Below are 72,089 nucleotides of genomic sequence, written 5' to 3' on the forward strand. Positions count from 1 at the left end.
AGAAGCGCTTGGACATTAGTGACTCTCGACGTTCATGATAGCCTTGAGGATTTGACGAAGATCGTTTAAACGCATTAATCTACATTACCAGATGTGATGATCTATAGTCATTCCACCATCGTGTGACGTTTGCGTGTAATGGGGAAGGTTCAAAAATCGGATGTATGGGTCCTGTATACTCTAAGCCAAAACCATTAAATTCAGTGGGTGGCCATATGTGCATCTCTGCTTGCTCGTCAACAAATGGCTCGTGAACAACACAAACCATTCCTATCCTGTATCGTTACCACTGACGATGAATGGTGTCTTTATGGTAATGTAAGAAAAAAGAAAGGAATGGTTGATCCCAACCAAAGCAGCCCCTCCATGTACAAAGGCCCCCGTGCATCCACATATGATATTGTTAGTAGTAGGGAGATGGGGTTACAACGAATCTTTTGATATCAAATTGATATGCAAATTAACTAAATTGATCAATTAATTATCCCCCTCCCCGATCACGTCCACCCCACCCCCACATGATGTCATGTGTTTTTTCAGGCTGCACGTCGGCCCCAGGCGCCTCCCGACACTCCACCCGCCCCCTCCCCATTGCCCAACCTACCTTAATGGCGGTAACTTCAAATTCTGGTGGGAATTTCGAATTTTGGTGGAAATTTCTTTGTCTCAGGGCTGCGCTGACGTCGCATCCTACCGCCCCCCTCCCCCCCGGACTTGAACCCTGTGAACCCTGGTCCTCCTGGAACGAAAGCCCAAGTTCAACCAACCCCCCGCCCCCTTGCACAATAATACCACCAGAGGCGCTTGGAACTGGGGGTAAATTAAAAATGGCAGTGCCCTCGAACCTTGGTACTTCTGAACGGAAAGCCCAAGTGCACCACCCAACACATGGAAAATGTCGAGTTGCAGGAGAGGAAGGTTACGTTAGTGTGCATTACTTATTTTGGTTGGGAAACTGGCATAAAGATAGATCCTAATTACATAATTAATCATAAAGTTCAGGACTAATTACACAACTATAATCACAGCGCTACACATGGATTACCTAAAATCTCATTACAGCTCAAAAATTGACGGTATCATACAACTGGTGTTATCCTGCTGGGAAAAAATTTCACAATACCACTCGAAACTTATGACAGACACACCCAAACTCTACCCTTACCTACAAGCTGAGGGAAAAAGGCAGGGGTGTAAGGTACTACCTTCATTCTTTTTAGCGGGAAATATATTCAACTGATGATATGCTGCTGTTGGTTCAAATGGCTCTGAGCGCTATGGACTTAACATCTGACGTCATCAATCCCCTAGAACTTAGAACTACTTAAACCTAACTAACCTAAGATATCACACACATCCATGCCCGAGGCAGGATTCGAACATACGACCGTAGCAGTCGTGCGGTTCCAGACTGAAGCGCCTAGAACCGCTCGGCCACACCGGCCAGCCTGCTGGTGTTGGACAGAGAGGAGTTTGATAAGTGTATTACCTGTAAGCATACGGCTGAGGACAGTATCTATCATTATTTGACGGCAGAGTTCACTACAGGCACCTGTTCAAAAACCACCCTTCAGACCAGGTAATCGGAGCCAGTACGCACTACCACAACTGATGGAAAAAAAGCATCACAGTTCTAATTACACTTCGAAATTGTTGTGGAAAAATCAGCACTTGTAATAAACGCGTCATAATGCGACACATGTACTTGGGAAAATTGTCGACCCTAAAGACTGCAGAGGGGACAGTAGTTGAACGCGCGTTCTCGTCAAGAGGTGACCACAAACTGCCAAAATTTCCTTCCCTCCATCAATCCACCAACAGGGGCGACACAGGTATTTTCAAATGGCCAGCTGCTCCGCCGACATTTGAAGCTGACCGCAGAGGGATTCTACAGCTCACAACATACATTTCGCGTAAGCCCTGCACTATTAAAAATACAATCATAATAACTATGTTTCCTTCACCGTGCACGAAAAGCAATCTTGAGTTTACAGGCACACACGGGGTGTTGATAGCATTATGCTTTCTGGTAGAAGTGCTGTCTGTGATTTGAAATCAAGTCTATCTATTCAACCACATACTTGTATTGGATCCTGTAGAAACATCTTTTAATGATTACAGCCACTAGTGAATCATATTTGTGCCACTGTCATATCTCGAAACGAGTCACCTCTTTCGAACCTATCTGCTGAGAACCCCATACAGCAAAAACTCCAGTGCTGTTTTTTAGACAGTCCCTCTGCATCCTGTAACTGCTCCTCAGTCTCTGCCCTGCCCTTCCTCCAGCTTCATCCATGTAATCATCCCAATTTAAGTCGGACCATAACGGAAGTCGGAGAGCGCTGTATCCAAGACCTTCTGCATCCCCTGGAGAAACAGGACGAGCTGAGTTAATGCGACAAGACCGCATTTTGAGCACTCGGTGGAAATGGGAACATGTTGTTGTAGCTCCGCCAACTGTGTACAGTGTATAAGACCAGCGCCAAACGAAGCTTTCCCTTACAACACGAGGTAGTAGAAAAGATAATATGAGCCAATACGGTGGTCCTTCTTGTTGAGAAAATTTGAAAGACTCCACATCATACAGGGCATGGAAGAAGGATGAGGATTTTCTACAGCAGTGCACTACATCTCCGAACTATATAAAGGTACTGCAGTCTGAAGGAGATCTGCGTCTCTCAGAGTGCAGTTATGTCTGTCACCAAAACAGTCCCTCCCACCTCAGTATTTTGTACCATTTAACAGAGAAATCCCACTAACTATAAAAACTCCGTTAACGTCATCCATTAGCGAAATCGACACCAACAATAATAACACCCACAAAGGACTGTCCCCTCCATGTGATGGATATCTAGCACACAAAATATTGGAATGGGGATGATTATAAGCCAATGGTGTGAAAGATCATATTGTCTAATGTTATTTCACATGTCTGGAATGTTTGTGATACACACATGCATGACAGTATATTTACAGACACTGATTTGAACAGGAGAGATGCTCTGAGATCGTGTAATTTGTCCATCAGCCTTAAATAATTTTTTTAACATAGATGTTTTCTTCTTCAGAGTTTAAAATCTGGCTTTTTCTTTACGCCGCCGGCTGGTGTGGCCGGGTGGTTCTAGGCGCGTCAGTCTGGAACCGCACGACCGATTCGGTCGCAGTTTCTAATCCTGCCTCGGGCATGGATGTGTGTGATGTCTTTAGGTTTAAGTAGTTCTAAGTTTTTTTCACGATTTTATGCAGGGTTGAAATGTCTGCTGATCACCTGTAATCGCTGTCTATTTTCGCGGAAACAGGGCATTTATTATGGTCGTAATTGTGATTTCCTTTTCTAATAGATGCTTGATTACAAGCGATGCAGTGACGTTAAGTAGAACTGTTCTCCATCGCAGAACAGCGGGCTGCTGTGGGTGTGGGGGCCGTGGCAAGTGGTTACCAGACACAACCGCACTTCGACGAGGGATGGGGTGGTGCTCTAAATTTCCCTTTTGTGTTGGCGAAGGGCCGTCGCCTCAAGGCAGGCCGTGTATCGCAAAAGACGACAGAGGATGGCGGAATGCCTGGTTAGACCAGTGACCGCAGAGGGGTGGCAGTGGCCGTCAGAAAAATAGCGAAGCGCCTGGTGGAGCAGCTAGCTGTTTGAAAAAGTGACATGGAGCATACTCTGGAATTTCGATGTTGTTTCAGAGGGGTCCGGTCTTACCGAGAAACACGTTTAACACATTTCAAGAAAGAGTTGCATTGATGTTAAATATAATTGTTCTCCATTGCAGAACGGCGGGCTGCTGGGAGTGAGGGGTGTGTGTCTGCTGTTGGTGGTCGCTGGACACAACCGAGGTCTGGCCAGGAGGCAGCGTGTGGGGGTTATGTCACTATATTTTAGACAAACAAGTTGGACTTGAAGCGGTCATCCTTTTACGTCCTACTGTTTAGATGACTATAATCGTACATGCTTTTGTGTTGACAAAGGACCGTCGCCTCAAGACGACTGCAGCCAGTTCATGCCGCCAGGCGCTCGGCGGAGCAGATGGCCATTTGAAAAAACCTGTCCCCCCCCCCATCCACCACCCCCAGTAGGTGGATGGAGGGAGGGAGGGAGGGAAGGGAGGGATGAGGGGAAGTAAGAGGGCTTTGAATTTCGGCAGTTTGTGAGCGCCTCTCGACGAGAAGGCACATTCAACTACCGCTCCCCCCGCAGTCTTTTGGGAGGACAATTTTCCTCAGTACATATATTGCACTATGACCTGTTCATTATGAGTGCTGGTTTTTTCACGACAAGTTAGAAGTGTAATTAGAACAGTGACGCATTTTTTCCATAATTTGTGGTAGCATGTATTGGTTTCGATTCCCTGGGATGCAGGGTGATTTTTGAGCAGGCGTCTGTAGCAAATTCTGATGTCAAACTACGATAGATAATGACTGTCCTCAGATATATGCTTACAGGTAATACATTTATTAAACTCCTCTCTGTCCATCACCAGCATCTCGTCAGTTGAATGTATTTCCCACCAAAAAGAATAAAGGTAGTACCTTACGCCCCTGCCTTTTCCCCTCAGCTTGTAGGTAAGGGTAGAGTTTGGGTGTGTCTGTCATTAGTTTTGAGTGGTATTGTGAAATTTTTTCCCAGCAGTATAAAACCAGTTGTATGATATCGTCAATTTTAGAGCTGTATTGCGATTTTAGGCAATCCATGTGTAGCGCTGTGATTATAGTTGTGTAATTAGTCCTGAACTTTATGATTAATTATGTAATTAGGATCTACCTTTATGGAAGTTTCCCAACCAAAATATTCCGTTCAGAAGTACCAAGGTTCGAGGGCACCGCCATTTTTAATTTACCCCCAGTTCCAAGCGCCTCTGGCGGTATAATTGTGTAAGGGGGGTGCACTTGCACTCTCCTTCCAGTAGGACCAGGGTTCAAGTCCCAGAAAGGACACCGCCGTTTGTAATTCCCGCCATTTCACGGGTGGGGGGAAGGGGGATAGGTTGGGATGTCAGCACAGCCCTGGGACAAAGAAATTCCCACCAAAAATTAGAAATTCCCGCCAAAATTCGAAATTCCAGCCATAGGGTGTGTTGGGGGAGGGCGTGGAGGAGGGGGAGGGTGGAGACGGGGGCAGGGCTGGGGCCCACGTGCAGGCTGAGAAAAACACAGGGGGCGGGGTGGGCGTGGTTGGGGATAATAAATTCATCAGTTTAATTAATTTACATATCAATTTGATAACAAAAGTATCCACTTAACCCCACCTCCCTACTACTATTGTTATGTATTTGATGGAATATCGACAGTGTAGGTTACTAAAAATTTCTTCCCGTGGGTGTACCCATAACTGCTGAAAGTTATTGTCAACTGAAACGTCTTACAGATGCAATCCGAGAATAATGACCAGTAAGACTGTGTGAAATGATGCTACTCCAGGATAATGCCCGCCCGCATTTTGCTAGACTGACAAAAAAAAAACCTATACAGGAGTGGGACAGGGAAGGCACTCTGCTCCCACTTCATTCACTTGATCTTGCGCCCTCAGATTTTCATCTTCTTCCTTTCTATGAAACTACCTTCAATGAACTTCCTTACCCGATGAAAATGACTGCCAACGTTTCTCGACGAGTTCTTCGCCTCAAAGCCACGTAATTTCTAAAGTCGCTGAATCGAAAAGTTATCCCAGCGTTGGGAGACTGTTGTAAATAGTGAAAGAGAATATCTTATTGATGAATAAATTGTCTGTGTATCTGTTGTGTTTATCAGATTTACGGAAAACTCTGCGAGCTAATGCACCAGCGTAATAGCTGACAAGCGTGACGCTAGAGTCCTAGATTTGAAACGAATGAATGACATAGCCCCCTCCAAAATATTTTAAGAGAGGTACATCTACATCATATCCGCATGAATACTTATCAGCCAGAATATTATGACCACCGACTTACTATCTATATACAGGGTGGTCTATTGATCGTAACCGGGCGAAATAAGCGTCAAAGAAAAAAACTAAAAAGATCGAAACTTGTCTAACTTGAAGGGGGAAACCAGATGGCGCTATGGTTGGCCCGCTAGATAGCGCTGCCATAGGTCAAACGGATATAAACTGCATTTTTTAAAATAGGAACCCCCATTTTTATTACATATTCATGTAGTACGTAAATAAATATGAATGTTTTAGTTGGACCACTTTTTTAGCTTTGTGATAGATGGCGCTGTAATAGTCACAAACGTATAAGTACGTGGTATCAAGTAACATTCCGCCAGTGTGGACGATATTTGCTTCGTGATACATTACCCGTATTAAAATGGACCGTTTACCAATTGCGGAAAAGGTAGATATCGTGTTGACGTATGGCTGTTGTGATTAAAATGCCCAACGGGCGTGTGCTACGTATGCTGCTCGGTATCCTGGACGACATCATCCAGGTGTCCGGACCGTTCGCCGGATAGTTACGTTATTTAAGGAAACAGGTATAATATGTACTATTAGGCAACGGAAAAACCACGATGCGACAAGTGGAACATCAGCGACCTTGGCGGGTTAATGTATGGTGCGGCATTATGGGAGGAAGGATGACTGGCCCCCATTTTATCGATGGCAATCTAAATGGTGCAATGTATGCTGATTTCCTACGTAATGTTCTACCGATGTTACTACAAGATGTTTCACTGCATGACAGAATGGCGATGTACTTCCAACAAGATGAATTTCCGGCACATAGCTCGCGTGCGGTTGAGGCGGTTTTGAATAGCATATTTCATGACCGGATTTCTTTCTTTGGGGAAAGTTGAAGGATACTTGCTATCGTGATCCACCGACAACGTGTGACAACATGCGTCAGCGCATTGTTAATGCATGTGCGAACATAATGGAAGGCGAACTACTCGCTGTTGAGAGGAATGTCGTTACACGTATTGCCAAATGCACTGAGGTTGACGGACATCATTTTGAGCATTTATTGCATTAATGTGGTATTTACAGGTAATCACGCTTAACAGCATGCGTTCTCAGAAATGATGAGTTCACAAAGGTACGTGTATCACATTGGAACAACCGAAATAAAATGTTCAAACGTACCTACGTTCTATATTTTAATTTAAAAAACCTACCTGTTACCAACTGTTCGTGTAAAATTGTGAGCCATATGTTTGTGACTGTTACAGCGCCATCTATCACAAAGCAAAAAAAGTGGTCCAACTAAAACATTCATATTTCTTTACGTACTACACGAACATGTAATAAAAAATCGGGTTCCTATTTTAAAACACGCAGTTGATATCCGTTTGACCTAGGGCAGCGCCATCTAGCGGGCCAACCATAGCGCCATCTGGTTTCCCCCTTCAAGTTAGACAAGTTTCGTTCTTTGTAGTCTTTTCGTTTGACGCTTATTTCGTGAGATACTTGGCCCGGTCACGATCAATGGACCACCCTGTGTATCATCCGGACGATAGCAGCGCCGCCTGGCGTGAATGACTTCTAGTCAGACACATGCACGGTGCATGTAGTAGCAGTGAGTGTACTGTCCCTATGTAGAATAGGGAAGTCGCGCGCTCTGCCTGAGTTTGATCGAGTGCAGGTTGTGATAGTCAGGAGGCTGGGCACGAGAATTTCGGAAACTGCACGACTTGTCAGGTGTTGGAGGAGTGCTGAGGTGAGTTTTTTCAACATGTGGCGAAATCAAGGTGAAACCACAACCAGACGTCGTGAGGTTGGGCGGCCACCTCTCATTACAGATGAAGGACGTCATAGGCTGGACAGACTGCTAAAACAGGCCAGGCGGCGAACTGTGGTGGAACTAACATCAGACTGTAGTGGTGGGTAGAGTACAAGTGTGTCTGAACATACAGTGCACCAGACACTCCTAATGATGGGCCTGCAGAACCGACGACCCATGCATGTGACAATATTAACACTATGTCATTGGCAACTATGACTGAAACGGACATGTGACCATCGGCACTGGACCTTGGCACAGTGGCGGAGCATTTCATGGTCTGACGAATCGAGATAACTTCTTCATAATGTCGATGGGAGGGCGCGAACCCGTCGTCTTCCAGCATAAAGACTCTGTGACACCTGTACTGCACGAGGGAAACAAGCTGACGGCGGCTCCATTATGCTCTGGGGAACATTCACGTGGGCATCCATGGGCCAGTGGAAGTCAAGGAGTATCGTACCATGTTTGCAGACCATGTACACCCCTTGATGAGGATCATGTTTCCCGACGGCAATGGTAGTTTTCAACAAGATAATGTGCCATGTCACAAGGCCAGAAATGTGGTGGAGTGGTTCGAAGAACACCAATGGCTCTGAGCACGTGTGCCCTCTGTTATTAGTGCCAAAGGTTGTCAACTGGCTATTAGATGGGTGGTCATAATGTTCCGGCTGATCAGTGTATATTACCAAAGGCTTGCAACGCTTTGAAACTGCAGCGACATCACTGTTGACTGTAGTTAACGGTTGTAAACAGTATAATAGGAAGAAATCATCGAGATGAACTAAGTTTTCTTGACAGATATATGTACTTCACTCCATGCTGCTTCACCTCTATGTCTGAGATGCCAGTCTCTTGGCAACCCACTACCAGATGATTTCAATAGGTGATAGATCTGGAGAACATGCAAGCCTAGGCAACAGTTCAACACTATCTATATCGAGGTAGGTCACGACAGCATCGGCAAATTGCGGACTTGCTTTATCTTGTTGGAAGATAACGTCAGGGAAACATCGAAAACAGGGCAAAGCCACCGGCCTTAACACATCACAAATGTAGTGGCTGTTGTTCAAGTAACCGATTATGCGAACCAGAGATGCTCGTGTTGTGTATACAATGAAATCCCATACCACAGTGCCTCGCGCTGACCCTGTATGCCGATGACGAATGTAATCTGGCGCACTCTCGTTCATCCCGGAGCTTCTACACATGGATACGTCCTTCAAACTCATCTGAGAAGGTGACGTGATGCCACTCCTGTGGCTGTCTCATTACACACACACACACACACACACACACACACACACACACACACACACACACTGTGATATCGATAGCTACGATGCCACGGCGTAGGTGCAAGTTCGTAGGTTGGGACTACGACACCGACACCGACGACAGCGCCCTCTAGCCGGCGCTGTTCAGCTCTACGAGCGCCGCTGCAGATTCTACCCATTTTGATCAAGAGCAGACGACCGGGACACATCGCTTCATATAGAGACTTTGCACTACTTACGACAGGTCTACGTCTTCGCACCTGCGTGCTCATCTGTACAAAGTTATGTATGCCTCTGTATATATTCATGCACCAGTAAACCACTTTTAACTACTTGCACCGACGTGTTTTACCTCACCAGCTCCTACTCGCTTCCTTCATTCGGTCAACCTTTCAGTTTTCAGGCGCAGACCCACGCGCCGCCTTCCAGGCGGGATACAAAACACACACACACACACACACACACACACACACACACACATGAAATAAGAAATAGAGATCATAAAAACTTCTCACCAAACACCAAACTTAGCACCACTTTGGACAGAAACAAAATGACGAACAAGTGAATGGCGACAATAACGCGACATATCTCTATGAGTACGCCGACATACAGAGGATAGACAAAGTAATGTGAACACCTGTACTTACTTGGGAATGGTTTATTAATAAGGGGTTGGATCCCACTTTCTCGTAATACAGCTTGGATTCTTCTTGGAATACTGGCATATAATGATTGTATAGTTTCCAGTGGAATGTTATACGACTCTTCGATCAGAACCTCTTCTAGGAGTCTGCGCTCCAATACCGCCCACAAGGGTTCGATAATGTTCAAGTATGGGAACTGTGCTGGCCAGGGAATAAGCTGCACTTCAGTTGTGTGCTTCTCATGCCACGATTGTACTGTCCTGGATGTGTGAATGGGTGCATTATCGTCGTGAAATATGGCATCATTGCTAGGGAACAACATTTGAATCGTGGGGTACACTTGATCACCTAAAATGTTAACGTAATCGTTGGCTGTAACACGGCCGTTGAGAGCAATGATGGGACCAGCAGAATACCACGATATGGCTGCCCACACCATCACACTTTTATTTCCAAGCTTAACCGTTGGAATCAAGCAGTCAGGACTGTGGACTTCTTTTGGCGTTCTGCAGACGTAAACCTAGCCAGATGTTGGAAATAACGTAATCGTTGATTCGTTGGACCGTATGACGTGTTTCCACTGATCAGCAGACCAGAAGAAAAATGGTTCAAATGGCTCTAAGCACTATGATCTGAGGTCATCAGTCACCTAGACTTAGAACTACTTAAACCTAACTAACCTAAGGACATCACACACATCCATACCCGAGGCAGGATTCGAACCTGCGACCGTAGCAGCAGTGCGGTTCCGGACTGAAGCGCCTAGAACCGCTCGGTCACAACGGCCAGCCAGCCGGCCAGGATTTATGCTTTTGGCACCATGTTTTACGCTTCGCATCGTCATTTGCGACTGTAGTGTGTGTGGGATCATCGAGATCCGACAGTGGATCAGTGCAATCGTGTCGCCTGGTACCGAGAACCACGTTTCTTCTTAAACCAGATCGAAGGTCGAGTTCAGATACGCCGTCATCCAGGCCAACGTTTGCTCGAAACATGCGCCGCGCCACGAACGCAGGCCGGTGGGAGCTGTAGTATGTTGTGAGGGGCATTCGTCTGGGCTTCCGTAGGACCTGCAGTAGTAATCGAAGGCACCATGACAACCACGGATTACAATAGTTTTACTAGGGACCACCTGTTAACCCCTTATGCTTGATGTCTTCATCAACATCGATGTATCTTCCAGCAGGGTGACTTTCTGTGTCACAAGTTCAGAACCGTACTGCAGTGGCTTAAGGAGCATGATAGTAAACTCGCGTGATATCTTGGCCAGAAAATTCGACTTGTCTGAATCAGATGAAACACATTTGGGACCCCATCGGGGATTGTGTGACCTGTGCGTACGCATCTGGTGCCACAAACCTCTGGAAACCTACCAAGTGCATTTCGGATCTGTGGCACGCAGAATTACTGATGTAACGCGTTCCAGTGATGGATGAACACGTTACTAAGTAGGCGGTCATACACTATTGGCCATTAAAATTGCTACACCACGAAGATGACGTGCTACTACAGACGCGAAATTTAACCGACAGGAAGAAGATGCTGTGATATGCCAATTATTAGCTTTTCAGAGCATTCACAAAAGGTTGGCGCTGGTGGCGACACCTACAACGTGCTGACATGAGGAAAGTTTCCAACCGATTTCTCATACAAAAACAGCAGTTGACCGGCGTTGCCTGATGAAACGTTGTTGTGATGCCTCGTGTAAGGAGGAGAAATGCATACTATCACGTTTCCGACTTTCATAGAGGTCGGATTGTAGCCTTTCGCGATTGTGGTTTATCGTATCGCGACATTGCTGCTCGCGTTGGTCGAGATCCAATGACTGTTAGCAGAAGACAACAACCATCTGCACGAACAGTTCGATGACGTTTGCAGCAGCATGGACTATCAGCTCGAAGACTACGGCTGCGCTTACCCTTGACGCTGCATCACAGACAGGAGCGCCTGCGATGATGTACTCAACGACGAACCTGGGTGCACGAATGGCAAAACGTCATATTTTCCGATGAATCCAGGTTCTGTTTACAGCATCATGATGGTCGCATCCGTGTTTGGCGACATCGCGGTGAACGCACATTGGAAGCGTGTATTCGTCACCGCCATACTGGGGTATCACCCGGCGTGATGGTATGGGGTGCCATTGTTTACAAGTCTCGGTCACCTCTTGTTCGCATTGACGGCACTTTGAACAGTGGACGTTACATTCCAGATGTGTTGCGACCCGTGACTCTGCCCTTCATTCGATCCCTGCGAAACCCTACATTTCAGCAGAATAATGCACGACCGCATGTTGCGGGTCCTGTACGGGCCTTTCTGGGTACAGAAAATGTTCGACTGCTGCCCTGGCCAGCACATTCTCCAGATGTCGCACCAATTGAAAACGTCTGGTCAATGGTGGCCGAGCAACTGGCTCGTCACAATACGCCAGTCACTACTCTTGATGAACTGTGGTATCGTGTTGAAGCTGCTTAGGCAGCTGTACCTGTACACGCCATCCAAGCTCTGTTTTACTCAATGCCCAGGCGTATCAAGGCCGTTATTACGGCCAAAGGTGGTTGTTCTGGGTACTGATTTATCAGGATCTTTGCACCCAAATTGCGTGAAAATTTAATCACATGTCAGTTCAAGTATAATACATTTGTCCAATGAATACCCGTTTAGCATCTGCATTTGTTCTGGGTGTAGCACTTTTAATGGCCCGTAGTGTAAATAGGTGATCATAATATTTTAGATCATCAGTGCATAATTACAGCAGAAAACGGAAACACGCTAAATATGCAGAACTGGACTAAAGACATAAGTACGAGACCCACATAATCACCACTCTCACCAATAAATATTTTCCAAATTAACAAGTCCTTTAAGCAAATTCTTTCGACTACTTTGCAGATGACATGCTGTCGAGCAATAAAAGGCATAAAAACAAGCCGACTTGTATAAATTCATTTTCACAAGTAACGTAGTTTCAGACAGAAATCAAAACCTACGGATGATGACACTGGATGTCGAAAACATGTTTGGGTAAAAACTCGTAGGAAAAGAAATACAGAAGGCGGTTTTTAAAAATTTAGATTTAATTCGCAGACACTGCAGAAATATCAACAGGAGCTTCGTAAGCCAGCAAGAGTGTTATCGCTGGGTGCGGTGCTAACGACGCATAGCTCTGTTACTGCGTCAAGGGGAACCACCATAACGGTCGCCGTGCTGAGTCCCTGATGATCCAGCTGTCGTCGCACTGCCCGTACGCCTACTTCTCTTGCTGTAAATAACCCATTTCCTGACTAAAGTTACCAAGTACTACCCCTGCGCGTATTTTACACGTTAAACGAAATGGTTGGTAGTACCGGCGACTGTTAACGGTGAACGGCATTCAAAACGACGAAAAGAACGAAAGAAAAAGATGTAAAAAAAGGAACCGTTATCGAAGTGACCAGAAAAGGTTAGTAACAAAACTGTTAATATTTGTAGATTACGTGTGTCATTTTTACGGTTTGGGAAGTCAGCAAAACGGCCGAGAGAGCGGTGTGCAGACTACATGTCCCTTTTTGCCACATCCGCACGACGCAGTAAGGCAAAGAATAACACAGCGGCTGCTAGGCATCCCCAGGGCCTTTGCGGCCTGGGCCAGCAGCTCGTTTGTGTCGTCTGTACAGAGCATTCGTATAAAAAATAGATCCAGTGAGAAATGAAGGAACAGAATTTCTGAGACAAGATATACCAGTGAGAGCTGATGGTAAAGCATTGAAGCCGGGAGGAATTAGTGCTATGGTTGCGATATAATTCGTTTGGTGTAGTTCGGTTACAAGATAAATCACACAAATGTAAAGGCTGTGAATTCAACCAAGTACTTAGGGATTACATTTACGACTAACTTAAATTGGAACGGTCACGGAGATAATTTTGTGGGGGAAGCGAATCGAAAACTGCGATTTATTGACAGAACACTTGGACAAAAACTACTCAAGAACTCATAAAAGAAATTCTGACAGACACAAAAGCAAGAGTGAGTTTCAGAGGAGCACTTTCAGAAGAATTTGAGATCAAGACTGGCTTTAAACAGGGAGATGGATTGTCACCATTGTTGTTCTATATAGCACTGGACGAAGTGGTCAGGCAATGGAGAGCAATAAACGAGGACATGAGAATACCAAAGACCCAGGTTGGGGACAAAAAGGACAACAGGGCTCAAGTGGACTGCCTAGTCTTTGCAGATGACATAGCAATAGTAAGTGAGACTGACGAAGACACAAAGACAAAACTCAGCAACTTAAGAAAGGCGGCCAGAAAGGTGGGACTGAGGATCGCCTATAACAAAACAAAGACATTAAATACCACTGCAGACTGGGAAATACCGGAAGTCACTGTGCAAATGATGGACAAACTTAAATACCTGGGAGAATTTATAACAGGAAGGAACAGGGGCAAGGAGGGAATAACAGAGAGGATAAAGAAGATGAGGTCTGCCCTCTGCATGACGAGAGAGATATACAATAAAAAGAATACAGCCACAGAGGCAAAGACAAACCACTACAATGCAACGGTGAGGAATGCAGTATCATATGCTGCTGAGAATATGACACTAGGAAGAAATGCGGCAGAACAACTAGGGAAAGAAGAGAGAAAAATACTGAGAAAAATACTAGGTCCCAAAAGATGTGGAGAGAGGGGGGTGCGAAGACCTAGGGAAGAATTGTACCGGAACATGAGAACAATATCCTGGGAAATCAGACTCAAAAGGGCAAGGTTTGCTGGACATATAGTTAGGATGAATATGAACAGAATGACCAAGGGAGTGTGGGAAACAACAGGGAAGACAAGGGGAAAGACAAGAACCAAGTGGGTTATTGAACTTCGGAAGGACTAGTTGGAATTGGGGATCAAGGTCGAAGGAAAGGAAAACTGGAGGAAGAAATATACATCGACCAATATGCAGGAGATCAATACCAGAGAAGAATACAGCAAAAGATTAGTGTGTCACCAGTGGAGCCAACAAGAGAAACGGACACTGAAGATCTCGGAAGAAGAGCGGGAGGGAAGAAGAGAAAGAATGAAGAGGTTCTGGGAGAAGAAGAGGAAAATGCAGTCCAAGAAGGGGCTACCCGTGGTCCTACAGAGGTCGTAACGCAAGAAGAAGAAGATCACTTGGGCGATGCAACAGGTCTGCTAAAGAGACTGCTTACACTATATTTGTCCTTCCTCTTGTGGAATAATGTTGGGCGTTGTAGGATCCACACCAGATAGGATTGACGGAGGACATCGAAATCGTTTAAAGATGGATAGCTCGTTTTGTACTATAGCGAAAGCGGAGACTACCACAGATATGATACGCGATTTCGGGTGGAATTCATTAAAACAAAGCCGTTTTTCTTTGCAGCAGGCTCTCCTCGTGAAATTTCAATCACCAATTTTTTCCTCCGAAATGTTTAGTGTGTGTGTGTGAAATCTTATGGGACTTAACTGCTAAGGTCACCAGTCACTAAACTTACACACTACTTAACCTTAATTATCCTAAGAACAAACACACACACCCATACTCGAGGGAAGACTCGAACCTCTGCCGGGATCAGACTCACAGTCCAAGACTACAGCGCCTCAGACCGCTCGGCTAATCCCGCGCGGCAAATGTTTTGTTTGTGCCCATCTACGTAAGGAGAAGGCGCATCATAACAAAATAAGAGAACTCAGAGCTCGCACGGAAATATTTAAGAGTTCGTTCTTCCCGCACTCTGGGCGAGAGTGGAACGGAAGAGAAATAGCTTGAAGGTGGTTCGATGAAGCCTCTGCCAAGCATCGTGTTGTCAACTGCAGAGTAATAATGTAAATTTATGTGAAATTACCGTTATCTTCGTCCATCAAAGGTCGATACCTAATCCATTTCTTTAGGCAGAAAGATCTTTTTATACCGTAAACCTAACTGTTCATCTAATTAAAGTTGGTTCTGATGTAACACAACACATACGTCTAGCAACATCATTAAATGCTTAAAATGACCCTTCTCGTTTCATACTTATAAGTTTACTTTCGCTTTTGATTTCATTTTTGGAAATTATGCCTAACGTTACTGAGAATCAGGACTACCTTTTGCTCGCATTGAGATAATGTCTTTCGTGGGAGATTGCTTATATGAGCTACCCCACCTCGCCAGATTAATTCTGGCATGTTTTGCAAACAGCCTAGCTATGTACCAAGATATCATTTCGACGTCTGCTAGTCCATCACGAGCAGGGTGCGCGGTGGTGAATTAAGAAGTGAGGGGAAACTGCACCACTTGCCGCAGCTCAGCTTCCAGCGAGCTGTCCCTGCTTGCCCTAGCTGACATTCTGGAAGCAACATGGGTCCTAATTTGTGCTCGTCAGTGACGTCATCGCGTGACTACAGCACTTAGTAAGTCCGAACGACACTTTCAACAACAGAGCATTGTTTCAGCAAGTCAAACACACGTTTTGGTCTCGCCGTTTTTATGATCAGTGTGTCGTTCACATTGATTCCAAACTTTATATAGAATTTAAATCAGGAAACTGTAGCGTAGTGGTGTAACTAGGGTAACTGGCGTCTGGGGAGACTTTTCAGTCTAAAAGTCACTTATTTTAATGAAATTTCACTCTTTAAAAGTATTAGTCTTATTTCTAGAATTTGAAGATATCTTCATATCACTTTTTTTCCAACAAATACAATAAAACAATGTAATAAACATGACTGCCCCTTTCAAAAAATGGTTCAAATGGCTCTGAGCACTATGGGACTCCTCAACTGCTGTGGTCATTAGTCCCCTAGAACTTAGAACTACTTAAACCTAACTAACCTAAGGACATCACACACATCCATGCCCGAGGCAGGATTCGAACCTGCGACCGTAGCAGTGGCACGGTTCCGGACTGCGCGCCTAGAACCGCGAGACCACCGCGGCCGACTGCCCCTTTGCTGCAACGAACGGCCGAATTACATTTGATTTACAAGAACAAACTAAAAACTGACATTATAAACACTTAGTAACTGAGAACAGGAAACAATCGTTTTTGTACCCTGGAGAGGTAGATCTTCTGCAGCTAGTCGCGCGCATTTTGTTCAGAATAATTTGTCTTGAAGTAACTTTCCAAGCCGGAAAGGAAGGAAGGAAAATTAGTGTTTAACGTCCCATCAGCAATGACGTCGTTTGAGTTAAATTGCTATCTCGGAAAGGGAAAGGATAGACAGCTTGGGTAATTGGCATAACACTTTTTGTACGCGAGAATCTGACGGCTGTTAATCACATCACTGTGTTTGGTGCCCCGCGCATTCTCTTGTTAAAAGTTGTTCACGCATTCTGTTTCCCATAAAAACCAAAATTTGCAGGATTCGATTAGCATCCAGACTAATTTCAAGAATTAATATATTTATATGTTCGAATAATTAAAATTACTATGTTATTATGATATACACGAAGAGTTACTCAGGGAAATCACAAAGCTCTTGTATTTGGTTAACTATCAAGTTTTTGATAAGCAAAAAGCGGACTTGTTTTACAGTGTGATGATGGTCCTGGCGAGTGTGACTTCTGCACATATATTTCACAGAAAAGTTTGTTTGGCTACCACAGAGCTTCATTTCTATCTTAAACACAATCTTACTGGAAGTGCTAGTCTATTGATATATCTAGCAAAACGAATCAGGACCGCGTTTATAAACCTTTTTTAGCAACATTGCGAAATGTTTAACTGGTATCACATCTCAAACAGTACGCCGCGTTTGAGGGTTGCACACACGTGAGTTCGAATCGTCGCGCCAAAATGAGTAAACAATAACAAACCACCCCAGCTGACGCGGAAGTCGCCTTGTCCAACACGTCCACGCAACGTCATTCATCAACAGCGCAACAAAACAAAACATAATTCGGTACTGTTAACAGGTGACTTTTTTGAGAAGTGGTGGTACAGTTTTACAGTACAGGCAACGGTATGAGTTACGGAAAAGCTGTAGCATTCTCCATGTGATTTGTGCGGCGCCTGGCGCGAGGCTAGCGAGTAGAATGGATCCCACGGAGTGGGGAGGGTAGTGGTGGCGACCGCTTCACGCAGTAACTGGAATCACTACGAGAAGAAAGCGTGTGGCGCTCGGTGTAGCGTCCAGTTGCAAGCGTGGAGTGTGGTGGCAGTGTGTGCGTTTTCGCTTGTGTGTCGAACAGCATTCACGGATGTAAATATCGCATACAAGGGGGAAAAGAGCTTGTTACAGTTCTGCAGACCAACGGAAATGCTAAAAATTTTGTGTATTATCAGGAACTGCTGAGAGGAAATTAATTCAGGGGTTGTTTTCTGACGCCATCTTGATCGTGTGCTGTCAACATGTATAAATTATTGGGAGGGCTGAAGGAATACCTGAAGTGGCAGGACATCGTTACTGATAATGCCATTTTCAGACTTCATAACTTGTTCACGACAGTTTTGCTACTGACATGTTCTCTCATTATTACGGCCACGCAGTATGTTGGCAACCCCATACATTGCATTGTAAATGGATTACCAGTCAGGCCAATAAACACGTATTGTTGGATTACATCAACGTTTACGATGCCGGATGCTTTCCTAAGACAAGTGGGCAGTGAAGTGGCACATCCTGGAGTGGCAAACGACTTCGACGAAGAAGATGCCAAGAAGTATTACACTTACTATCAGTGGGTGTGTTTCGTGCTTTTCTTTCAAGCTATGTTATGCTATACTCCGAAGTGGATATGGGACAGCATCGAAGGAGGATTGTTAAGAACTCTGATCATGGGTTTAAATCGTGGTCTGTGCCAAGACGACGAGAAATGTATGAAGAAGAAGGCCTTAATTGAATATCTGTTACGTCATATCAAGGTTGGTGGTGTTTAATATAAATGTCTAAATTTATTGACTCATTGTTGCTGAAGCACTGTTGCAACGTTCATTTGTTTCGATAGTAAACGTAATCGTAACATGAAAACATGTGAGAAGCGGTACCGTAATTTGATTATGTAACAACTTGCTGTATAGTTAAAAGGATAGGTAGATGATTTGACAACCCTTTCTTTTATAGTCATGTCCCATCTCAGCAATACATAAATTAAACAGAAAGGCCTTGACTGTCAGATAGTAACAGGCAAGTTGAGATAACAACTTTTCCAACGTTCTACCTGGTTCTGTAATAAATATGATACTATTGACAGCTGCACTCGGAGCGGAAACTAACACGGGCTACTGTACAAGTTGTTCAGACCACCAGTTGTGTTTGCGTTGACATTAGTCTCATATAATCATAGCCTTTAATATAGCCAGTTTCTAAGTTAAATAAACTGGTGCTGTCTGCTTTCTGATGATACTAAGAGAGAGTACATGGAGGATTCATATGTCTTCAAGTATTATTTAGTCTCACTCAAGTAATTTTCCTCTCTTACACGCGAGTGGAGAAAAACTGCAAGAAATGGTTCCATACACAAAAAATACAAACACTAGAATATTGCGAATAAAATGTTTATTTAACGTAAACGTGCGTGAAAATGATGTTGATTATAATCTTTTGAATTCGCTAATTTTTTCGTACATATTCTGTGCTATATTATATGGGCCATGTCATTGTTAAAACATTTATTTATGATGAAAACCAAAGGAAGGGCACCTACCTGAGAATGTACACATATGTCATAATTAATATCTTTCGTAGTTTTTGTAATTGTGTTGCATTGGGTTGTAATATTAGAGATTTTAAATCAGTGTATCATAATTTCAGACAGAAATAGCGATTCCAAGTATAAGACTGCACTTTCATAGGCTGCCCCTCGTACCTTACACAGAAGTATAATTCAACAGTAAATATAGTTGAATGTGTTATATACACTACGGACAAGTGGAAAATGTTTGTGTTACGGAGTTTGTATTAAGAGGCACAGACAGTGTTTAGTATTGAACAGCAGAGTATAATAAAACAAATGTATATTTGATTTTGACTGAAAGTTACAAAGCCAACGATAACGCTGCAGAAACAAGAACTGTAGCCATGTTTTATGAGTGACATAGGTAAATATTTTTCTTGGCAACTGTTTTGTTGTGTAGATATTGATTATGAGCATTTGTGGTGGATATTGGCAATGAGCAACTGTGATAATATTCTGAAGTCTCATAAGCATGATGTTTGCTGAGTAGTGGCCCATTTCATGTGTAGTCTTAATTTGTAAGATTCATACCAACCTTAACAGTCTATATAGTTACCCAAGTTTAGTTGTTAGTTTGCTGGCTGCTGAAATAGATTTTCATTTGTGTATTGAGAATGTAGTGGAATGGTCTGAAATTAGGTCCACTCATTCTCACCCAGTAATCTAAGCAGCCACTGCTTGAATAAAGAAGCCCTCCTTCTAAAATATTATTCAGTTGATAACCTGGTAGCAGGATTTGTTTGACATTCATATTCATTGGCTTTGCCAACTCATAATCAAATTGTTGTCTTCCAACATAACCTAGATGAAGATTACAATCACTCTGTTCGGTGAGCAAAAAAAATAAAAAATAAATAAATATAAGAGATCAAGTAATTTTACTCATGGATGATTTACAATAGAGGAAAGTGTGGAACAGACTAGGAATAAGGCTCTGTTTAAGTGACATGTTTGCCATTGAGTGAACTGTTTAAACCTGTTATCATTTCCTCATTTTCGATCGGATGGTTAAGGTGCTGGAAATACATTAATTGTAACATTAATCACTTGAAAATGACTTGCAGGTCACAACTGCAGTTGTGGAAATTATAATACATAGCACATTAAATGGCAAATTATTTTTAAAAAATCAGTAAGATTGTATTTCTAAAACAGGTAAAAGACACAGCTGCATTTCATCCACATATGTAATCTGTGAGCCACTTTAGAGTGTTTGAGGAGGATTCATAATGAATTGATGCTCTCTCCTCCTCTGCCGCTGCCCCTTCCCCTTCCCCCACAAATCCTTTTCACTTACATATGCTGATGTGGGTAGAAAGGCTGTATTGCCCCTCTAGGTACCTGGGTTTATCTAATTTTAGTGTTCTGGTTACCACAGGTGACACTTTTTGGAGGAAATGCTATGTTTCTTCAGCCATTTTGAAATAGTTTCTCAGAATTTTGAATTCACAATATCTTTCCTGCAACATCTCAACACTGTGCAAAAACAGACATAATGTCTTATGGGATAACAGCAATGAGTGATTTTACAATATTACTTAAAAACCGTCTTGATTGTAAACTTTTTTTTTCATATGACCGGTTTCGGTTCATTCAGAACCATCTTCTGATCTGATATTTCAGTTACAGGAGTAACCCGTCCAAATCCAGCAATTTTCACATGCTACGTCACATAAAATTTTATGTGACGTAGCATGTGAAAATTGCTGAATTTGGACGGGTTACTCCTGTAACTGAAATATCAGATCTGAAGATGGTTCTCAATGAACCGAAACCGGTCATATGAATAAAAAAATTTGCAATCAAGACGGTTTTTAAGTAATATTGTAATCTCAACACTGTGATGCTCTTGCACTGTCTAAATAAATGCATGATGTATTGTGCAGCTCTTCTTTGAATGTTTTGTATCTTTTAAGTTACTCTATACGGGACATCCAACGAAAACAAGATAGAAGGAAAAAAGTAAGTAAATCATTTATTATTTCAAGTGTAATCACCATAACTGTTAACACATTTACCCCACTGTGAGACAACATCATCAGTGCCTTCACAGAAAAAAATGTTTGTGATTGCCTACGGAACCATGAGTGTACCCAGATGTGCACATCCTTGTCTGAAGCAAATTGATAGTTGAATGTCTTTCTTCAGGGCTCTAAAAATATGTTAATTGCATGGGGAGAGACCAGGACTGTATAGAGGATGTGTGAGGGCTTCCCAGAAAAACTTCTACAGATGGCACATGTATCCCCAAGGTTTTTCAGAGTATGCTGCAGAACTTTTGCTGGAAAGCCTTTATACATCCTCTATAAAGTCCTGATCTCTCACCATACAATTTCCATATTTTTGGAGCCCTGAAGAAAGGCACCCACAGCCATCAATATGCCTGGGACAAAGACGAGCGTGCCTGGATACAGTAATGGTTCTTCAGGCAACTGCAAACATTTTTCCATGAAGGTAATGACCATCTTATCTTGTGGTGGGATAAATGTATAAACAGATATTGTGATTACTTTTAAAATAATAGTTTACTTGCATTTTCCCATGTGTGTCATTTCCATTTGATGGCCTCTTAAAACTTAAGTGCTCAAAAGCCTGGAAAAGCACTCAAGGATTGGTTAGATGTTAGTTTGATGAGCAGCCTCATTTGTGTGATCATTATCACCGCAGCATCCTCCTTTTTGTTTCCAGTACTGTGTGGCCATTCTGCCTTAAATCATTATGGACAGGTACTACTAAGTACTTGAAACTTCCGGCGGATCACCAGTCACATAGTCAAACAATACCAAATCAATTCATCTGGGAATACCTTCATAAGACTACAAACATTGGATTAACTGAAGCTTTTGATACTGCTATATCAGCTCACAACCAAAATCACCTAGTCCTCTGACTACACTGCCTGTCAGTCTGTCACCACAACCTACACAAAAAATTGTATAAAAAATGTTGTCAGTGTTCTACTCTTTTCCTGTCTGCACATCTGTAGTGTCACACATCTCAACATTATTTTGTAACACTATGAAGTGACATCAGTCGTTGGGTATCAGTAAGTTCAGTTGACTCCATGTCCTTTATATTCATGGTGAACAGTGATCCTGCTATAGGACTACATTGTACACAGGATTCTACCTGAAAACTATCAGTGATTCATAAACTATAGTGTCAATTTTTAGCTTCTAAAATTTTGAAATATGTATTTACAGTTTTTAGGACAACATTTTCATGTTTGTTTGTCAGCTTTATTTCCAGTAATTGTGATGACAATTAGCAGTATGATCTTTGTTAAATGGAAAATTTCATGCTGAGGCATTTGTCGAGTTTATATAAACATTCTGCACCACTGTCAACATAATTCACCTCCAACATAATTTCCACTGCAGCTTAACAAATCCCAGCAACTGAGTACACTGCTTTGTACATTCCCAATAATAGTGCCTTCCAGTATTATTTTTCATACTGAAATGATTTTACAGTTGAAATCACAATTGTGTTTATCATAATAGATGTTGCCAGTTAAATGTGAAAATATTACCTCTCAAAATAAAATTCTACTTGATTGTGAACACTGTTCAAGGAAAAAATAATCTGTTTTATTCTATTACTCATCTCGTGTCTTGTTCAGACTGAAATAATGTGACCAGTTTTCCTGAATTGCTCAAATTGGCACAAATTTATGTTACTTCCAAAACTCATCTACGATGACCCATTATTTCCATTATGATACAATACGTAAGTGAGTTGTGATGGTAATAATTACAACAAAGGCATTTTTAATTGTGGTGAGATATTTCCTAAAATTTTCAAAAACCAGCTTTCTTCTTTGTATGTAAAAATAATTTATTGTCACCAGTTTACACGAAGAGAAATGATCATCTTAATAAAATAAGAGAAATCAGAGCTCGTACAGAAAGATTTAAGAGTTCGTTCATTTTTCCCAAGTGCTGTAAGTGATTTTAACAGTAGAGAAATTGTCTGAAGTGGTTCAAAGAACCCTCTGCCAGGCACATAAGTGTGACTTGTAGAGTGGTCATGTCAATGCATTTACTTCTTGTGCACCAAGGTACCTTCTTTCACTGATTGCTTTGTGTATCAATTCATAGTTGCTCTTTTTTCTAACGTAACGAAAAAAAAAAAATGTTTCTCTCTTTAGAGTTCCGAAACTTAAGGAATGTATATGAGGACTCAATTTCTGATGTGCATATCTTCTTTTCGTGACAACAATTTATTTGTATAATGGGTGGTAATAAATGTAAGGATGTCTGCACTTTTGAAGACAATGAAGTATATAATGACCTAATAAAGAAGTTATCAAAAATACCTCATTCAGTCAGGTATGGTGGGATTTAGTGTATTTTGAAATAAGAAACCTGATGCAGCTGGATTGTTTTCATCCCAAATCGTCATGTTAACTCCCTGCGAAAGCTCTAGAACCAAGTGGTGATTGAACATTTAGGTGTTTGGTTTGACTCTGATCCCCAGTCTGACATACTTCCTACTGCCGTAAAAGAAGTAAAAAAGAGGATTTAGAGGGGCGAATATTGGTAGACACATCACATCACTCACATCAAAGGCTGGTAGACCTGTTGTTTTTCTCATGTGTTTACATTATTTAGTTCTATAATTTTGGAAATGGCCATGTGCCAGTGTTGCATGTGTTGTAATAATGAGAGATATTTATCTCTTTCCCTGAATTGTAAGTGCCCTGTACTTCCTTAATCGCCGAAATGTGCTTAAAGCCATACTTTGTTCTGTTCTGTGGCCTATACCTATCTATTTCAATTAGTAGAAGAGGTGAAAATTGAAAGAAGAGCAGGGTTAGTCAGCAGTCCTCAAAGCGAGACACTACGGAATGCTTCATGTAAATAGGGCATTAGTCTGAATAATTGAGTGATCTGGCCTCCTAACATTACCCAAGATGGTCTTGTTGCGTTGATACTGTGAATGGCTGAAAGCAAATGGAAACTACAGTCGTAGATTACACAAGGACGAGAAACTCTGCTGTATGGCTGATTGATGATAATAATATCCTTTTGGGTGGAATATTCTGGAGGTAAAAGTTCATGAGGGTGTTGTCAGGAAAAACAGATCTTGCATCAAAGTGTGGATTGCTGGATCGCTTAATTCGCTAATTAGGTTAAAGAAGTTATAAAAGTGAAAAGGATAACTTGAAGTTACGTGGGAGTAAATGAAGTGCATTGACAGAAAGAGCAGGCCATCAGTTCAGTTTAGTGCACTGTTATTAACTCACAACCACATAAGCATAATGCAAGAATATATCTCGTGATGAATGAGAAGATACAAATTGGGATGTACTAGTGTGAACAGCATAATGAATATAGTCATAGCCGCAGTAGTAACAGCTTGTCTGTGTAATAGCTCTGCAAGTCATGGAGAGATTAAATAACATATGATGAAACAAAAGAAATTATTCAGATTTTTAAGAGAACCGAAAATTTGATTGTGATTTGGGGGAGGGGGCTGGAGTTTGAGAGAAAGAAAGGGGAGGGCAGGGGGTTGTAGGAGAATGTGTATCAGCAGAATGGACTTAGCCTAAAGGGGAAAGCATCTAGTAGAACTTTAAAAATATTAGCTGAGACACTGGAATGTTTTAGATGGACTACGAATTGATAGTAGGCCTACAGAGATATCTAAACAAGATTTTAAACCGCAAAACAGTATATATTCTGATGTGGACCAACCATAATTTATTGGTTATGATCAGCAGATAGAAACTGAAGAAATTGTGAGAAGGTAGGATAAAAGGGAGCATTAGACGATGATTGATCAGAAAATGGACAGGAATAAAACAGGATATGAATGGGATGACCATATAGGCAAAAAACAAGGGCCATAGAAATCCTTGAATAATATGAAAGATAATTAATTTAACTGAGAAAAATATAGAAACACAGCTAGTGGAACAGGCAGAAGTCAAGATGTCTAAAAGATTAGAGCGAGAAGAAATGCAAAATGGCAAGGCAGAAATTGATTAAGGATAAATGTGAAACTCCAGCAGCTTGAATGATCGTGAGAAAACTGGATACTGACCAGTAGAAAATTGAAGAAATCTGTGAAGAAAAGAATGTAGCAGTATGAGTATCATGACGACGACAACAACAACAACAACAACAACAACAACAACAACAAAGATTAAGACTGTGATGATGTTTGGTTTGTGGGCACTCAACTAAGAGTATCAAGAGCTTAGATGACAAGCCAGTTGTAAGCAAAGGAGGAAAGTCTTAAGGATGGAAGAAATGCATGTAATGGATGTACAAAAGAAACAAGCTTGAAATCAATATAAAGGAAAGGGAAGAGAATTTAGATGAATGTTAGATGGGACATACAATACTGTGGGAATAATTTGCTGGAAGACTTAAGTCGAAACAAGGTACATGGTGTATACAGTGGTGTTAGAATTATCAATAAAACTAGTCCCCTGGTATCTAAGGTATGTAACAGGAAAAATACCCTAATTTCTGTGCCAAAGGATATGGGTGTTGATAGGAGTGTATACCACAGAACTGTCACTATAATAAGCCATGGTTGTAAAATAATTATATGAATTAATTGTAGGGCAATGTAAAGACTGGCAAAAGCTGAGCTCTGGAAGATCTGTTTCGGTTCTGGAACAATGTATGAAAACAGGATGCAGTACTGACAGTATAAATAATATGGAAGATTCTTACATTTAGAGAAAGCTTTCTACAGTGGAGACTGAAATAAACCTGTGAAATTCTGGAGGTAGCAGGAGTGAAGTAGAGAGAGCAAAAGATTTTATAAAATTGGTACAGGATTAAGACTACAATTACAGTCCAAAGACACAACATGAAAATCGACAAAGGTACCTCCAAGACACTGGAGTGTCGTGGAGTTGAATAAGGTAGTGCTGAGGAAATTAGGAAATGACACACTAAAAGTAGTAGATGAGTTTAGCTGCTTGGGCAGCAAAATATCTGATGATAACTCAAGTAAAGAGGATATAAAATGTAGACTGGCAGTAGCAAGAAAAGCATTTTTGAAGAAAGAGAAGTTTCTTAATATTGAGTATAAAATTGTTTGGATGTATTTTCTGGAGGTGTTTGCCCATAGTGTAGCCTTGTATGGAGGTGAAATGTGGTCAATAAACAGTACAGACAAGAAGAGGATAGAGGAATTTGAAGTATGATGCTAAAGAAGAATACTGAAGATTATGTAGGTAGATCAAATAACTAATGAGGAGTATGGAATTGAAATGCAATGAAATGAAATGTATGCAGTAACTAGACTGAAATGTGGACAGTTAGTTATTTGCTAGTTCTGTGGATCATAGGTGCAAGCTCTCACTATGATGTGTATCCAGTCAGTTTTATGAATGATTTCCTCAAATATTGTTCTTATGAATGTTGTTGTTTACAAACTGTGATTGATTCTTCACAAAAATCTTAATAAGGGCTTAAATCTGCTGAAGGGCTGTTGTCAGCATGCCCAGTTGTTGAAACAGCTGTGTGAAAGAGATTCTAGAACAGACATAAAATATTATTCTTATTACACACTTCTGTGTGACAACTGCTTTCCTCCTTAGTGGTGAGTTATCCGAGGATGTGATGGCTCTAGACATTAGTGAATGAAAATAGGAAAAGTAAGTCTGCTTTGATGTTCGTATCTACGGAATCTGATTTTATACATAATGCAAAAGTTGGGTTAGAGAGCTTAGATATTTAAGGTGATTTGTAAAATGTGACTTCAGCTTGAGGTTCTTTTTAGTATAAACATCTAACAATGTTGGTTTTTTTCCTTTAAGCATTGTTTATAAAGGTTGGTACGGCCTTGTCCAGTACTGAATTACTGTCAGTGAATCATCCCTATGGTAACACAGGGAAAGTGGGTGATGAAATAGGATGGTGTACGGAGACAAAGGTTTGAATACAACAAGCACGTTCAAATGGGTGTAGGTTTAAGTGTTTACAAGGTGTAGTCGTAAAGTTTTTTTCACCTGAAAAAAACCAGGTTGTGACCACAAAACATGATTGTGACGTTTTTCCTTCTATACAAATTCCACAGTCAGTGTGACACATTTTTCACAATGACATATGAATTGGTGAAACCCTTGGTTATAGAAGTATACTTTTTGGTAATTCAAGAAGTGTTATTCCTCGAGAATCATCTCATTGTTAGTTTTGGGAATGCCTGCCATGTAATTGCTCCTTCATCTTGGGAGGAGGAGCAGAAGGTCATTGAATGCTGTGCTAAGAGATATGCAGTGATGGGGGTTGAGAATTTGATAGCCCAAAGAAGTAGCAAGTGTGACAGTATCCAGCAGAATCAGCTAACACATTATGGAGCAAAAGCACAGCTTCCTGCAATCTTATCAGGAGATCTTGGGGTATGCTCATGTGATGGTTTGTCCCCTTATGAACATGATCTGGTAAAAACACAGCATGGCAGTCGCAGAAACATTCATCATCTTGCCTAATGATGGTTGGGTTTATACCCGTTTTGCTAGTAGTGAATTCACATTTGCAATGCTCCCTTTTCTCCTTCACCTGGGGCCATAGTGATACACTGAACACTCGTCCATAATGAGGTGGTTACAGAAGTCACCTGTATGTCTGAATCAGCTGCAATATTTCCATTGCTCCTTCGATTCTGTGGACTTTCTGAATTGGTGTGAGCAGTTGCAGAATCTAGTAGGTGATAGCTTTTACCGAGCGAGGTGGCACACTGGCTAGCACACTGGACTCTCGTTTGGGAGGACGACGGTTCAATCCCGCGTCCGGCCATCCGGATTTAGGTTTTCCACGATTTCCCTAAATTGTTTCAGGCAAATGCTGGGATGGTTCCTTTGAAAGGGCTCAGCTGACTTCCTTCCCCATCTTTCCCTAATCTGATGAGACCGATGACCTTGCTGTCTAGTTTCCTCCCCCAAACAACCCAACCCCTGAAAGCTTTTGTTGTATTTAGAATGTCATGCAAAAAACTTAAACTTGTTCTACAACTGATTTTTACGTGTCACGCTATTGTCTCAGTTGTAATATACTGATTGTATATTGATGGGGCCTTCACTTCTCTTGTTATTTCTGGTTATTCACAGAGGTGGTCTACCACTTCATCCTTAGGCATAGAGATAATATGTTTGACCACAGTGGTAGTATCTGTACCAATTAATGGGCCAGCCGCTTTGGTTGAGTGGTTCTAGGTGCTTCAGTTCAGAATCATCCTGCTGCTACGGTCACAGGTTCATATCATGCCTCAGACATGGATGTGCGTGATGTCCTTAGGTTAGTTAGGTTTAAGTAGTTCTAAGTCTAGGGGACTGATGACCTCAGATGTTAAGTCCTATAGTGCTTAGAGCCATTTCAACCAACTAATGTCAGCTCGTGGTATGTTGTTGCAGTACAGTTCCACCAAATCAGCCCTGATTGTTGCAGTGTTGTTCACTTCAAATACAAGAAACTAATTACCATGTGATCCACCAGTTATCAGTGGGATGCAACATTTGTTTTTACCCCCTCCCCCCTCCCCATCCCCCTCCCCCCTAGCAGCATGCTACAGTGTCGTGGCAAGGATATTTCACTGTGTAACAGGACAGCAGACATGGAAAAAACCAAACACCCCAGTGAAGGCATCAGACCAGATTCCCCCCTAAGAAACTAACCAGGTATCAACTGTGCACATCTTGGAACCAGACAAAATCCAAATACTGCCCTGCAGAATATTCAAGCATTCCTCCCACAAATGTCCATCATTTTCCTGATGATAAGGTAGATGTCTGACAAAGACTGCATTTCACCTTACAATTGTAAATTGTTGACAGGTCAGGCAATATTTCTGGATGAGGTTTGGTGTCTGATGTCTTCCAAAGCCTCAGTTTCGATGGAACAGCGTATGGACTTGCACAGTGCTAAGAGGGTGTTCCGAAAAGTATTGTCTCAGAATTTTTTATTCTGTTCCCATCGGTATTACTCAGTCATCTTTCCTGCTTCACTGACACAAGTTATAACCCTCAGCCACTTGAGGGCTCTGATTTGTAGCATATAAGGTGACAGTATGTAATGCAACTGTGCAGATACATGAGAGACAGTGCTGTAATCAAGTATCTAAATGCAGAAGAGTTTGTCCACCACGGAGCACCCTCTACTTCAGCATGACAATGTCAAACCACACAAGAGCATTGTGACACCTGCAACGCTCCAGTGAGTTCACTGTCCTCAATCATCCTCCGTGCAGTCCCGGCTTGACACCATCCAATTTCCACATTTTTCCACAACTTAAAGAACTTCTTTGAGGACTTCACCTTGATAGTGGTGAAGTGGTGCGAGCAGAGGTGAGGTTGTGGCTCTGTCAACAAAATCAAACATTCTATAGTGACGGTATCAATAAGCACGTGTCTCATTGGGAGAAATGTGTTCATTGGCAAGGTGAGTATGTTGAGAAATAAGCCTTTAGACACGACGAGTAAAGATGTGAAATGTTAATACAGTTAGTTTTATTTAAAATGCATTAAGAGTTAACACACACAAATTGGAGGCATTACTTATCAGCACACCCTTGTAAAAGCCCTACAAATGGTAGATGTAACATACTGCTTTCAGATTGAAAAGCAACTCTCATAGAATTCAGTCAAATGAATGTATCATCAGCTTCTCCTTCTGATATTAAGAAAATTATGTATTCTCGTAAAAACTCATCTGGTTCTGATGTTGTTACCAACAGAGTACTAAATATTTGTTCCCATATAACAAGTCCGGGCATATCTGAGATATGTAACACATCACTATCTCAAGGCATTTTTCAGAGAGACTGAAATATGCCACTGTCAAACGCCTCCATTTGAAAGGTGATAGGAGAGATGTAAGTAACTACTGACCTGTTCCACTGATAACATCGTTTTCCAAAATGTTTGATAAGGTTGTGTATTGTAGAATAGTATTTCCCTAAGCAAGAATATTATCCTCAGCAAATCACAGTTGGGGGTTTCAAAAGGGTTGTTCTACTGAGAATGTGATTTGCATGTTCACTCACCAGATTTTACAAGCATCAAATAATAAAATAGCACCAGTTAGTGCATTCTGTGACCTATGTAGAAATTTGCTGTCTGAAGCACAGTATTCTCCTAGATAATTTAAAGTTTTAGGGGATTGATGGTATAGCCAACCAATGGGTAATGTCATACTAACCAAAAGAATGCAGAGCAGAAAGTTTTGATTAGATTAGATTAGATTAGATTAGATTAATACTTGTTCCATAGATCATGAATACGACACTTCGTAATGATGTGGAACGTGTCAGGTTAATAAAAGATGTCTGTACAAGAAATTACATTACACAAAATATTGCATGACACTAATGATTAAGTATTTGTTTTTTTTTTTTTTTTAATACTTAGTTTATATCTAAAAATTCAGCCAATGAGTAGAAGGAGTTGTCATCTAGAAATTCTTTTAATTTATTTTTAAATGTTAGTTGGCTATCTGTCAGGCTTTTGATGCTGTTTGGTAGGTGCCCAAAGACTTTTGTGGCAGCATAATTTACCCCTTTCTGTGCCAAAGTCAGATTTAACCCTGCATAGTGAAGATCATCCTTTCTCCTGGTGTTATAGGTATGCAAACTGCTATTACTTTTGAACTGGGTTGGATTATTATCAACAAATTTCATAAGGGAATATATATACTGTGAGGTTACTGTGAGGATCCTAGATCCTTAAATAGATGTCTGCAGGATGACAGTGGGTGGGCTCCAGCAATTATTCTGATTACACGTTTTTGTGCAATGAATACTTTTCTACTCAACGATGAATTACCCCAGAATATGATGCCATACGAAAGCAGTGAATGAAAGTAGGCATAGTAAGCTAATTTACTGAGATTCTTATCACCAAAATTTGCAATAACCCTAATAGCATACGTAGCTGAACTCAGACGTTTCAGCAGACCATCAATGTGTTGCTTCCAGTTTAACCTCTCATCAATGGACACACCTAAAAATTTTGAAAATTCTACCTTAGCTACAGACTTCTGTTCAAATTCTATATATATTATTGCTTAGTAATTCAGCCAAATTATTCTGGAGACATAACTCTGACTGGAGAGAAAACATGTATAGGACTACTCAAGGTTCAGTCTTAGATCCACTGTTGTTCCTCATATATGTAAACGATCTTCCATGTAATATACAACAAGCAGTTAACTAGTTTTTTTTTGCAGAATGCACTAGTACTGTAATCATCCCAAGCAAGTATATATATATATATATATATATATATATATATATATATATATATATATATATATATATATATATATATATATAGAGAGAGAGAGAGAGAGAGAGAGAGAGAGAGAGAGAGAGAGAGAAACAAAAGTAATAATAAACAATGTTCTTAAAAGTATGACTGACACATTTGCACTTAGAATCATTGCAAATCTTGCAGAGAGACAAACCAGTAAGTTGACATACTTGACATATTTTCATTCAGTTATGTCATATGGAATAATGTTCTGGGCAGCTCAGTTTTAAGAAAGTCTTAATCACTCAAAACCATGCTGTAAGAGTAATCTGTGGTGAACATCCACAATCTTCTTGCAGACATCTGTTGAAGTACCCGGGCACTCTGACTACTGCTACAGCATATTTATTCCCTCATGAAATTTGTTGTAAATAATCCACTGCAGTTCAAAAGAAACAATTGCATACATAATTGCAATATCAGAAGAAAAATGACATTGGTTACTCCACATTGAGATTGCCTGTAGCACAAAAGGGCTGCACAATGCTACAAATAGAATTTTTGATCACTTACCCAGTGATGTAAAATATGACAGATAGCAAAGTAAAATTTTAAAACCTGCTGTAAAAGCTTCTCTTCGACAACTCCTTCTATTCCATAGAAATAATTCTATTACTGTAATGTGTAAAAAAACAGTGGGTAGGAATTACCAAGTCACATCTGCATATTTTAAAAAAAGGGCCACATTTAAAAATCAATTTGTGTTGTGTAAGTAAAATGTCTTGTTTCACAGCATTAATATTTATTGCACAAATGAATCGTGGAACTAACTAATATCATTGTAAACTATGTATGCACTGAAAGTGTCTTGGTGTATAACTAATTGCAACACATACTGAACTTAAAATGCAGAAGCTGCTGAGTGCACAAAATTATGTTGTACTGATGTTAACACTCACTATCAATGTTTATTCACCAAGAAAATTAAACACCATTCCTGCACCCAGTGCATATATGTCGTGCAGTTTGATTTGGAATAGTGTGCAGGCAGCTGACTGGAGCTCCATCTTGCTCAGCTGTGGGTGCTTGGTTTTTAGATACACAGAGGGTTGGCTTCTAGGTTCCATAGATGACTGCACTCAGGAATATGCCACATTAAGGTCAGCAGCTGTTGTTTACCAATAATCTGTCTTTATATTCATTAGATTAATGTTTTGAGCTGTAATAGTTGCAATGTAATATGCAGCTTCTGTTTATCCATTCTGAAGTTCACTAGTTGTTTAACAAAAGTTCAAGGCAGGTTGTTAAGCTGGGCATCTAAAGTCTTCAAAATACACCACACTACGTCAAATGAATGTTTCCACATGATGTGCAACTCTTTCTTTGTTGTGGCATGTAGCAAGATGAGATTGAAGCTGTTGAATTTTTTTTTCTGTTAGAATGACAGTTAATACACTCTGTATCATCAAGTTTGATGACACACTTGGTTTTTTTTACTGACAAGTTGAGGGTGATAGCCTACTTTAAATACAAATCTGGTTAGCTGGTTTTCTGTATCCACCATTCTACATGCTTGCCTGTGACAGTGTACAAACTGTGAACACACGTGGCAGTGAAAAGTCCAAAAACATACCATTTTTAGAGACTGCTGTAACTTTACACTATATGTGAATCACATGCTTGCCACAGTATTTAACAAAAGACCAGCAGAGACAGGATCCAGACCAACTTTTCTGTGTTCTTTCATTTACAGCTACAGTAAAATTTCTCCAGTAAATGGGATCAATTTTATCCATTATTTTCAGGTAACCCCTTGTAATTTTTAATTCATTTTGGGAAATATGACATATGTCACTTAAGAGGATGCTGTGGCTGAAAAAATATTTTTGTTCTCTTCTTTTATTTAACCAGCTGAGAGTGAAAGCTTCTCAGTTGTGAGGTCCTGGGTTCCATTTCCAGCCTGATCAGAGATTTTTCTGTGCTTGGGGAAGGGATATTTGTGTTTTCCTAATCATTTCATCTCATCTGCATCAATGTGAAAGTTGTCAAAGTGCCACCAAATAGGAAGACTTGCTCCTGGCGGCCAAAGTGCCTCGCATGGGGTCTCCCAGCCACTAATGCCATACAAAAAATTTTTGTAACACTGTTCTGGGAAAACAGTGATCTATTAATATTAAAACTTATTTAGTAAACACAGTTGTGATCACATCTAAGTTTTTAATTTTTATTTTTAGGTGACTGGTTTTGATCTTCTAAGAGATCATCATCAGATCTACACTCCTTGATGGCAGTAGGGACGGCTGATGTGGAGCAGATCCCCATCAGTGCTGGGGTGGAGTACAGTGCTCAGTTCTGCGCCATACTAGCACAGATGGACCTGCTGCATGCCAGCAAATCCTATTGTCATTAGGGAATGTAGATCTGATGATGATATCTTAGAAGATTGAAATCAGTCATCAAAAAATAAAAAACTTAACTGCAATCATAACTGTGTTTACTAAAAAGTTATAACAATGCCATACACTCATTCCGAGTGATTAGTTCTGCTTTTAGCATTAGTGGTTTGAGTTACGATGTGCAACCATCTTCAGATGAGTGTTGCAGCATGGGAAACCACATAACACAGAGACACATGCATCTTTGTGGTGCAGGCTGATTGTTCAGATCCACTGGTATTGTATAGTGTCAATAACACATGTGGATCTCTCAAGCAACGTTTACTACTTAAAGGATGTAAAACAAAACATTCAAGACTCCTGCACAGCCTTTATCTGTATAAAGTATTTACTGTGGCTATATGGTGTATGTATGCAGTATCACCCAAGATGTAATCATGCTCATGGCATGCTATGCTTGAATGGCCCTTAGTTATGTATAATTTGCTAGCTTCCTTTATCGTATTGCAGTTTAAATGAACAACAGAGTACACTTACACTTCCGTCTAGTATACAACAAGCAGAACTAGTTCCTTTTGCAGATGATACTAGTATTGTAATCAATTTGAGCATACGCACAGAAACAGAAGAAATGATAAACGAAGTTCTTACATGTGTCATTAACTGATTTTCTGCAAATGGTCTCAACCTCAATTTTAAAAAGACCCAAGATATTCAGTTCTGCACATGTATATGTACTACACCAATGATAAGTGCAACACATACTGAGGAAATACTAAGTAGGATGGAAACTTCAAAATTCTTTGGGGTCCATATTGATGAGAATTTAAATAAAATAAAAAATACATTTTGGAACTCCTAAAACAACTTAGTTCAGCCACATTTGTGCTTAGAATCATTGCAAATTCTTGGGCGAGAGAAATGAGTAAGTTGACATATTTTTGATATTTTCATTAAGTAATGTCCTATTGAATAATGTTATCGGGTAACTCATTGCACAAAAACGGGCTGTGAGAATATGTGGCGCTCAACCACGATCATCTTGTACCCATTTGTTTAAGGAGTTGGGCATTCTGACTGCTGCTTCACAGTATACTTATTCCCTCATGAAGTTTGTTATAAATAATCCACTACAGTTCAAGAGGAACAGTGAGGTACATAATTAAAATACCAGAATGAAAAATGACATTCATTACTCCACATGTAGGTTGTCTTTAGCACAAACAGGGGTGCACAATGGCGCAACAAAAATTTTTGATCATTTACACAGTGATATAAAATGTGCAAGAGACAGAAAAATAAAATCTGATAAGAACCAGAGAAAGTTTCTCCTTGACAACTCCTCCTATTCCGTAGAAGAATTTTTTTTGGTAGGTGATGGGTAGGAATAACCGACACAACATTTTTAACATCACTTTGTGGTATCAGCAGCCCAGGTATAATAATAATTTTTTAAAAAAAGCTGATTAAAATGTCTCCTGTCACAGTGCATGAAATTGAAAATATAATTAGAGAGATCAAACGCAAAAATTCTGTTGGCATTGATGGTATATCTTAAAGATTACTGAGGGAATGCTATAAGCAAATAATCAAAATACTGTGCTGTATGTCCAATGAACCCATCCAGCACAGGATTGTTCGTGAGGGGCCAAAGTATGCTATTGTCAAACCTCTCTATTGGCCTATCTCCCTTGTAATAACCTTATCTGAAACTCTTGAGAAATTGGTTCACAGAAGACTTATTGACCACCTAATTCATTATAACGTATTCAACAGTAGCCAGTTTGAATTTCAACAGGGAGTATCAACAGAACAAGCTATTTTCTCCTTCACCCATCAAATCTTAGTCTTTTAATAACAAATTATCTCCTGTTGGTATCTTCTGTAACCTTTCTAAGGCCTTTGATAGTATTGGTTTCAGATAAAGCATGGTTTAAACGAGTTTGAAAGACTTTTTGATAGGCAACTCCTTCTACTCGGTAGATGGATATCTTAACAGAGACTGTTAAGCCAGCCTAAGTAAAAATATCTGTTAGATTTAGGTTTTGACAAAACTTGGTCACAACAGTCAATATTAGCTATTTTGTTTATGATAAATTTATTAATAGTGTGTAACAGTGCTTCATTCTGGCAGTGTGTTAATTCTGTAAATATAAGGTGTTCCAGTTTACTGCATTGTATTAACATATTTCAACCATCTAACAAATGATCAGGGTAGTAAGTATTATATTCAAACGTTTTATGTTTTTATGTTATACTTTCTGACATGTTTCACACCAACAAGAATCATCTCAGTTTTAGGGTCTATGGAACAAAAACTGAATCTAAATATGAAATCCTCTTATCAAAGGCTTTATATTATGGTACAAGTGGATCAGCTGGCTCGTGGATTAAATCCTACCTAACTGGAAGAAAGCAGGAGGTCATGTTGAATGATTCTGAGGGGCACTGTGTGTCATCTAGTTAGGGCTTTATTGGCTGTAGTGTTCCTCAGGGCTCTGTACTTGGCCCCTGTAACTTGCTAATTTTTGTCATTGACCTTCCCTTGTGTATTAGCTTTAAAAGTTTTTTTTTTTTTTTTTTTTTTTTTTTTTTTTTTTTTCCAATCATGACACCTCCATCCTCGTCAATAAAACTTCCAACCACAATCTTGTGGAATCGGCCAATATTGCCTTTAATGAACTACTTACTTAGTTTGAAAAAATGGGTTATCACTAGAGGTTAACAAGACCCAGGTTGTTAATTTCCAAGTAAGTAAAAAAGTGGAGGATCAATTAAGTATTAAATGTAATAGTAGTGAATTACTACATGTTGAGTCATCCAAGTTCCTGGGTGTACACATTGACAGCAATCTAAAATAGACTGAACATATTTTACAACTTCTTATAAAGCTCAGCTCAACAACATTCACTATTCACATTTTGTCCACTGTCGTTGACTGAGACTCCACAAAAACTGCTTATTTTAGTTTCTTCCATGCACTTTTGTTGTATGGCATAGTTTTCTAAAAATATATTCATTGCCCAAAACAGAGTTATTAGGATAATGAGTGAAGTCCAGCCTAGACTTTCTTGTAGAAACCTTTTTAGAAAATTAGAGATACTGACAACTGCATGTCAATATACCTACTCCTTGTCATTTTTCATTGTTAAAAATGAGCAACTACACCCTAATCGCAATACCAGAAGGAAGATGGTCCTCCATTATGAATTAAAAAACTTTAGTATTGTTCAAAAACGAGTCCATTACATGAGCTGCAAGGTGTTCAATGCTCTCCCACCATCACTGAAATAAGTTGTCCATGAGCTTCTCAAATTTAAACAGCAGCTCAAACACCATCTAATAGATAATTCTGTTTGTTTGGTTGAAGAATATTTCAATTGTGTTAACTCTAATTGATTTTTTTAAAATTAAATCTGATGTAGTCTTATGCATTAACACTAGTTGGAATCATTGTTAACATTACTATGTCTTTTCTGTAGCTACTAAGGTCTACCTTTATTTCATCTTTTTAAGTGGAATTTTGTCTATACCTTTTAATGTGTATCTTGTCTTATACCTAAATCTCCTCTTGGGAGAGGTTTTTTTTTTTTGTGAGCTCCTTTTGTATAGTTTGTAATAATCTGACACGTCCTACAACCATGTGAATGTCTCACTAGGTTATTTTTACTGTTATGTACTTATAAATGTGGATTTTAGGCTTCCAATGCTTTCCAATTCAGTTGCAGAAAAATGTTTTCTAAGGCACGGTATGTGTTTTGCAATTGTTATTACTCCAATGAGCAAATACAAGAAGACTACTGTTGTGGAACAAATTCTTAATTTTGTATCATGTGTTGCTCAGAAACTGGTAGATAATAGTGTGTTGGAATACCTTCTTTTTTTTTTTTCTTTGAAAGAAGCTGTGTTGCTGCCAAATGTTTGCTGTAGAACTGCTATTTCTAGGCATAGCAGTTCGTTGACCTTGTATTATTTGCCAATATTTTTGTGGTTTTAGTGAAATATCTGTGATGGTGTATGGATCCACAGATAATGCCAATGTTGCTCAATGAGAATTTGTTGGCTCTTCTGTGTGATGTTAACAAAAGTCCAGTTGCTGCAGTACTTACTCAGAGTTTTGGCTCTTTTTGGAAAAAAAAGTTTGTGTTTGGATTATGATAGTTTGATAATTGTTAACGGTTTCAAATAATATAGATTTGTTTAACCACAGCTGACATATGGGATTTTGTTTTCCATTGGCTTATGTCCTGGCTTTAAATCTATGTGCAGATGACATAGCAGTGGAACAACACAGCTGCTGTGAGCACAGGAAAAATAATGGTATTAAAATACTAAAAAACATCCATTTTTAATGGCTGTTGGACTGATTGCGTAGTGGTGCAGGTTGTGCAGGTTCTTTCTGATTCTTGTGAAAGATAAACCACATTATATCACATGGTGGGATGTGTCAGTGCTACACCATAGGCTGCATGTATTGCTGGCTGCCTACCAGCTCACCCTAGACAGGGGCTGGGTAGGTAGACTATCTTCAAGGTGACCGTGTCTACATGTGATGTGTACATGTGGCTAGCAACATGATTACCCCTGTCCACAGGCATCTGACTGGTGTGGTACGATCATGAACACTGAAGCTAAGCTGACTGACTGCCCACGTGTCAGCTGTTTGCTCACCTATCCTTGTGAGTGCCCAGCTGCCAGCTGACAGGCACACTAGTTGGAGCAGCCTATGATACAATGTTAGAACTGAGCCATAAATGTTTACAGTCACACTGCAATTACATGTTTGAGTACTCTTCATAGTTTTAGAAGAGGAAGGAGTAGAAAATGACATGAATGGAGAAAAATGAGAACAGAGTTATTTACTTAAGGTTTCTAACCTTTCAATGATACATGCGTTAGTTACATCTTACCTAATGACAAAAAATAAACATTACAAAAATCAAACAGTTGTAGACAGGGACATGGCTAGTTAGTATATTAATAGTAGGTTTTCCTGAAGTACTCCACAATGCACAAGATTGGCGTAAGTGACAATGAAAGAAGAGGGCAGAGATCTCTTCAGCGCCCCCTTTCACAAAACATGCTCCACACTGGTACTGCATTTCTTGACATTAGTTGGCTTTTCATAACCCCTGAATTGTTTTGGTTGGGTGACATCTAACTTGCCATTCTTCAGTGTGGTGATTAGGCAGTTCTCCTCCAAGTATGACCCTTAACTGAAAATACTTGATTCTAAAATGTCACAACAACAGTCTCAGTTGCTGTGGTGATCCTGTGAATGCCTTAGCTGCCTTTATTAAGGAAACTCTGTGTAGTCATCAATGACAAACGTGCTTGCTGGTATTTAAACTGAGAATGAATGTAAGACGTTTTGGTTTACTCTTTTGTGGGTACTGTTTGTTGAATGTCAGAAACAGCAAGGCATAGCTCCTCCAGCATAGTGGAGGAGCTATGATGCATAATGATGTGGCATGTCTCTTTAATAGCTGCATCCACTTCCTAGGTATGGTGGAAACTGTACCATACATGGTACAGACATTCAGCTGTAGAGAAAGCAAATGCAGAAGCCCTCACAGTTTCTTGTTGGGCTCCCCTGTGTATGTACGTTTGTGCACATTATTACTCCTGGTGGCCATTTTCAGCTTATTTGGACAGTGCTGTTTAAAAAATAAGTTTTGGTGCAAGTTATTCCAGAGTTATGTTTTAGTGTTTTTTCTTTCCATAAGAGGTTTGAACTTAGATTTTTTCCTTGTTCCTCAGAAGAAAGACATTTCTGGTTCCAGTCAGTTCAATTTTATTTGTTTCCTCTCATGTTTTAAAGCACTATTGTCAGCTCTTAATTGAGACTGGTGGAAATGCTCAGTACAGATAGTCTCACTAGTGAGGTCCCTGCACAACTTTAGATTTTCAACATTATTCTGAGATCTGACCAGGGCCCTCTGGTCTGGACGGGATGGAGGTTTTAAACAAGCGGTATTCTCACTTCTGTAATGAGCTCTGTTATAGGTACCATGAACTACAGTGCTTGGTGGGGACTTGTAAATTTGTTTTGTTTATTGTGTGCTTTCTTTATTGTTTTATGTAAAACTTTGAGGTCCCCTGTTCATCCAACAGACTGGACTCAAAGTGTGGGAAGTAAGAATCTTAAAAATAAAGCTGCTGCAGTATTCACAACAAAGTCTCGGACCTCGACCCTCTCTTAGAAAGCATTCATCCACATAGCACTTTAGGAATGGAGAGTTATTGAAACTCATAGTTGAACGTAGGGAAGTTTGTGGCACTTGGACTGTGAATCTAAAAGAGGAGGAGGAGGACTCTTTTAGCAAAAACAAAAACATTATGTGTGATGAGGTTCAAAATGAAATACACCTGCAAGCTAATTTGGACAAGTTTTCTGTATCAGTAGACTTGGACCAATAATCAGATGTTTGCACCAACCGTCAAACCACATCAATCATAGAATCATTCAAATTTGATACCACAGAAATTCCCACTGTATATGGTGGTAATATGGCGACTTCAGCCTGTACTGTATCAGCTGGGAAAACCACGCACACACTATTGGTGGTACAGGCAAACAGTCTTGCCAAGTAATGTTGACTACATTGTTAACTGCTGCAAATAACTAATTAGAAAACTCACTCTGAAAGAAATACTTTAGATCTCTTGGTTACAAACAGATTTGATCATTTGAGTGTGTCACCAATGACAAGGGTATAAACAACCTTTTACTGTTAAACAAACAGTTATCATTGGAGGCAAAATTGTGACCAAGAAAGCTAGGAGTGAGTATTTGGGTTAGTTCAAATGTGACGGGCAATCATTAACAATCTACATAAATATAAAATATGAACAGAGATCATTTAGTGCAGATGTGGCAAATGGAGAACAATTATGGTTAAAGCTGAAGATCATTATAAATTGCAGTCTAGATAAATATGGATCAAGTAAAGTAGTAAAATACAACAAAGATCCACCTTGGTTTAATAGCACATTTTTGAGAATGGTGCCAAAAAGAGTGCAGGGAAACTGATAGAGAGAACTTAATTGCAACTTGTGCATCCACAAAAAGGTTTGTGTGTTAAGTCTACAATAATTTTCACCAATACATCCTGACAGAAGAGGCAAGAGAAATCCTAGGAAATCCTGGTCATATGGAAAGTAGAAATATTAAATACTGCCTTTAAAAATATGATTACACATGAAGATACTACCAAAGCAACATTTGCTGCACAGACTAAAATATGAGAGATTTAATCAAGCACTACAGTGTTGAAAAACAATTAAGTTGACTCAGATGCAAGCAAAACACTAGCCCCTGACAGGATTTCAATTCGATTTGCATGCACTGTTGAGATGGCCACTTTCCTAGCTCAGATGTATTTAGAACGACAGGAAGAGAATTATGGTCATTCCTGTTTAGAAAGAGGTTCAAAACTATCAGATATTCAGATCTGCTGACTAATGTTGTTTATGTCTGGCTGTTGCAGAATCCTGTAGCCTATTCTAAGCTGAAAAAATAAGACTTCCAGAAGGAAAGACTCTTCTTCCAAAGATTTGGTTTGGATTTTTGCTGAAACCTCTCCTATGAACTTCACTTCCTTTATTTGTACACAATGTCTTGCAAAGAGCAGATGCAGTTGGATAGGTAATTTCTGTCTTCCTAGATTTCTAAAAGGCATGCAGATGTGCTAGGTTGCTGACTACTGAGGTAAGATCGTACAGAGTATCTTCCATTATATCTGGTTGGCTCCATGAATGTACCAAGTATGTTATGTTGGACACTGAATGTTGAACATAAATAGAAGTAACATCAGATGTGCTCCAGAAAAGTGTAGTAGGAATGCTTATATCTTCCGAATACATAAATGATTAATGAGATAGGACCGGCAGCACTGTAAGATTGATTGTGGACGATGCTGTTGTCTACAGGAAAATATCATCGTTGGTCCATACTAAGTAATGCAGAGACTTGGGCAAAGTTTTCACTTGGTGTGATGAATTACAGGTCTATTTAAATGTGAATAAATGTAAGATAATGCATGTAATGAAGAGAGAGAACCTATTAGTGTCCAGTTAAAAGATTAATGGTGAACATTCCAAGCATATCGCATATTGGAAGTATTTTGTGGTGCTACTAAGAAGCAATGTGAAATGAGACACACGTAAAGTCTGTGGGATCCTGCCACTTGTCTGGTATAGGCTGCCTGAAGGATGCTGCATTCTCGGATAACTATTCAACAATTGAAGCAAATAACTTTCATAGTTTTTATTACAAATAAGCAGACTGACAATACTTAACTTTGTATTTACAATGGGTTGTCGCAAGTGATGGGTGACATGCAAACAAAAAATCTTCTTGGCTATAAACAATTTCCATGTAAGCAATCGATATGGATCACTAATAACTGCTGTCGTTGTGCCAGCCTACAACTGCGCTGGTCTGCAGAGTCCTGGTCTGACACTGTGGCAGAGGTTGGCATAAGCGGCGCTTATATTCTCATTGACTACAGGGCGCTCCTGTCGTGGTATGGTTCTTGTCAGCGGGCTATTGGCTGGCATTGTCTCATAGCCTTCTTTGCTCTCGCATTCTTCATCTTTGAGCTGTTACTTATTGTTATGCCGTAATAAAGTCAGTGTTAAGGAGAAGTGAATGGAAAACTTCTTAGAAGGATTGTAGGGAAAAATGCAGTGCGTGTGTAAGTAAAGAAGCATAAAAGATGCTAGGGTGACCTGTTCTAAAGTATTGTCCCAACGTTCAGAGTCCTTAACACATAAGCATGACAACAGATATTGGACAAGCATAAAGACACACTGCTAGGATTGTGACAGGTTGGTATATCTCACATGAAAGTATAAAGAGAGATACTTGAAGAGCTTAAATGAGAAACATCGAAAGAAAGGCAACATAGTTCTCATGAAATCATGTTGGTTAAAATTATAGAACTGTTAATAAAGAAATATTGCAATCATCATGCTGCCACCATATTAGAAAGGGCATGTGCAGAGGCGTATAGATAACGATTTTTCCCTTGCTGAATGCATGAATAGAATAGGACAGAAAATCACGAATAATAGTGCAAATTATCCTCTGCCATGCACTGTTCAGTGGTTTGTGGAATGTATATGTATATACAGATCTAGAGGGGGTGTCTAATGCATTTAGCTTCTCCTTTACTGTTTTCATTTAGCTTGGCTTTTGTAATGGTGATACACTCTTAAGCATAAATGAAAATTTGTGTCGTCCTAGGAAGAAGCAGCAATGAGCAATCATTTGCTTGAATTCATAGAGAATTCATTACTTTCAATCTTCTGCTTTCAGGGTGTTGAAGGTTGCTCCCAACCTCTCTGGAGGTTGCTGAATTTGAAACAGTCTTCATCAAATTTACTTCTTTGTATGCTGTAGTATCATACGTTCATAGAGATTCAACAATCTCAGATTCAGCTTAGATATAAGTAATAATATCTTGAATACCCTTGTCAAAATGCTGTGTACTACTGGATACTGTGTTGATTACTGAAGATTATTGATTGAATACTTGAGAAAAAGCATTACCAGTAGTTTAAGGATCATTGCATCTACTAATACTGTGTTTTCTTTCTCTGCAGAGACACAACATGTACGCACTGAAATACTGGTTCTGTGAAACTTTGTGCCTGGTAAATATAATTGGCCAGTTGTACCTAATGAACCACTTCTTTGATGGAGAGTTCTTCAGCTATGGCTTGCGTGTAGTGGCTTTCTCAGAACAGTCTCAAGAGGAACGTGTTGACCCAATGGTTTATGTGTTTCCGCGAGTAACGAAGTGCACATTCCACAAATATGGTGCTTCTGGCTCTATACAGAAACATGATTCACTTTGTGTACTTCCTCTCAATATAGTCAATGAGAAAACTTACATTTTCCTGTGGTTTTGGTACATTATACTAGCAGCACTTTTATCTGTACTAGTTGTTTATAGAGCAGTTATTTTAGCCGTACCTTCTGTACGGCCAATATTATTGCACGCACGTAACCGTATGGTACCAAAGGAGGTCACAAATGCAATATGTCGTAAGACAGATGTTGGAGACTGGTGGATTCTGTATATGCTTGGACGTAACATGGATCCTATGATTTATGGAGAAGTCATAGCTGACCTTGCGAAGAAAATTGAGACTCCTTCGAGTAATAATCCTTGACTGAAGTGTTACTGACTCTACTCAAAAATTCAATTGTGCTTCATACTCAAGATGTTGACTGAATACGGTACTGCCATACTGTGTCACTATTATTGCACCTGGTAATTAGAATAAATTTGTAATGAAATATTTTGTGTCATTTATGCTATTTCAGTTGGCTCATTCTGGTTTTCTAAAGCATGTGGCATGTGTAATTAATCATTTTGAAGGCAATTTAGGATTGTATGTGATCTGACACAAAGTCGGCTTTTTATAATTTATATAATTTTTGTGTGTGTAACTGTATTACTACATCAGCTATAATTTTCAGTAAATGAAACACCAATTGAAGAGTATTATTTATATTATTTTCTTGTAACTGTGCAGTCATTTCCTGCACATTTGTAAGACACTAAGATACATTACGTACATGTATTTCATACTTGTTTCATTCCACAAATTTTAAGGAATTATGTGACTGCCGTGATTTCCTTCTCCATCTTCTTGCCTCGGAGTTCTTTTCTTTGAAACTACTTGTTTCTAAAGTGAAATAAAATTATGTATTATGTATTGGTAGTAAGTACAAAATTTTTAAAATCTTTGTCATTTATAATCTCTTTTATGGAGTATAATCAGCTATTTTTGATAAAAAAATTTACATGTATTCAGCATTGATGAACTTTGTATTAACTGTTTGAAACTATGACTGTAGATTTTTTTTATGGCACAATTGCTAATGCAATGAATTAAAGATCTGTTTCTTGTACAGCTGTTTAGAGTTCAGTGTATGATCTGGAAATATCCTGCTAAATTCCTGTACAAACGTAATAACACAATAATTATGCAGAATTGGCAGTGATGTTATCAAATAGACTGTCCAGAAATGCAAAGTGAGCATAATAATATAAGCTTTCGATGTGTTCCTGTTATTGGAAGGAGAGCTAACCTTTCACATTTGCTCAAGTTGAAAATGAAGCAGTGATACAGAAAACTGACTGACATTACCTAAGAGCTTTGCTCTGTTGGTGAGTACATCACCACTGATTATAATTAAATGGTAACTTGGTGCAAATATCTGTACAAATCATTTTGGTGTGAAAACAACAGATTTGTAATTAGTGATTGCATACATGCTTAATACGTTTCATATATGTAATATCCACTGCCTATGATTGTTCTGTAATGATTGTTATATTGTCTGTTTCAGTATCATGTGATAGCTTGTGCGAATCTTTTTTCAAAAGAATCTTGCCACATAGCTCACATGTTTAACAAAGCGTGCTTCCCACTGCTTAAATCTGAAATGTATTCAGAACTACTCCATTTATATTGTTAGAAGGTTCAGTAAGATTTTCTTTTGAACCATTTTCTAGCCTCTGTTATTTTGAGGTGATGGGAGTTTACTATTGTTAAGACAAAGTTTGCACATTGTAAAATTACAGAATAGGGCAATTTTGTTACTATAAGTCTGATACAAGTATTTACAGGAAGTACCATTTCCTTCATTATTTCCTGTTATATATGATATTATAGACTTCCACTTTTCAGCTTTCCCATGAGATGTCTTTCATCATACTGGTAGTTGTTATATTTAATACTGAACGTAGCATGTGTAAACCAAAAAAATCAAAATAAAATAATTAATAAAAAGAGAGAATGCATGTGCAGAAGTATCACAGGTATTCTAGTTGTATTATGAGGATCATCTAAATTTTACAGACACCACTAACTTTTCAAAGACAATGCAACATAAATTGTAGTGACATTGCTCCCACAAGAATACTACTTGTTTTAATGGAGGTACCAATGCTGCGGTTGGTAGCTCATTTGTCTGGTTCAGAGAGAGGCGGGGTCACCAATGCTGCCATTGGAATATTTTATTTACAGTTCTTTTTTTTTCCAGGGGTAATGTAAAAAATACATTATTTAACTCCACTGAGTAAACTACCCTGGCATATTTTAAACAGAATTTCTACTGAAGTTGACTGTGTATGCTTGGATACTCCTATGGGAAACATATTCCCAAGCAGGAAACAGTGACTTTTTGTGAGCAGGATTTCGTGTAGCATTCATTATCAAGCTGTAAGACCAGTTATTGATAGTGGCCTTTTCTCTCAAAATTTTCATCAGTGTTTCACTGGAATTACTGAAAGTGAATGGATCTATCAATTTATTAAACTGTTATGTTGGATCTTTCTTTCATTCTTAATGTGTACTATTAATAGCATAATATATTTCCACAAGTTTATAGCAGTCTTATAAAGTCTTAGTTTAACATTTTATTGTGTTTACTCACATTGTTCTCGGCAGCCAGAGACAGTTAGTGACAATCTATCCTTTTCAAAATACTATTAAGCTTTGCATGTGATGACTAATCACCTATATTTACTTTGGAAATAATTTTTTTGTGCCTGAGTGCCATACCTGTCACCACATTGTAACTCAGGATGAAAGAGTTGTGTATGCTTCCTTTCTGTGACTTGTGTAAATTTTAATGTTTTTATTGTTATCCTTCAATAGTTTGCGTGAGAAACTACCTGTAAAATACATCCTGCCTTGCCAGTTTACCAAACCATTGGTTGTTACTCTAGTGTGCTAATCAATCAGTCTGACCCATCTTTTCTTGCAAGCACGCACACTGCACTTTAAATTATACAAGGTCAATTAATTTAACATACTTCTCAACAAAATATTTCAGTTTGTGCTTCATTTTTGCAGCTGTGCATTTAATAGTTCCTCCTATGATAGCTGAAAATGGTATGCACACATAAAATACATATTGTGATGTCAAGTTATAGGCCTTCTAGTCTTTGTTAGTATTGGTATATACTCCGTGCTGCTTCCCAGGCTTGATACTATTAGCAGTGTGACCTTTTCTCATGTAAGGATGACTGCCCTGCATAAAGTAAGCAATTGCGACTGTTGAACACACTACCCATCAGTTTTCTTTAGTTATTACAAGAAAAGCAGTCGGCAGAAAATACATTCTGAAGATCAGATTTAGACATGCAACTGTCCCACTAATAAATTTTTGTGTTGGTCATACAGCGCTAAAAGTGTGGTCCTGAACAGTTTGCATTCGGGAGGACGACGGTTCAATCCCGTCTCCGGCCATCCTGATTTAGGTTTTCCTTGATTTCCCTAAATCATTTCAGACAAATGCTGGGATGGTTCCTTTGAAAGGGCACGGCCAATTTCCTTCCCAGTCCTTCCCTAACCCGAGCTTGCGCTCCGTCTCTAATGACCTCTTTGTCGACGGGACGTTAAACACTAACCACCATCACCACCTGAACAGTTTCAAGAATTTTCAGTTTATTGATTGTCAAATTAATGTTTTTTTTAATGTTCTCTGTAAACACATAAATTACAGTTTCTTTATTTTTTCATGTATATCACATTTCACTGACTGTTACATCAGACTGATTGTAAAGTTTCTGGAAACTGACTGAATATTATAAGACATTGCACTAAATCTGTCTCTTTGAATGGGAATTGGTTCATAGCACATCATCAGTAAGTTTTGTAAATTTGTGATATTGTGTCTAATCTTCTATCACGTGACAGTGTGTGGAGCTTCCCTTCCAGCTATCAGAAATGACAGGCAAACATAAAACTTCTGACTACAGTTGGTCATACAATTGTTAGAAAACAGTGTAAAAGTAATAGCTGAGAACACACACACACACACACACACACACACACACACACACACACATGGACACTTTTTCTGTGTTCCATTATTATGCACATGGAGATTGGCTTCACTGCTGAAGAATAGTCGTAATAATGAGATCATATGAAATTAGAAGACATAGGAAATCTAAAATGGGTATGACGCTAGATCATTGGTGTTACTGTCATGAAGACAGAAGGAGACTGTGACAGCTGCTGGTTGATAAATTGCTTTGTTTAAGATTTGGCACCATATGTATTGAATTCACCATTATTGCTACCTTTAAGTTAAAAAGTTTAAGGTCAAATATCCTTCAGTGTTTTTATAGACATTTTTGTAACAGAAACTAAAACATTTTAATCATTTACAGATTTTGAAATTTATACAGTCACTCGGACAGTCTTGCATTGAATACAAACCTTAAACATGACTACAGGATTGCTAAATTACATTAGTCTTATCTTAATTTTCCACATTCAGTAGCAGCAAATAACCTTCAATCCATGACAAGTTTCTTTAACAGAATGGTAACTCATTAGTGCAGCAGTTTCCATTTCTTTAGTTGTGACTCATTATTGTGAATGTTCATTGGTGTTGCACCACAAGTTCTCTGAGATTGGTATATTCTGTGCTTGTTACACCAGTGTTGGTGCTTCAGTTCTGTAATAAGTGTTGGAAGATAATTATAATTTGAACTAAAAGTTCCTGAATTTTTAAACATTTATTTATATGCCACAGAGAACTCTTTAATTAATCAGAACATATTTTCCTGTGTTAGTCATGCCAAAATAATTGTTATTTTTAAACATATTGTATAATTTTTTGCAATAAATAAGGTTTAAAATTATCTGTTTATTAATTATTGTTTTGCAGCCTCTGACTAGTTCACTGGTTGAGATGCTTTTGCATTTAATGTATGATTGAAACTGAAACGGATACATACTGAAGTGGCAGCAGTTCCACCATTCACTGTAATTATGGTTTATTTTCCACTATTGGACAATTTAGTTTATTATTCCATTTTCAATTGGCAGTTGACATGCATGAGGACAAGCCATCAAACGTTCCAGCTATCAGAAAATGACAGGCAAACATAAAACTTCTGACTACAGTTGGTCATACAATTGTTAGAAAACAGTGTAAAAGTAATAGCAGAAATGAGAACATTGCCATATAAGGTAGCTGTAATAACGTTATAACAAGAGTGATACGTGCTTGTAGGATAGTAAAGAGTCTGAAATTTTGTCTTCATAACTCGTGTGTTGTCAGCTGAAATCTGATACCATTAATAAAGAAATATTGTAAATAATGCACCATCTGCAGATGACAACTGCGGCCGCGTGAATTCTGTGGAGAGAGAGAGATGCTGTATAATATTGTTGTGGTTGTGGTTGTTGTGTGGAGATGGAGATGAATAAAACAAGTAGACTGTCACTTTTGTTTCATTTCTATGAAGTTTCTTTAGACTGAGCTGAGAATTTTGTTTTAGTTAGATTCACTGAAAGATACAGGTGGAAATTAACAACATTTAAGCTGAGAAAGTGAGAGAGATACAATCCTGGTACACTAACTTCAAAACATCACTCTTTTCAGATACATTGTTTCTTCTGTACATAATGCAAATCGAGTTTCCTCCTTTCCAACTATTCCTGTTAAGAGCTTACTTTCAGTAAGTCCAATAGTGATTGCTCACCATGAAATACAGAAAAAGTATGTCGTAGATATTTGCATAAAATCAGCATTACACGCGATTTTAATAATAATGGGGAAAAACTTTGTATGTAATCTTCATTGGTGATGTTGGTATCTTAATTTATTTCCGCAATGTTCCTATGACAGTGGTACAACTTTTGTGTTCTAGTAAATTGTCTTCCAGAATTCAAACCATACTGTGGCCAGAGGGTACTGGAAAAGACCTACAATTGCAGGTCTTCTGAAAGAGAGAAAAAGCATAAAGCTTGAATATGTATATTTATTGGGAACCTGTGCCCTTGTTTTGTGTAAAAAAAATTAGACTGTTAACCATTTTACACACAAAGCTGCCCCAAATTTTTCATTTTGAGTTCTCCTGTATGCTGACTTGCCAGTCCCCCATGTCATAATTTTAATTGTTCTGTGTACCAGATAAGCACAATATGACTTGTTTCTGTCAAGCTAATGCAGCATCTGTAAGGCAGGCATTTTATACTCGTGTTTTAGTATCTACAGATGCATTGAGTTAGCATTCTGCTGGATCACACTGTGCTTTACATCATATCCAGTTTAGGGTTATACTGAAGAACAAATTTAGGTCACAGCCATTCACATTTAAGACTATAAGTACTGAGTGAGGAGGTGCCATGGTAAGACATGGGGCGCACATGTGAGAGGATGACAGTTCAGTTCCCCATCCACCCATCCAGATTTAGGTTTTTTGTGATTTGCCTAAATCAGTTAAGATGAATGCTGAGATGGTTCCTTTTAAAGGGCACAGATAATTTATTTCACCATCTTTCTTCATTCCTGAGCATATGCTCAATGTCTGAGGGTCTCCTTGTTGATGTTGGAATGTCAACATCAAATCTTCCTTTTTGAGAGACAGTCCATGTGGTTACAAATTTCCTTTTTTCCTCTCTTTCCCATCTTCATCTAGATCGCTGGCCTGAAACGTTTGTTTTCCACTTTCATGATTGTCTGAAAAAGATATGGCAACCTTTCCTATTTTTACCAATTTTGTGAAAATTCTCTACTTAGATAGTGAAGGTTTGGAAGGAAAGGATAAAACATGAGTGGAAATTGAATTATTGGTGAGAAAATGAGAACATCAACTTAAATTTAATATTTAGCAAAATTCTTAGTCGGAGACATTGTATTGTAAGTGTTTGATGTCCTGACACATCTTCCTAAATGACTTACCTGACTTAAATTTTTTCACTTCCTCCTTTACAGTAACCACTTACTGGCCGATGAAAGATTTTGAAATTCCTAAATTTTGACACCTTGCAAGCTGTGGTATTTCTTGTAATCAGATGGGTGAACAAAATCACACGTAACTACACACACCTGTTTCTACAGTACCTTCACACTTAAACCAATGAAAATTTAAATATTTTATCAACACATTTCTTAGAATTTTTAATAAATCTAATGGTTCATTTAGATTTTTGTATCATACAGCAAGGTGATAGTTAAGTGCCTGCTTGTTTATTTGTGTGACAACACTCCACAGATATGGATAGAAATGAACTGTATAGGCAGTATTTTTCACTTTTTCCTATGGTTGCTACATTAAATTGTTACTTAAATTGAATGTAGTGGAAGGGCTTATGACATAGCTCTGAAACAAGTTAAAACTCCATGGGAAGCAAAGGAGTGGCATATTTCATACACTACCACACATTGAACATAAACTGCATTTATAGCTTAATGCACTGCACCATACCTTGTGAGACAGAGAAGTTAACCAGAGCTAGATCATGTCAGCACAGCATATCACCTTTGGTCTGGCACAGCAACCAGCATAAGTGTGGTTTATAGGCTGTTTTCTGCCTGCATTCTGTTTAAAATCTGGGATAGTCCCCAATCTCCACTCCAGAAAAAACTACACACAAACAGTTAAAATATCGTAAGGCACAGAACTAAGTTCACACAGTATAGAGATAACACTCACAACCTTTTTCCCTTATGTTAACTGGTGATCGTTGCAATAGTAAGGGCAGTTGGTCACAGTGTTAAAGTAAATTTGCCAAATCATGAAAAACTGTCGACCCTGTTCCTGATTAGATTGATTTTAGGAAAGAACAAATGATGTAGGATGTAAGGGTATAGAAAGCAATACACTTAGATCCAGTAGAAAAAAAAGCATAAATGGCATAGTGAGTGTTGTAGGGTGGAAAAATTGTTTTTATAGTTTAATGCAGAGGAAAGGGTATTAAAACATTAAGGAACATGCACATGATGTCAGAAACCAGTAATTCAGACTTAGGCTATTTGGAATGTAATGAAATAGGAGACATGCAACCAGCCACAGAACAGGATAAGACCACTGATGAACTGAATGAAAGGCCAATAAATGATGAGTGACAGTAGCAAATGTATTTAATGAACATTTCTCAAATGCAATAGAATGCATACAGACATTAAAGTAACCTCTGGCGTGCCACAGGGGAGTATTATGGGAATATTGCTTTTCACAATATATATAAATGACCTAGTAGACACTGTCGGAAGTTCCATGGTGCTTTTTGCGGATGATGCTGTAGTATACAGAGAAGTTGCACCATTAGAAAATTTTAGCGAAATGCAGGAAGATTTGCAGCAGATAGGCACTTGGTGCAGGGAGTGGCAACTGACCTTTAACATAGACAAATGTAATGTATTGCGAATACATAGAAAGAAGGATCCTTTATTGTATGATTATATGATAGCGGAACAAACACTGGTAGCAGTTGCTTCTGTAAAATATCTGGGAGTATGCGTACGGAACGATTTGAAGTGGAATGATCATATAAAATTAATTGTTGGTAAGGCGGGTACCAGGTTGAGATTCATTGGGAGAGTCCTTATAAAATGTAGTCATCAACAAAGGAGGTGGCTTACAAAACACTCGTTCAACCTATACTTGAGTACTGATCATCAGTGTGGGATCCGTACCAGATCGGGTTGACGGAGGAGGTAGAGAAGATCCAAAGAAGAGCATCACAGGATTATTTGGTAACCGTGATAGCGTTACGGAGATGTTTAGCAAACTCAAGTGGCAGACTCTGTAAAAGAGAGGCGCTCTACATCGCGGTGTAGCTTGCTCGCCAGGTTTCGAGAGGGTGCGTTTCTGGATGAGGTATGGAATATATTGCTTCCCCCTACTTACAGCTCCCAAGGAGATCATGAATGTAAAATTAGAGAGATTCGAGTGTGCACGGAGGCTGTCCAACAGTCGTCCTTCCCGTGAACCATGCGACTGGAACAGAAAAGGGAGGTAATGACAGTGGCACGTAAAGTGCCCTCCGCCACACACCATTGGGTGGCTTGCGGAGTATAAATGTAGATGTAGATGTAGACAAACAGTTCAAGAGAAAAATCACAGCAGTATAACGGAAAAAGTAACTCTCATAAAATTCACTCACAATTAAGAAAATTATAATTTCTCCAAAATAAAAGTTCATCTGTTTTTGATGGTGTTTCCAATAGAGCATTAAAGATCTCCTCCCGCATAATAAGTGTGATCTTGTCTGAAATATGTAATGTATTGCAAACTCAGGGCAATTTTACAGAGAGACAGAAATATGCCATTGTTAAGCCCCTCTTTAAGGAAGTCCTCAATAACTACTGACCTGTTTCACTGCTGACATCCTTTTCAAAATTTTTGAGAAGGTGATGGTGTCTAGAATAGTATCTATGAACAATAATATCCTCAATAAATCAAAGTTTGGGTTTCAGAAGCGTTGTTCTACTGAGAATGCCATTTACAGGTCCACCCACCAGATTTTACAAGAATTAAACAATAAAATAGCAGTAGTTGATATTTTCTGCAACTTATTTAAGGCTTTTGGCTGCGTGAATCACAGTATTCTCAAATGTAAATGGAAGTTTCACAATATTGATGCAATAGCTAACCAATGGATACTAACCGAAAGAATGCAGAAATAATCTGGGGACATAAATCTGATGGGAGAAATCATGTATGGGGTTCACCAAGGTCCAATCTTAAGTCCATTATTGTTCCTTACATGTGTCTACAATCTTCAGTCTAATATACATCCTGGAATCAATTAGTTCTTTTTGAATTGTAATCAGTTAAAGGATATGTACAGAAACAGAAGTTATGGTACACAAAGTTCTTAAAAATATGATTGACTGGTGTTCTGCAAATGGTTTTATCCTCAACATACACAGTTATGCACATCTAGAGGTACTACACCAATGATAAGTGTAACACATGGTAAGGGAATAATAAATAGGGTGGAAGCTTCAGAATTCTTAGGTGCCCATACTGACAAGAATTTAAATTGGAAAAAAAAAACATTTTGAAACTTCTAAAACAACTTGGTTCAGCCACATTTGCACTTGGAATCATTGTAAATCATATTTTCATTCAGTAATGTCATAGGGAGTAATGTTCTGGGGGTAACTCATCTTTGAGAAAGAAAGTCTTCATTGTGCAAAAACATGCTGAAAGACTAATATGTGCAGTTCAACCACAATCATCTTGCAGATATCTGTTCAAGGAGTTGGGCATTCTAACTACTGTTTCACAGTATATTTATTATCTCATGAAGTTGGTTGTAAATAATTCACTCAATTCAACAGGAACAAAAATGTACATAATTACAATACCAGAGGGAAAAATGACTTTCATTACTCCACATTAAGGTTGACTTTAGCACAAAAATGGATGCAGAATGCTGTAACAAAAATTTTTGATCTCTTACCCAGCGATATAAAATGCCTGACAGCAAAATAAATTTTGAAAAGAAACTGAGAAAGGTTCTCCTTTACAACTCTTCTATTCTGTAGAAGAATTTCTATACTGTAACGTGTAAAAGGTGGTGAATAGGAGTTACTAATTCAGTGTCTGTATAAATTATTTCTTTTTGAAAAAAAAAAACCACGTAGGAATGTTCAGAATGTAACCATATGTACAAATTAATTTGAGCTGAGTATGTAAAATGACTCATTCTGCATTATTGTGATCTATCATGCAAAATGATCCGTGAAATATAAAAGTAAATAACTAGCTAGCTAGCTATTCAATGAAACACACACACAAAAAAAAGTGAAGCACCCGTAAGGGAAGGAGGAGACAAAATGAAGCTCCATTGTAGCGATAACAAAATAGTCAAATTTACAAGGAACTGGGCAGTATGAGTTCACTTACCAATATGATGATGCACCCCTACAGGCCTGGATGCACCCATTCATTCGACATCCACACTGACATCTACATCCATATTCTGCAAACTACCACAAAGCACATGGCAGAGGGTACGTCCCATTGTAACAGTTACTAGGGTTTCTTCCCATTCAATTCACATATGGAGTGTGGGAATGTTGATTGTTTGAATGAATGCCTTTGTGCATGCTGTAATTATTACAATCTTGTTGTCATGATCCCTATGTGAGATACAAATAGGGGGTTATAGTATATTAATTGAGTCATCATCTAAAGCCAATTCAGGAAACTGTGTTAGTAGATTTTGTAGGAGTTTACATCTGTCTTCAAATAGTCTGCCAGTCCAGTTTCTTTAGTAGCTGTGAAGGGGTGATCTAAAGCTGCTGTATTCTCTCCTGAGTAAAGCTGGTTCACAACTATTGTAACTTGTCATTAATATCCTGGATACTGTCACTGGGATGGAGTTTGTCTGAGCTGTACCTACACCATTTTTTAGTGACTGATCTGGAGATCTTGCTGACCATATAAACACCTTAACAGTAAGCAGACAGTTCACAAAGACACTTACCAAGTGTGGACAAGCACTGTCCTGTTGAAAAATGGCACAATACTGTTGCATGAGAGGTAACACATGAGGTTTCAGGCTGTCCATGATGTACCATTGTGCCATTACAGTTCCCTCAGTCACTACCAGCCCTGACCTGAAGCCATGCTCAATGGCTCCCCACACAGTGTCACTTGGAGCAACACACTGTGTCTCTTGAAAACACTATAAGAATAGGACCACATCCCTGGTTGCCACCATACCTTACCTGAGGTAGAGAAGAATTTTGATTTATTGCTGAACACAGTATGACACCATTCATTCCAGTTCACACTTACCAGTCATAGCACCATTCCAAATGCAGATTTTCGTGTTGTGGTGTTAACAGCAGCCCACAGGTGGGGTGTTAATCCTCTAGTCTTGCTGCAGCTAGTCTCCATCCATTGTTGTGGGATGACACAGAATTTTGTGGTCAGTCCATTACTTGTTATCTGATGGCAGGTGCAGATGTGAAGGGATATGATGTCCTTGGTGCACAGTACTGCTATCCTCCCTTGTGAGCATCAGACACAGTCAACAAGAATCCTGGTGATGAGTAGGTTTGTCCTTGTGTTCCAATGCAGTCCAACATCAGGCCACTGTCGCATCAGATGCCCCTTACATCTGGGTATTGAACAACTCAACTAAATTGCCAAATGGAGACCCACAATGAAACCGCTTTCAAACTCTGTTTGGTGCTGTTAATGCAGTCTCACACAAGTACGTGGCTTCTCCATGCCGTGATAGTGATCACTCGAGATCTGACACTGTTCACGCCCCTTAGATACCCGTCATGCCTGGCAACAACTTTAAATATGAGCAATACTAGTTAACTCTTGTGGTCATTCCACCTGTTGCAGAATGTTGCAACTCTAATAATTTACATACTCACCAATGGTGTGTACATACACTACATTAATTTCAGTCGATCATGTCTTCTGGGTGCTACACTTTAAAAAAAAAAAAAAAAAAAAAAGCGTCGGGTGTTGTTGGATTTCACATGTGATGAATTATTTGGCACGAGCTCTCTGTGTTAGGTGCTTCTTGAAGACAAATGCCTCAGTTTCTTCAAACATAGATTCATGATTATAGTGCCAGCTATATACTGCTGCATGTAGTTCATGCATGAAAAATTAATGACTGTTTAGCATTAAATAGGAGGGTATTTCTGTATCATTTAGGTGATAACTGCTGGACTGCATGGGGATTTAACACAGTGTATCCTCTCTAGAATGGTGGATGTTATCTCTGAATATTTTGAGCAGGCTCAATTTAGACATACTGAATATTAGGCTAACAATGAAAATGTTACTATTTGGTTGTTATACACTGTGTTGGCTATATTCTAAAAGTTAAAAATGCTGAGCTGCACCGGACCAACTGTGTATTGTATCCCTCTCTAGGCAGGGGAGGGGGGTGGGGGGTGGATAGACCATGAACATGCCGTGTCACTGTAACGGTTTTGCACAGGCAGTTTCTTAACATAACGTGTTTGTTTTGGTGCTAACGGCCAGCATTTTCGTTCACAGACAGATAAAGGGAGGATGAACCGAGTATTTTAAGATGATTTTTCTTAGGGCCGTTAACTTATTAAAAACGTGTGTTTCGCCACTACGCTGTATCATTGGCATTAACATAGCGGCAAATTGCCTCTGCAGCCGGTACAAAGACCCCCATGCTTTAGTTTGTCGGGGGGAGGAGGAAAATCTGGAGGTATGGAGAATTTTCAGTATTTTAGAAGACGAATGGCAACTCGTAAGTAGCCATGAAAACGTGCCTATTCCGATTCTGTTAAAAACCTGCGTAATACCGATCTTTGAATCATATTCTTGAAAGGAAAACACCAGGCTTAATTGTATTTTTTCGTTTCCCCGAGAGGTTGGGGTTGGGAGGGGAAGAGGCGGAGCGGCCCCGTCCTCTGACCCCCACCCCCCACAGGGTATTGGCGCCCTTGAGCCGGTACGATGAGGGTGGCACTCGTTAACCGTGCACTCGTGCTTAGCGTCATTAGTATACAAAGGTCTGCTGTGTACACTTTCCTTCAGTTTGTTTCACTGGCAAGACAGCACAAAAAAACGGATTTTCGAAATTCATCTTACGGAAGAATGGAAAAAGAAGGTAAACTGCCACTTACACACAGTGCAGGCCTGCAATACAAATTGAAGATGTTTCGAGAGGTAGAGGGAATTATGGAGAACATAGCAAAATCATTCTATGACGGAGCGAAGTAAATAAGAAGGAAATTGGCGCAACACGTTGAAAACAATGGACAAAATAGTTTTGATGGAAGAAAGGCAAGTAATTTGTTTTACAGCCTGCGTTAAATTTTTCTTGTGAGGCCGAGCTGATCGTCACATGACTACAGCGGAGACTTGTCATACATCGATGCTATTAATCTTACGTTTATGCAGGCGCTTTACTTACATGAGCTGCTACTCTCCCTACCCCCATATCTCTCTCTCTCTCTCTCTCTCTCTCTCTCTCTCTCTCTCTCTCTCTCTCTCTCTCTCTCCTCCCCCCTCCCCCCTCCCCCCTTCCCTCCCTCCCCCCTCCCCCTCCCCCCTTCCCTCCCTCACCCTCCTCTCCGTCTGTCTGCGAGACTGAATGCCAGCTGGTGGAGTTGCGGGAAAGGAAAGGAAAGTATATAAATGGAGTAGAGACGAATGTGGGATCATACTACGGACACAGAACAGAGAGTATATTCTGTGCTAGGGACGATAGGACGGTAAATGGGGGAAATCCACGGACATGCGTGGGTCTTACAAAACGCAGATTGTTAAGCCTTGCAACCTGGGAACAAGCATATTGGAAATGGCAGACATGATCTGCTGTTTGAGTGCTGTTGCTGTAGGAATCTATAGAAAGTGGTTGAAGGGTTCTGAAACCACGAATAGGCGAAAAGGTGTTGGGCGTCCTTCTCTTATCACAGAAGGTGGAGACCACAGGCTTGCGCACTCCGTAAAGCAGAATAGGTAGCGATCTGTGGCAGATTATCAGTCGTGATCTACGTTTGTTAGCGACCCGGCCAAGCTATGCACACGTTGCATTAAGTATCTACCGCCAGATAGCTTGCCTGGCGTAGCGTATTTTGTTTGAGGGGCACTGTGTACAGTCAAGAATAAAATTCATAGAACGTTAAGTAACTTCCAGCCTGAATGAGATTTTCACTTTGCAGCGTAGTGTGCACGGATATGAAACTTCCTGGTAGATTAGAACTGTGTGCCGGACTGAGAATCGAACTCGGGACCTTTCCCTTTCGCGGGCAAGTGCTCTACCAACTGAGCTACCCAAGCACGACTGACGACCCGTCCCCACAGCTTCAATTCTGCCACTACCTAGTCTCCTACTTTCCAAACTTCACAGAAGCTCTTCTGCGAGTTCGATTCTCGGTCCGGCACACAGTTTTAATCTGCCAGGAAGTTTCAACTTCAAGCCTGTTTTTGACTTTAGGCAAGACTAGGTGGCCGCCTAGGGCGGCAAAAATTTTTGGGGCAGCAAAGGGTGGAAGAGATTGATTTCAAATCAAACAACGAAAAAATTTAGCAAATGAAAAAGAGAAAAAATTAAAGCTCCGAATTTTTTTTCAAAGGCATAAGGAACAGATACTTAATAAATCCTTAATTACTTTGGCGAAAGTAAACACATTCTGTACCCACCTCTAAACTAAAGCAGCCGCTACTGAGCAGGAAACGGGAACAAACAAATCCATCTGCGTCGAGCGCTGAAGCAGGGCTTGTGCGCTGGCTTGCGATCGCGTTGCGACTTTATACTATACCTCCCTCGGTCTCTCTTTTTGTTTATGTCTGTGTAGATGATCTGTCAAGCGTCACTTGTAATGGTGGTTCCGTTGATGGTTTTTAGTGCTACTATTATTTCCTGTGAATAATCGCTCACTTATTCACAAGCTAGGTTTTGTACTTCCTTTGCAACATATCTGAAAGGAGTAGAAGGTTAAGTGCAGTTCTTCATACCTTTCATACCTATAAAATAAAAAGAGTTGCTGTCGGTCTGCAAGCATGTCTCTTGAGTGTCTGAGACTCACGGCACGAGAAAAGAAGTACATTGTCTTTTCTAAAACAAATGAATTTCTTAAATAACACGCGGAAGAGAGTGTAACGACTTGTTTATCGACTGGACATAACTGTAGAAATTGTGTGGCTTGTTCTTTCAAATTATCGTCGCAGTAAAATTTACACATTAGAGCATACTGCAATCTCTATGTCGCATATTCCACTCTGCTGACCGTTGCATTTACACAAGCACCTTGCGGAAGGACATTTTTTGCTTTAAAATGTAGAGACTCTAAGCTTTGTGCACTGTTAGGACAAGTTACTCTTAGTAGCGTTCGTAATCTTGAACACTGAAACAGGTACTATTAACAGCTTTGATGTTGTGTTTGAGGATAAAGTTATAAATCAGTTGCTGCGTCATTCGAAAATTTGACGAAGTTATTTATTATTCATGTTTCAACAAAATTAACCATGTACAATAACAATACAGAAACAGTGATTAAAATTCTTCTGGGTATTATGCCGCGTCATTGCTAAAAACTAACAACAATAATAAACTAAAACCGGCATTTCGGCCGCGTTGCTACGGCCTTCCTCAGGGCACGACTGATTTTGCATGGGAATAGGTACTTCTATTTATTACAGACAATCGATGTCTGTCGTCACTGTTGTAAAACTTTTAATTGGTCCTCTAATATGTTTGGCTAGTCATGACGTAAGGGAAGATGGAAGGAAAGAGTCTATTCGTGGATGTCCATGTCGTCAACGATTGGTAGCTGTCCGCCAATCAGCGTTCGGCTTCTGGTCGGCAAGTTTTCCTCCGGGTGTGCGCGGAAGTGGACTGACAGTTGCTCTACAGCTGTTTGTGCAGGCACATCGTTGTCCCGTGTAGCTTCTGCCCCGCGACCGCTCGCGGCCCGTTGGACTGGGATGGCCGGCAGCCAGGACGCCGGGAGTTTGCAGCCATCTTCTCTGTTGATGTTTTCAGGCTGTTTAATAAATGATAGGTTCCACCAAGGATGTAGTCAACAATTTTAACACTGCAGGTGTTTACGAACTAAGGTGTGAGTGTGGAGCTACCTACATAGGAGAAATAGGGAGACCTGTCAGCTTACGAGTAGCAGAACACAAACGCTACGTATTATTACAACATAATAAATCGGTGATAGCGGAACACCACCATGACTGTGGAGAACCTATCAGGTCCCAGGAAGCCCGAGTACTGACGAAAGAATCGTGAACGCGAGAACGCAAAATACGGGAGGCGATCGAAATCCGTTGTGGTTGCACCTACGGTACGGCTATCTGTATGGTTGAGGCACGCAAGCCTCCCCACCAACGGCAAGGTCCGTGGTTCATGGGGGGAGTCAATCATATTAGAGGGCCAATTAAAAGTTTTACAACAGTGATGTCAGACATCGATAGTCTGTAATAAATAGAAGCACCCATCCCCTTGCAAAACCAGTCGTACCCTGAGGAAGGCCATTGCAATTCGGCCGAAACGTCGGTTTTAGTTTATTATTGTTGTTAGTTTTTAGCAATGGCGCGCCTTTTAATCACTATGACACCGGCCACGGAAGCCTATGTTCTTATATCAATGCAGAAACAATTTCTGTATTTTTTAATTTAATCATTAAATTATAATTTACATCAGAGTTTTAAGTAACTATTACTTTTGTCAAATAAGAATATTAGAATGTGTAAGAATTCTTCGCTACGTAAGCTCCAAGCCCTAATTGCATACCTTTCTTTCATCAAATAATTAGCTGGAGGGGTGGGACGGGAGATATGGAGGAGATCGAAGGTAGTAAAAAAGAGGGGGCGTCATTTTTCAGTTCTCACTTATGACGACAAAACACTTGGAAAGAGCCCTGCACCACTTTCAAATAACTTAAGCGATGTAAGCGCACTTCAAGAAAGTTGTCTGTTCGAATGAATGTTATGTATTCCATACTGAATTGGCGTTGGGAGTGACATTTCATAGCAATGATGGGAGTATATCGAGATGTAAGTAATATGTTTACAACATACTGCATCCGAATCATGGGTGAATGTGTGTGAGTGAGTGAGTGATTCGATATGTATCAGAGGCTGGCTGAGTTGGCACAAATAACAATAATAAAAAGAAAAAATCCTATGCTCTACATGTTTATCTCATGCTACAGCACTCCTCTTGTGAAGCTTAGTACGCATTGTAATACATTGTTGGAGCATTGCCACAGTTCTTTGTCGCGGACCCAGCGGTGCCACGCAAAGATCGTGTCCACATCTTGATTAAGTGGCTGAAGCAGTTTTACGGAAAACGTTTTGTTTGCAAATTAAAAAAATGAAACACCTCATATTTTGGACTCCCATGTTTTTTCGCTGTGCAGTTGTTCTCAGGTGATTGCAGGGAAATTATTTCTTAAAATTATTTGTTTCTATCAAGTTGTTAGTCTCACATCACAGCCTGATGACAGGAGGTTATCTTTCCGTTATTGGTCATTGCGACGCTGTAAAGTTGTGTAGCTCACCGCCTGTTGTTTGAAGAATTTGCAGTGAATGAGTAGTGTGAATTGCCCATTCACGAGAATCTTTCCTATGTCATTATGATCTTTAAATGACCTAAAACTATTTTTCGCCACTGAAGACTCGTTTACCAGTCTTCTGAATAATTTAAAAATGTCCAAACAAATACTGTGTGAATACATTATGGAGCGCACATGCTCAGCTCACGCACCAAAACACGTCCAATCTATTGTCGGTACATCAAAGGAAGAATCATGCCACACAGAGCTATGTGCTTCAAGAGTTCTGCCATTCACTGCTAGATGGCAACAGAATGGTTTTTACACCTTCTGTTGACTACTACTACATTGTTCTGCAAATTAGCTATTAAATATTTATAAATTACATACAAACCCTTCCTCATAAATCAGTATACCTATTAATATAAACTGTATCACAATGACTACCGTAGTTCCTAACATTTGCCCTGATATACAAAAAGAAGCGAGCAGAGGATTTCAATTTATGTATGTAGAGAAGATTTGTAGTGCATCATGTATCAGAGGCTGCCTGAGTGGATGAAGTCCAAGGTCACAAAAGAAAGGGATGCTTGATGTAGACATGTAGCCTGTGACGGCACTCCCATTGTAAAGCTTAGTGCGCATAGATTCATTGTTCAGACTCACTTTGTAAGGTGGCTATAATTTCGCACATTACAAGCACTCATCTACATACTTTGCCATGATCTACAACCACAATTACGTATCATTTGATAGGTTGTACATCGTATATATGAATATTTAAAGAAACAAATTGTCATGTACACTGTATAAATAATTGTTACCGCTTTTGCATGAAAGGTGATGGAGTGTCTTTATTATCAAAACAGCGTAATAAATGATTGCTTCTATTAGTAGAGGTTCGAATGCCAGTGGAGATGAAACGGCAGCCCTGGGTGGAAGGCCTACGCAGGTGTGTTGGTCCTGCTTAAACACAGGAAGCAGAAAGACAAGACGTTGGGACACCTGAAAGCTGGCGCACAATACAGTCGTGGCTGGCCGGTTTGTAGCCGGACCATAAGGATAACCAGGAACTCTGCAAATCTTGGACGCAGCTGAGAGAATGAGGAAGCGTCGCCTCATAAATCATGCAGGCTGGGTTATTTCCAGTAGTGTACCATTGTAGGAGTATAGGTATTCCCTCGCAAACCTTCTGCACTGGACGAAAAAAGACTAAAATATGGTTGGTCGGCGTTCATAAGAATCTGTAGAGAGGCAGAATGTTCTGGGGTTTCGAGAATAGGATTCGCCTTCTGCAGTTACGAAGGAGGGGAGCCGAGTCTTATTGGGAAGCCAATGGTGGAGAGGAAGGGTCTTCCGATTGAGCGCCCATGTGTGATGGTCGCTCATTATCAGCTTTGTTGGTACAGGTGGACTTGCTGTCTTTTCTCTCAGGGAGTTTATAGTTAGAAAGGTTAGGCACCATACTGTTGCGAACTTACACGATTGTAGACTTCACCTCCAGGTTGGAAGGCACCATTGAGTACGCAGCGTTCAGTGATTGAGAGCACTTCTTCTGCCTATACTTACGTCGAGACATTACTTGAACTCCGTCCTTGTGGCTGGGAGTTCGCGTTTCTCGTCTGTGCAACACAGAGAGAAGGAGGCAGTTTTAGAGTATACTAGTCAGAGGACCGCCTTCTGCCATCCTACTGTTTGAAAGAGTTTTATTTTGTGGCTGGAGGTCTTCCATCGTCGCAGATGTGTACAAAAACCATCACTCCGACGAACCGGACGTAGTACATATGGTGATATTGCTAACTGCTTCGGCTTATTAGGACCATAAAGCTAAACAGCTGTGATCACGCTAGTTTATTAACACTGAGGTTCCACACTACTGCAGATCATCTTTTAAAGTAGTGTAGTAATGGCTTTCTTGAATACCGAGAAATGGTAAGGGAAAATGGAAGAAGATCGCCTCAGAGTAGAGGAAGAGATAGTCACAATAGGAGATTAGATTTAGATAAGACAGGTGTGTTGGACATCCTTGCATACCTAAAAGTTATGGGAAGTGAAATGCGAAGGAAAATTCAACAGATCAACTCAGAAATGTGAAATACAATTCAAAAGGTCAGCTCTGATTTGGGAAGCGAAATAAAAAGAGGGAATGAAAAAGTACGCCCTGAATTGGGAGATCAAATAAAAAATGGGAATGATGAAGTAAGCTCTGAAATGAGAAGTAAAATTCAAAACGTTAGTGCCAAAATTACGTCGGTAAAACATGAAACGGGGGAAGTGAAAAATGAGGTAATGGCACTCCGAACAAAACTAGAACGAGACACTGCGGAGGTCAGAAGAACCGCCAACGAGGCGCGATTACTGACGAGGGGCGCAAAGCGGATTGCTCTTAAAACATTAGAGAAGACAGAAAACGCGACAAAGATAGGTAGAGGTGCATTAACGAAGTTCCAGAGGAGCGTGAAACAAATAGAAATAACATATCTGCAACAGATAGAAATTGCGCCAAATAAGGCATTGACCGCGGAGCTCTCCCAATTTAAACAGCACATAGAAAGCGAAAGTAAACAATTATCTTAGGAAGTCAGGTCGCAACCAAGTCAAAAATCATCTCAGAAAAGAAATAGTAGGCGATTTGGAAAAAAATAGAAACCGAAAGAGCCAGTTCAAACTCAACAGGATCATGTCCAAGCCCAGACTATATTAGAATGTGCTCGAATGTAAGAGTTGCTCGTCAACTATACACTGAAAGCGTATCTGCAGAGTAATGAAATATCGCTAGAGATATGGCCCTCACGTCTACACAGTGCACGACTGGATCGCAAATTGCGAATACAGAGAACGGCAATGAGATATTTCATATGCATAATTGTTTCCCGATAATGCACACCATGGGACACGTTTCCACTGATGAAAACGTAACAGGGAGTAGAAAAGAGGATATCCAAAGTTGCGGTAGACCGAAAACGTTAACGCCAAGTGAGCATGTGGTAGGCCGAGCAGGAAGAAATTCTAATGAAATTTTCGATTTTAAGCATTTTATTTCTGTACGAAAATTCCAGCATTACAAAGACGAGGTTAATGTTTTACGCCCAGAAACTTTAATTGGACAATTTGGTTTATCATTACCTCATGACGGATCTCTGATGTGCAAACTGGACTTTGTATGTTCACATATCGAAGGAACATCGGCCGAATGCATGCGGAACATTGCAGAAACGTGCACGCCATATGAAGAGCTTCGTGACGCATTTTTAAACAAATACTGGTCCAAAGAGACACAGGACAGGATCAAGCAGGAAATAATGATAAGCAGAGACTTGGAGGGTTCAGGGTTCCGTAGCTCGGTGAAGTATTTCGACAACTTGACCAAGAAAAATCAGTATTTGGACGATCCATGGACACGGGCTGTAATCATAAGATTGTGCTACATTAAGTTGCCAATTTCCTCCCAGAAAACGCTCGTCAGACGATGTGGAAGTGATCTAGAAGGATTCAACAGTTTCCTAAGAGAGTTGGAGTTCACTTTCAACGAGCAGCAGGCGCGACAGAAACGTAATCTGAGAGACGTGCAAAGTGAAAGAAGGGAGAACAACGGAGGGAACAATAGAGGCCATAAGTGGCAAAACAGTGTAAATCGGCCGCCTCACGAAAACATGAACCATAGATATCGTAGTGGGAACAATTTACAGTCTTAGACATAAAAACTGACCGCCGGCCGGCCGCCACAGACATTAAGTCCGAGTCGTTCACTTAAGGTGGCCAATAAAACTGACCGCCCCTGACAACTCTAAGTCCGGCCATCTGCACAATCTGGCAACACTGCAAGATGGGGAAGTGTTAGGAGGAAGTGTTGCCCACTTCCGAGTTGATGTGGTTGGACTGAGCCCGTGGTCTTGCGGTAACCGTCGTGCATTCTAAACTTAAGAGTCGCATGTTCGCATCCAAGTATTTTTTTTAAATCACATTTCGGTCTAAATTTATGAGTCTGATTGAACATAGAAGACAATTCGCTTAACATTCTACCCACCCGCAATAACAAGTATTCCAGAAACAATTCCGCAGGACAGATCGTGGCTGCGTCCCGATCATAACAGCTTACGCTCGAGCGTTTCCTCGCGCTGCAGCGGCTACCGGCCACCAGCCAGACGCCACCCGCCGCCTGAAATCCGGTGCCGCCCACGTGAAAGCGGCACCACGCTCTCAGTGTGTGTATCAGTGCCATTTTCGAATTTGAACCTCTAGTTATCATCTTGCAGTTAAGAATTGGATTTTGCATACTTGAAAATCATGAACTACAGTTAAGCATTGTAAAATTGAGTAGCAAGTGGAAAAAGGAGTAACATCTGCAACACAACGCTTACTTTTGGTATAACAGCGGGGTGGATGTAGAGGAGGCAACTAGAAAGATTTGAACTGTGCGTGGAGTGAGTGCCTTTGGGAAAAATACGCCAGGAAAAGATATTCTTGTTTCAACAAAGATGGTTCTGGCATGAATGATTTTCCACATTAAGGAAGTCTCGACTACTGATATATGTGACAGATTACCATTTTACCATCATGCGACATTTGCATTCAACAGGCAAAGTTCAGAAGTCTGGTGTAGGAGTATTGCATGCTCTAATTCGAAACAACAAAAATCAACGGAGTGATTATTATTGGACGTCATCAGGTCGCTCATTGAGCATTCCTATGCAGTACTGTTACTGGTGACGTGTTTATCGTTAACTTCCTAAGAATAAATGAAAGGCTGAGCTCCACCAAAAGACGTAGACTAAAGTGTAGTGTGAACATAATATTTTACATTTGATAGCTCCATAAGTGTGTTTTGGACTACGAATTCTGCCCCAAGGGGTGTGTGCAACACAGCTGGAATTTGTTGTCAACAACTGAGACACCTTTCTGTCGCAGTGTAAGAAAGTCGAGCAACAAATCTTCATCACCTGTGCTACTTCATGATAACTCACTCTGTTGATTTGAGAAACAAAACTGTCCAGGAGATTGATAGGAAAGTCTTCTCTCAAGCACTTGTCCCTCTCGTCATATATTCGAAAAATATTACCTTTCCCGCTCTTGATCGATCAACCGTCAAGGCAATTCATTTCTAGACGAAAATGCTCTTAAAACTACACTGGTTTAATGACATCGTTAAAACAAGTAGGTTTCTACGGGCGTAGAATTTGTAAACAACTGTTGCATTGTCAGATTTTTGTAGAAAAATTCTCAGCCCAAAGCTGACAGAAGAGATGGTTCAAATGGTTCAAATGGCTCTGAGCACTATGGGACTGAACTGCTGTGGTCATTAGTCCCCTAGAACCTAGAACTACTTAAACCTAACTAACCTAAGGACATCACACACATCCATGCCCGAGGCAGGATTCGAACCTGCGTCCGTAGTGCCCTCCTGTCGTGGTCTTGCGGTAGCGTTCTCGCTTCCCACGCCCGGGTTCCCGGGTTCGATTCCCGGCGGGGTCATCGATCTTCTCTGCCTCGTGATCGCTGGGTGTTGTGTGATGTCCTTAGGTTAGTTAGGTTTAAGTAGTTCTATGTTCTAGGGGACTGATGACTATAGATGTTAAGTCCCATAGTGCTCAGAGCCATTTGAACCATTTTTTGCATCCGTAGTGGTCGCGCGGTTCCAGACTGTAGCGAAGCATTAAGTGTCTGTAATACGATTGACCCTATTTTAACACGAATTAGTAGGATATTACCGACTTTTGACTTCGAAAAGATCTGTATTTACTTCATTTCCTGTATCATTCGCAAATATTACGTAAACGTGGCATTTCATAGATAAAATTATGCATTCACAACAACAAAAAATATGTCGGCAGAAAACAAAAGTGGCATTATGAAATTGGCAGTACCGAAAGGTATCCCCTCTGACACTATGGGTTACTGTAAGCAGCAAGCCGAATTTTGCTCGAGCGTTATCTTACGATTCCCTTACTGAGTTTGTATCTGCCTGCTTGTAGCTCAGCTACAAAAGAATTAAAAATCTGGCTTACAGCAAGTCTCGAAAGGCGAACGAAAGCAGCTTGCACCTGGTAGCCAAGCATGTTAACTGGGAACTGGTTTTTTCTAAAGTGTGAAGACATCCGTTTGTAGTTGAATTGTTGGCAAATGTCAGTCAGATGTGTGCCGTTGGTCTAAGCGTTTCGGTATGTTGAATTTGTACCAATGATTTTTCTACAGGTTTTTCTGTTCCAAATAGAGAGTTGAAGTCTCGCATTAGTATTTTCACGTCATCTTGGTGAATTTTGCTCATAGTATTGGTCTAAGCGTTTCGGTATGTTGAATTTGTACCAATGATTTTTCTACAGGTTTTTCTGTTCCAAATAGAGAGTTGAAGTCTCGCATTAGTATTTTCACGTCATCTTGGTGAATTTTGCTCATAGTATTTTCGAGTGTGTTCCAGAATTATTCAACATTTTTGGTGTTTTTCTTATTTTCGATGTTGGTGGGGGCATGTGCATTGATGAGTGTATATTTTTTAGTGGGGCTCTGAATGGGCATAGTCATAAGTCGATTATTGATGAGTGTGATTTCTTTGACAGAGTTGATAATAGATCTGTGTTCGAGAAAAGCAATGCTGAAGATTGGTACGCCTTTCGCTACCTTTTGTTGTATTTTGCGCTTGAAGATGAAATGGTTTCCGTAATTCAAGGTTTCACTGTAAGTGAGCCTTGGTTCGTGAAGGGCAAGGATGACAATTTTTTGTTGGTCGATTTCTTTTGTGAGATTATTTAGTTTTCGTGCTTGGATTAATGTACCGATGTTTAGTTTTCAATTGCATGTTTTCTGCTTGCAGGGAAATTTACCAGAGATCTTCGATGTTCTCTGCCGTGCTAACCTGGCCTCCCCAGAATCCGAAATTCCAACTGCCGCCTGTCGACAATTTCCACAGTTCATGTTTGCTTGTGTTTCATTGGTTTGGCCTGGGTGATTCCAGGACCGGACAGGACCAGAGGGTGTTGAAGCCTTTTGGAGCAAATATTTTCAGCCGAGCTCATTGAGCTAACAGACGGTGACCAGAGTAGCGGTGGTTTTCACTCAGACGTGCGTGGATATTGAGTTCAACGGATTGAGTAGTAGTTGAGGATTGTGTTAGTATTTGGTTCACCCCAAGTATTTGATTTCCTCGGTACCACCCATATGGGGGAGGGTTTCCCCTATCGGCCCCTCAGAATTATTATTATTATTATTATTATTGTCATTATGTCATCAGCAAATCCAAAATGGTGCATCTTCATACCACTGAAATAGATGTGCATTTATCGACTCAGTATTTCCATCACATAAATATAGGCTATAATTACGTTACATTGCTGCTAGTAGACATATTTCTCACTATTTCTTGGGCAGTTGCCACCTGTTACTCCATCATAGGAATTTATGTGCGCAGCATTGTTGCAATACAGACGTTCAAATTATCCGATTTCTGTAATTTCATTTCGATACCAGATCGTTCTGGTTCAAATGGCTCTGAGCACTATGGGACTCACCTTCTGTGGTCATCAGTCCCCTAGAACGTAGAACTACTTAAACCTAAATAACCTAAGGACATCACACACATCCATGCCCGAGGCAGGATTCGAACCTGCGACCTTAGCAGTCGCACGGTTCCGGACTGCACGCCTAGAACCGCGAGACCACCGCGGCCGGCCCAAATCGTTCTAATCGGATTCAGCCAGTCAGGCGTAATGTGGATATCCGAATACGACTCTCATCATTTGATAGACTGGGTAAACCACATTCTTAATCGGACGGTTGAATCTAGATCACTTATTTATGACAGGGCCTGTATTCTTAAACACTGTGAAAAATAATAATACAATGTGCTTATGACTAATCTTTTATTTAAATATAAATATATGAATTAACGAGATAACAGTTTATTTACGGGAGCAGAGCCCCATCCATCATAGCAGAGCAGTGCAAGATTGGTTTCAGGGCCAAGAGAGGATAAAGCTGTTGGCGTATGTTCCACCATCACCGGACGGGTAACATTTCCAGTCGGGTTGTAAAACTTCAGTTATCAGTATATGACTTTCTGCTGTTCAGTTGATAGTGCTAATTTCTTCCTAGTGCAGTTCCAAATTCTGATTCTAGTTTCACATTACTAATTAATGCTATTGTGCTAATTACGGTATGGAGAAAATGCAACAAAGACGATTTCCCCTAAAGCAGTGGGAATATTTACAAATGTCTGTATTCAGCAATGACTGCCAGCTGCCATAACACTTCACAGAATCCATGCGACAGGCTACACAACTGTGCGTGCACTTCAGACTTCATTCGGTAAGACGTCAGTAGATGGATGGAAACGTCAAATTAACGTCGCTTTCCGAATCGTATTCAGTCCAGAATGAGGTATTATTAAGGTAGTTCAGCGTTCTAGCAATTACACTTTTATAGTTCCCATATGAGTATTCCGACAGCCAAAAGAACCTGTTAGTGTGCAACTATCGGGAACTGCATTAATATCAAACTGCAAGAACTTGAGACAATACGTGGACTCTTCTCTTCGCTGGGTGACCTATTACTGTTATTTAGGATTCTCTCGGTCCTAGGCGTAATGCAAATGGAACTTCAGAGGCGCTTTCCGCTATTCTTGACAAACAGCAGCAACTTGTAATCACTGCGAATTACAACTGCGTGATGATATGGCTCAGGTTGTCAGTAGTTGAGGTGGTGTTATGCTATCAAACTGCTTACAGAAACGTTAATGGTGGCACACATAATTTAGCGATGACTACCTACTTAAGTAAAGATAGTGTTGTGACGCCGTCGCTTCTCTTTATTTAGCCTCAGCTTGAGTAATCCGATTTAACGAACATAGTGCTCCATTCGCGGGCTGCTAATGAGTCAGTATGACTACAGAGATCATCGTTGCGGGTATTACATTAATTCTGCAATGAATTGCTTAACAAATATCATCCTCAGCTATGCAGCTGGAATGACTCATTACACAGATACTCTGTGTTGCACTTGGTTAAGTGATCAGTTCGCTGCAATCCTCCTTCTACTGTTCGTAAATACTTGTATACTTCATAAATGGTTCAAATGGCTGCGAGCACTATGGGACTTAGCTTCTGAGGTCATCAGTCGACTAGAACTTAGAACTACTTAAACCTAACTAACCTAATGACATCAGACACATCCACGCCCGAGACAGGATTCGAACCTGCGCGCGGTTCCAGACTGTAGCGCCTGGAACAGATCTGCCACCCTGGCCAGCATACTTGTATACTGACCATTCGTTATTTGACTAAATATGAACTACAATCTGATTCGCATATATATGACATGGGTTAGTGGTGGCACAAAGCAATGATTACGGGTTGGATGGCGTTGAAGTCCCGTTACACTGATGGCAAGACAAATGTTCGCAAATCACCTCTATTGCCTCAAGAAACAATTGCATCTTAAATATCGAAGGACCGACACCCACACTGTCACAGCGCGTTGAAATACAGCTAAGACGGCAGATGAATATTTGTGACCGACTGGGCTTTGAACCTGGACCTCCTGCTTACTAGACAGACATGCTGATCACTGCACTATTATTTTTTTTTTTTTTAAGTTTGAGAAGACTTTCAGCACCAGCTAGGCGGAGGCAAAGAGGGCAGGGGTCGAAGATCCGAGGCTTGGCCTCAATGCCTCCCCCATACCTGTCATTGAGCACCTGCATTATTCCCATGTATTCCATGTTTGCACCCATATATACCTTTAAATTGTGGACAAAAATTGAAGTAGTAATTAAGGTAAAATAAATTACAGATCGCTGCCTCCAATGGCATTCGTTCCTTGTAGAACATAACTTAATGGTGACCGAAAAATACATAACAAACATTCATTCAGAAATATATTCACAGTTTCAGTTATTATGCTCTTAACCACAATCCGAGTTGGAGTCTCTCTTCAGTTACAGCTAACCAGTGCGCACCTATTGCACTATTGTAAGAACCGAGATGCAGTATTTTGGATTTAAAATTTTGTAAATTCGATGTAAGAACTTATGAGACCAAGCTGCTTAGGTCATCGGTCCCTAAGCTTACACACTACGTAATCTAACTTGAACTAACTTACGCTATGGACAACACACACACCCATGCCGGAGGGAGCGCTCGAACCTCCGACGGTGGGCACTGTCGGGACGCAGCAGCCAATCTCTTTTCAGCTCCTATCTACACACGCTCCTCGTCAGACGCGAATTCCCATCTTTGCCGCATACCATATGCGCGGCTCTTTCGGGAATGTCCGAAAGGAAAAACACTACGAATCTGGGTTCGAACCTGATCAGGCACAAATTTTCATCTGACGCCGTTGTTCTATTTTAATGCGCTAGACAGCCTGGATATCTGTCCTTCAATCTTAAATTGATTAACAAGGCTGTCTACTTCGATTCGT

General features: G+C 40.2%; 1 protein-coding gene across 1 annotated transcript; it reads left to right on the forward strand.

Annotated features, from left to right (window-relative positions):
• Positions 1 to 17,501: 17,501 nt before the first annotated feature.
• On the forward strand, positions 17,502 to 47,894 carry LOC126297727 (innexin inx1). The gene is made up of 2 exons (XM_049988867.1): positions 17,502 to 18,461; positions 43,487 to 47,894. Exons 1-2 carry the CDS (start codon positions 17,949 to 17,951, stop codon positions 44,057 to 44,059), a joined length of 1,086 nt encoding a protein of 361 aa, XP_049844824.1. The 5' UTR covers positions 17,502 to 17,948; the 3' UTR covers positions 44,060 to 47,894.
• Positions 47,895 to 72,089: the final 24,195 nt, after the last annotated feature.

Source organism: Schistocerca gregaria, chromosome X (genome assembly GCF_023897955.1).
Source record: "Schistocerca gregaria isolate iqSchGreg1 chromosome X, iqSchGreg1.2, whole genome shotgun sequence".
In the NCBI taxonomy this organism is placed as follows: Eukaryota; Metazoa; Arthropoda; class Insecta; order Orthoptera; family Acrididae; genus Schistocerca; species Schistocerca gregaria.

What these genes read in the sequence shown, in the direction of transcription:
- LOC126297727 (XM_049988867.1), top strand. Translation starts at nt 17,949, where the DNA reads ATGTATAAATTATTGGGAGGGCTGAAGGAATACCTGAAGTGGCAGGAC. An exon ending in ATCTGTTACGTCATATCAAG is followed by an intron (nt 18,462 to 43,486) that starts GTTGGTGGTGTT and finishes CTTTCTCTGCAG; the next exon opens with AGACACAACATGTACGCACT.